This window comes from Diadema antillarum, unplaced genomic scaffold (genome assembly GCF_040938485.1).
Source record: "Diadema antillarum isolate AM-2024a unplaced genomic scaffold, OU_Dant_1.0 seq00000376_RagTag, whole genome shotgun sequence".
NCBI classification, from domain to species: domain Eukaryota; kingdom Metazoa; phylum Echinodermata; class Echinoidea; order Diadematoida; family Diadematidae; genus Diadema; species Diadema antillarum.
The window spans coordinates 1,210,926-1,263,413 of NW_027271375.1; the positions used below are offsets into that span (position 1 = coordinate 1,210,926).

The 52,488-nt window shown below is 36.5% G+C and overlaps 1 protein-coding gene across 1 annotated transcript; it reads right to left on the reverse strand.

Moving 5' to 3' along the window:
* Window positions 1–3,746: 3,746 nt before the first annotated feature.
* LOC139731508 (uncharacterized) lies at window positions 3,747–49,831 on the reverse strand. Its single transcript, XM_071642391.1, has 29 exons — window positions 49,039–49,831; window positions 42,120–42,440; window positions 39,694–39,981; window positions 39,249–39,386; window positions 36,842–36,994; window positions 35,333–35,470; window positions 33,763–33,798; window positions 31,110–31,328; window positions 30,267–30,581; window positions 29,679–29,752; window positions 28,933–29,194; window positions 27,719–27,821; window positions 24,648–24,748; window positions 23,422–23,771; window positions 21,970–22,057; window positions 21,397–21,473; window positions 20,026–20,062; window positions 19,412–19,509; window positions 18,477–18,602; window positions 16,745–16,917; window positions 15,293–15,428; window positions 14,298–14,449; window positions 13,097–13,194; window positions 11,990–12,066; window positions 8,722–8,856; window positions 8,312–8,443; window positions 6,531–6,679; window positions 5,955–6,090; window positions 3,747–4,170 (listed from the first exon to the last, which is right to left on the reverse strand). Exons 1-29 carry the CDS (start codon window positions 49,829–49,831, stop codon window positions 4,093–4,095), a joined length of 4,983 nt encoding a protein of 1,660 aa, XP_071498492.1. The 3' UTR covers window positions 3,747–4,092.
* Between the last annotated feature and the right edge of the window lie 2,657 nt (window positions 49,832–52,488).

Consider the following 52,488-nt stretch of genomic DNA (forward strand, 5'->3'; position numbering starts at 1 on the left):
ATTCTATGAGGAATTCAACATTTATTTGATGAAAATTGGTTTTGAAATTGCTGAGATATCAAAAAAGAGCGATTCTAACAAAGTGTGAGACCCACACTTTATTACGGTTGCTTTGTTTTACTTTGTTTTTTATGTTTCAGTCATTCCAAACCCGATTTGCATCAAATAAACTTTGTATTTCTCTTAAAATGGTATGCTTTGTACTATATCATAAGTGTTTTCTTGGTATCTCGCAAAAGTTAAAAGCCCAATTCTCATCTCCACCAATACTGTACCATCCCTTCAAGCTGTAGCCCTTATGTATTATGCATTGAATCGTTGACGGCCCGACACTGTACAGTCATGCTAACCTGGAAACATTGAACTGCACATTACTTGAATATGAGACCAATCTGAAGCAAATAATTTCCACACAACAATAGATATATAAAGTACTCTTAAATGAATTCCACACGGATAGCAACAATCATCCACCAGTATTCCCACTGATTCCCACTGATCAGTTACTAGCCATCGCCTGTAAATGTCTAACACGTCATGCGTTCACTCAGTTTAGGCGCATTTTGGGATAAAGAATTTTAAATGTATACAGGTGAAAAACCTGCAGAACGAATATGGCAACAAACATATTAAAGTATATCGCAAATAGACAATGTCGAGCTATCAATACACAATTGACAACTGAAGCAACAAAATATGTACATTAATTCTGAGTCGACTATAAAGTAACTTCCCATTAGGGGGACAAGCTTCTCTCCTTCATCACATATTTTCCACATAAACATAAAAAGCATAATGAATATAAATTAACGTATCGATATAACAATTTCATACAAGAAGTCACACGTTAACACGAACACTGCAGCAAAAATGAGTTACCGATAGGAAAATATTATTTTCATTATTTAATCATTGTTTCATTTATGCAATTGTAAATAAATCACCTGAAGGCAACAATAAGTAATAATCACAATTATTTCCACACCTGTCGAATTATCGGCTTAAAAGTTGAAAACAAAGTCTAAATATGCATAACAGTAACAGCGGCAGTGTGTGAGGTGTTGTTATAAAAGTTGTATTTGATCTACTTAATAGCTGCCGTATAACCCCGTATTTATATGTTCTCAACCATGTGCTGCCATATGTGTGTGTGCATGTGGGTGTTAATTCATCCGAGTGTTTATCTGGGAATGTTTGTTTGGCTTGTTTACACCTTCCCAGAATTACTTTACTCTGCAATTTAATTCATTTCAATTTAGTTCAGTTCATTCTTCTTTTCTTTCTTTTTTCAATTCAATTTGAGGTCAATATAATTAGTAATCTTCACAACGATACACTCAAATTTTGTAGAACTTAAAACGAATCTTTTGAAATTCGCTGTTTCATTCAGTGAGAAACCTGTTGTGGCTATAAGGTTAAGACGTTTATACTCACCTCTTTTATCTCTATACCTACAGGTATTTAGAAAGGTTTTTTTTTCACAGGTTCCACATGTCAATTAAATACAAATTTATATGCTCCTCAAATTTTGAAGAACAGAAAAGTTTAGCAGGTTTAACACCATAATTGGCTGCAAAATCTTTGCCTTCTGGGAACAGAAATTGGCCCCACGTTGCAATAGAATATGTGATAACATAAGAAATACTTTCATTTTTTCAAACTTAATTCAATTTCATTTAAAAAAGGAATACAAGTTAACAAAATATATCATGAAAAAAAATGCATATTCCACATACATCGCAATAAAATAAAGATATATACCGTTGTCATCTAAAATGAAAATACAACATTAAATGCCTAAATTGACATCTACTAGTGTGCAAAAAGGTACACAAATGCATATGTCAAAACAGTCATATAAAGATCAGACTTCTCTCCAGTTGTAACATCTCGCTAAACTGTTTAGACTTCACATCTATGAAAAAATAATTGCTTCCATGCAAATCCTCATAAAGTACTCATGAACAATGAAATCAATGTGATTAAATCACATGAAGCATTTTTATGGGAACAATTACATTTGTACCTAGCTAGAGTAATGTACATAATATTTACACCATGTGATTATTATCTGAACACACAAAAGTTCCTGTTCATTTTGGTAAATATATTACTGTACTTAAACCATAATGCACCGGTAACTGCTTAAGCAATACAGTACATATTTTTCTAAAAACAAAACAAAAGAAAAGAAATCAATATATGGTCAGGTATTGAACAAAAAAGAAAAGAATATAATAATTGTATGATATCTTATCCAAATATTGCCTTCGCTTTGGCTTACATTATGGTCATTTTTCATGACTGGACAATATTCAGCACAAATCTGTTCTGAGTGAAAGTATGATGGACATATGCCGCAACAAACGTAAATCCAAGCGAGGTATACGTAATTTCCAGTTAGATTCTGATTTGAATTTAAACCGTGCTTAAAGTTTTTAATAGCTACAGGTCCATGAAATGATGGGTTAACTATACATGTCGCATTTAAACAAACTTGTACGTGAGAGTCACTTTGAACAACAGCCTCATAAACATCAACGGTAGATATGAAATGTGGCGCGTCATCACGTTAGCCGTATAAAGTCAGGGATCATCAAAGGAAGAAAACTGCTCATGAAATAGACTGTGGCAATACAACCTTCACAGTTTTCTACCATTGGAATTTCTTCTAGATATTTTCCGTATAATAAAGCAGGGCAAATTATGTTTAATTAAAATTAAAGTTTAGCATATGACGAATTCATATCTGCCAAAAAAAAATATTTTCCCGACATTCGTGACATTATATGGCTTTCGTAATGGCACATCACAAACAGCTGTCCTTTCTCAAACCTTTAAACCTAGGAGTTGATTAGCTTTCAAACAATTTCAGCCATCTTTGTAATTTTGAATTACTTCCAAGGTTCACAATTCATAGATTTACATCCATATATAAGGCCATTCAGTACTTCATACTGTGAAAGATGTGATCATAAGTTTTCATACAGTCTACTATTTCATCGGTCATAATACCATGATCTTTATTGCTTAGAGGCAGCCCGTAACATTTCATACAATTTCCTCTTTCTGCGGATGTAAGCACTTCGCTTACTTTCCTGTCCTGAACATAATATACAAATAACGCACAAGTGAGAGGGTGGTAGCGGAGATCAGCGCACTCGAGGGTATTTACAACGGCTTGATATGCACGAGGTGCTCGTTGCACAACATTGTGAATACTCGAGAGTGAGCTGCATTTCTACTAATCTCCCGAACATTGACCTTTGCATTATTTGTTTTATAAGATAGTTCTATGAACTTTTTCTTCTTTACATTTTATGGATAAATAGCCTACTTGTAAGCTTCATGTAAAAGACGCTTTTAAAAAAGCTCAGATGTTCAAAGAATGTTCGAAACACACTGTTTACAGTAGACAGGTGGCTGTGTGTGTACTTATACCATAACTGAGTGTGCAATGTTAAAGTACGCAATTGTAATGTCAGTCAGCGTGATTACAGCAAGCCACAATCATGTGCGTATCCCGGAGCGGACATTACATTAGCCTGCAGTCGATGGTAAAAACTTACGCCCGATGGGCATGTTAGGCAAAATGAAAGATTGGTCACGTGATTGCTCTCAGCCAATCTTATGACTAGGATCCATATTACCATTTTATGATATTGTGCATATTACTTTCTGGCGTTGCTATTTCCTGTTGTTGAACACATATTCAATAAATAATCATTTTCTGAAGTGTCCTCTTGCCACAACTTCGCCACAAATCTACAAACTGCCCTTACAATAGATTTTCATTCATCTCGAAATTTTAAAATACTGAGTGGACTACGGGAAGACAAAGTACCATTCATACTCTGAATAAATATCCAATTGGCTTTATAGGTTGACTTTCATTAATGATCTATATACTGTTGATGATCACACATTTCTAGTCTCATAGTTACTTCCAAACTTGAATCGCCGTCATTCTTTCTCTGTAACCATCAATCCTAAGTTGGTTTGCGGAACACCTACCATGATCAGGATTCAAGAACTCAAGCAACTCAAATCTTGTCCATGTTCCATAGGATGACATTAGATCCTTGCATCCAATTAGAGGTCCAGATTGGAATATTCCTCAAACTTCTTCATGTGTTCAGCCAAGGCATCATAGCAAAGCATATATTGCTCCTATAAATGAGAAATAAAACGTATCATTTATTTTGCTTTTTTTTTCATTTTATGTAATATATAACACTTGCAAACATTTGGATCTATAACTGTATTCTAATTTTTCAAGTTATTCTGATATGACAAAGCACCATGTACAATGTACACACAAAATGCTTTAATCGCAACATATTTTAAGATATATACTGGTATTCACTCCCTTTTTTATATTGTCGTTATTTCAGATGTCTGCACAAACAGCAAACTGTGAATGAGTCTCAAAAGACTAGTCTGTACAAACTTTTGTGATTAAAATGGTACAGATACAGAATACAAAATGCACACAAAACTTAAAAAACATACTTTGAAACACTTTTAACTTTTTATGCCATTTGTGTATATATGTGTGCTCTATGTATGATAAAAAAGTGTAATAAGAAGCAAGAGAGCTTGTGTCTGATTTTCAAAGTAATGTATGAGCATACAATAGTACACATGAACGTTAAAAATGGTTCAGGATGTTTGTAAAACCTTCATAATCATACAAGACAGAATGAGAACGAGAACGAGAATGGGATTCTACAAGAAATTTAAGTCACTTTATGCATGAAGGGCAGGACACGGGGAGGCTTTTGCATTTTGGTGCTTAAAGGCATTATTTACCATTTGCAAAAAAAAAAAAAGACCCCAGCTTTAGTGCTTCAAAATTGTTCTCAAATGTGAGTTAGGGATAGAAACAACCACAGTAAAAATGTTGAGTAGTGTAATCAATGTGAAGTATTGTTACTATACAAAACATGAACAATAGTTATAATAAAATTGTTTCTAGACTTAACAATCTACAGTTATGGTTTAGTGATGAAAATAGTGATATCTTCTTATATTTTAGGCTATATTGCAAAATGTTAGTATGGTATATAGGATGTTTCGTGATAGAACTCACCCACACACATGGTATCAAATGTAATAACTCGAAATGTTTTTAAATCGCTGCTGCAAATGGCACATAGTACCTTTAAGAATGTGTAATCAATTTTCCCATCCATCTGGTAAGTATCTGACTGCCTGGTAAAGTAGGAGCTTAAGTGGGTATCAACCCGGTGATTCAACTATAAGTAGTCCATAGACATTGACTAAACAACCAATGAAGATCAATCGAATCTGAATAATCAGTAGGGATTGGCCATGTAACAAGAGGAGTTGATATTGAAGTCAACCAGATAATCATCGGGGAACATAAGATAACCATGTCAGTCAAGATTAACCGCTAATTGGACAATTAAAGGGATGGTACAGTATTGGTGGAGATGAGAATTGGGCTTCTGACTTTTTGCGAGATACCAAGAAAACACGTATGATACAATACAGAGCATTATACCATTTTAAGAGGAATTCAAAGTTTATTTAATGAAAATCAGGTTTGGAATGACTGAAACATCCAAAAACAAGGTAAAATTAAAGCGATCATAATAAAGTGTGGGACGTGGAATTTATTAGAATCGTTCTTTTTTTGGATATCTCAGCCATTTCAAAACCAATTATAATCAAATAAACGTTGAATTCCTCACAAAATTACATGCTCTTTCATATTTCATAAGAGTTTTCTCATTATCTCACCCAAAAAAAAATTAGAAACCTGAAATTAGGTCTCAACCAACACTACACAATCCCTTTAAGTTCGACCAGGTAGCTACAGTAAGGAGGGGTTGACCAATGTGGTCAAAAACATGAGACTCGATTGTAAAAGACTGTCGGGAGGTATGACATGACAACAGACGGGACATCAGGAGACATCAGGTACTTACAAGGGTTTCCACCATGTTGGCTCTGTTTGCACGCAGCCTCATCACTGCCTGGAAGATGTCAATTTTACTGTCAGAAATCATTTTCTCTGATGCAGAGCAGACAGCTGCAAACACACCGCTTCGCCCGACGCCATTCCTGTCCCATGAAAGAAGGAGGAGTGGATTATTCTGTAAACCTAGGATCTGGACTGTCATCTCACAATGTCATTAACAAAGTAATTAAACTGGTCTTCAATGATTACAACAAAGTGAGTATAATCCTTTTCTCACTTAAGTTTATGGGGCTTTACGGAATCCCTGATGCTATCTTTAAAACAAGGCAGCTTCACTGAAGGGCTAAACAAAAATTATTTGCTTGTTGTTGGATAACTTACGAAAATTACCTAAACAAAACAAAGTGGGCCTGCTGATTATAAAAGACCACTTTAAGTGAACTGTAGTTATTCTCTTTTTAATCTCGTTCTTCAGTCTGTGTGTGACATCTTTCTGAAATAAATTGATTTAAGTTACTCAATACTGTCAGAAAAGTCTGACGCCTTGAAATAATTGCAATTCATTATGACGTTTTTCACTTACATGCAGTGCAAGATGATTGGCCCAGAGGACATTGACCTCTTCACTGATTCACATGCAGCATCCATCACAGCTACGATTGGCTTGACAGATGGGGGTCTGGCCTGTCCAGCCTCCCATCCCAAGAGCTCGTACTGCTTCACCACTACCGCCTGGAGTTGAGGGAACCAAACATCGAAACATTTAAATCGTCAGCCATATAAGCTTCACAACTGCAGGTTGGTTTATCTATGAACAGTTTGATGAGCATTTGAAACTTACTTCAGTTATACATGCAATTTGACTGGAAAAACCTTATAAACAGAGTGAAATACTCTTCCAGTGAGGATATCCTCATTTCTGTTGCTACTTATTACCATCTCTCTGCAGATTTGCCTGTAAATATTCGCCTGATTGTATTCACCGATTTTATTCATCAACATCAACATACTACTATTTTGCTTCTTGCTTCAAGTACACATCAAATTTCAATCATTATTTTCAGATTTCATTGTGGGCTTATATCCCCCTTCCGTGAGGATTTTTGCTCACTGGTCACGCTGGTCATACGGTTTCTTCTTCTTCTTCTTCTTCTTCTTCTTCTTCTTCTTCTTCTTCTTCTTCTGGTCAATCAATGAAGTGTATCACATCGCAGTCTGAGGAATCCAGTTTGTGTTGGTCGACTATGAGGTCAGTGTCAAGGTCAGTTATCTGATGAGGGGAGATTGTCCAAAAAAGAAACTAAGCTCAGAGCTTAGTTCACCATCGGATGCCATTTCCATTCTCAAGTCTTGTCTAGATGCGACAGATAAGTGTTGAGTCAGTCCGATGTGTGTCGGATTTATATTGTGCAACTATCAAGTGTGTGCATCTGAAAACCTATGACCGATCTGCTGATTGTCTGATAATCAACAGTCATCGGATGGGCTAAATTGAGTCCAGGTTCAGGGGCTCTTCTGGCACTGGTATCAACCTGGGTGAACCTTGGTGCAAGTTTCTGTGTCCACTCATATTTCATCAGAATCAATCGGAGTCCCCAGATTTGGGGGATCAGACGACCCTCTAATGGTTAGTGGCAGAAGGGGGCATTATAGGCATGAATGATTTCGCTTTTTGAGTACTCACGCATGTCAATTATATACTTGTTTACTTGTTATTTTTTTTTGTGTGTGTGTGTATGTGTGTGCTTTGTTCAGTGCCTGGCGTCCCACGCTGACTGGTGTGCTTTCTTCCCCAATTGGAACTTATGTCTGTAAACTTATTGTCAATGAATAGAGATTAACTAATCCCCCTTATCCCTATTGTGTCACCATGGGCTGCCCGTTTATCTGAGTGGGCTTGGTAACTTTGAATCTATGTCAAGTTCGGATGTATATTTGAATGCTGATGAAAAAAAAAACTTAAGAATTAAGATATAAGTAAAGAGCTCAACATATGAAGAGTTCATAATTAATATGTTTGCTGAAGTTAACAACTTCTATCATTTTTCAGTCTCCCAAGTATACCTAGCACTGTGAGATCAGAACTTTGGCAGTGGCTGAAAATTGATGTGTACATTAAGTATAACTTGTATGACTTGCTTGCTCTCTCTCTACCTATTTACCTATGATAGCACTCATTAAATCACAGATCCAATCCTGAGCTTGAAAATCTCAATGTGATGTATCCATGGGGTGGTAAATTTCTGCAATTTGGATTACAAATATAGCTACCGGAATGAATCTAATGAAAATTGAGAGATCATGCTAATGAATCACATGATCCACATTATAATGTTACCAAATGTAAAGAGGCCCTAAACTCACCTCCTCCTCATCTCCTTTCACATGAAACTCTCTGACCACGTAGTCTTGTCGGCTGACCTCGGCCGAGGTGATGGTGACACAGAGAGGCCCAAAGTTTGCAGAATCCTGATTGGGCCAGTACTGGGCACAAGACTAGCAGAGGGGCACAAAAACATAAATTTTAAGAAGTAATGCTACCCATCTCATTAGGAGAGTGACTTCTTCTCGTCTGTAAGTGTCTTGCTTTGCATCCAAATATATAAAATGGGTTGGTCATTACCAGGAAGCGATAAACATGGTCATGTTATTGTTGGTTACTTGTTGTTACACTACATGTATAAGCACAAAAATCCTGGCAATATTTTCTCATTGAAGAACATTTCCATGTACTACCGATGGGAGTTTACTATGCTTGAAGTGGGATGACACACCTCATCATTCTCTTCCATCCGATTGAGCATGATAATGACAGGACACTTCCAGTCATAGACGAGCCTCCAGATGTCTCCTCTTGTGTGCGGGAGAGGCATTTGTGTTGCCACGAAGACATCTTTCCTCATGAATGTCTGATGGAAAGAGTAACAGATGGGATGTTACAAACTTGGAAAAGAAACAGACATGAAGGGATCGAGAGAGGGAAACGGCAGAACAAACTAATGGTGAGGCACATTACAAATTTAGAACAAGAGATAGTGAGAAAGGATATTACAAACTAGACACTACAATGAAAAATAAATTTTCAGACAAGGGAAACATGAAATTACAATCTATAGGAGAGAGAGAGAGAGAGAGAGGCAGGAAAATGGTTCAGGTTCAGTCAAACGTACATATATGAAAGCAGAGAAAGAGGACATTGTACATTTAGTCAAAAGTCAAACATGTGGAGAAGAAAAAAAGACAATACGAACTAGAGAAGAGTAAGGGAAAGAACAATGTGAGAAAGAATTGTTGTTTTCAGGCAAGAAAGAAAACGAGAGACGAAGACAAAATAATACAATTAACGTAAGATGGAGCCAAGGCATAACAAACTTTAGACGAGATAGACAGGGAGAGAGACAGACAGACAGAGGATAGTCCATCACAAACTTCAGAAAAGAGAGAGGAAGAACCCACTATTAACTTTTATACGGGAGAGAGACAACCATTACATACTGCAGAGTAGAGAGACAACCCATTAAAAACTTTACATGAGAGTATGACCCATTACAAACTTTAGGTGAAAGAGAGACAGTCATCTATAAACTTTAGACAAGAGTGAGATAACCCATTATAAATTCTATACAAGCTGGAGAGGGAGGCGACACTTTGCAAACTTTAGACAAGAGAGAGACAACCCATTACAAACTTTACATAAGGGATACGACCCATTACAAACTTCAGGTGAAAGAGAGACAGCCATCTAAAAACTTTAGACAAGAGTGAGATAACCCATTATAAATTCTATACAAGCTATAGGAAGGCGACACTTTGCAAACTTCAGACAAGAGAGAGACAACCCATTATACAAACTATACAGAATATACAGACAACCCATTACAAATTTTAGACAAAAGAGAAACAACCCATTACAAACTTTATGCAACAGCGAGACCACCCATTAATTTTTTTAGACAAGGAAGCAACAGCTATTACAAACGTTGGACAGAAGAGAGGTCAACCATTACAAACTTTTCACAAAGCAAAAGAGACGACAAATTACAAACTTACAACAAGAGAGGTTCAACCGATTCAAGAGAGACAACCATTACAAATTTGAACAAGAAAGGCAGCTCATTACAAACTTTAGACAAGAGGGAATCAACCCATTACAGTTTCTGAAAGGAGAGAGACAATTATTTGAAACTTTACACAAAAAAGAGACAGCCAATACAACCCATTACAAAATTTATACAAGAGAAGACAACCCATTTCAAACTTTAAACAGAAAGAGAGAAACAGGAGAGAAACTAGCCATTACAAGTTTTAGGCAAAAGAGAGACTATCTAGTGAAAACTTTACACAAGAGAGATGGAGAGAGAACCATTTCAAACTGTAACCAAGAGAGAGAATACCCATTACAAATTTTACACGAGAGAGGCAATCCATTTCAAACTCCGGACAAGAGAGAGATAGCCCTTACACACTTCAGACAAGAGAGACAACCCATTACAAATCTAGGTAAAAGAAAGACAACCATTTCAAGAGGGAGACAACCCATTACAAACTATACACAAGTCGCAGACAACCAATTACAGAGTTAAAACAAGTTAGAAACAATTATTTTAACCCATTACAATCTTATGGAAGAGGGAAACAACCCATGACAATCTTTTAGACAAGACAGCGACAGCCCATTGCACACCTTGGACAAGAGATTGTCAACCATTGCAAACTTTGCTCAAGAGGGAGACGACCAGTTACAGACATAGATGATCAACTCATTGAAATTTTAGACAATTACATTACAAACTTTAGCCAAAAGGCAGACAACTATTATAAATTTTACAGAAGAGACAACCAATTACAAACTAAAGAGAGAGAGACGACCAATTACAAACTTTAGAGAAGAGAGGGTCAACCATTAGGACCCTACAAACTTACACAAGAGAGAGAGAGAGAGAACCAGCTAAAAACTTTTAACAAGAGATGATCAACCGATTCAAATCTCAGGCAAAAAAAAAAAAAAAGAGACAAACATTACAAATTTTAGCCAAATAATCGAGAACCATTAAAACTTTTACAAACCAACAAGAAGAGAGAGATGACCCTTTCCAAACTTAGACAAGGGAGAGACAACCAAATACATAATATATGCACAAGACACAGATAACCAATTACAAACTTTACACAAAAGAGGGTCAACCCATTCAAATCTCCGACAAGAACAAGAAAGAGACAATTACAACAAATTTTAGACAAAAGACAAGAGAGACAACCCAGAGAAAACTTTACACAAGAGAGAGACAGAGAGACAACCATCACAAACTTCACAGTAGAGAGACAACCTATTACAAACTTTACACAAGAGTCAGACCAGAGAGAAATCCCATTAAAAACAACATGAGACTAAGAGGGCATTGCAAATATCATACTATATAGACCAGACACGGTAAACTAAACAATGAAGAGTGGGATAGGACACTATCCACAAATACTAAACAAGAGTAACGGAGAATTCAAATTGCATGCAGCTATAAAAAAGGAACAGGATATACACTTAGTATGGAATATACACATGCAGAAGAGAAAGGGACAAGATAGGACATAACAAATTTCATCCAAGAAGGATTGGACATTTGAAACCATATACAAGAAATATAGGAGAGACCATCTAACACAGATATATGAGTGAAATCAGACAATACAAAGTAACATGTGAAATATACCTCAAACAGAATGCAAGACAGGTATCCTATATGCTAGGAATCTGGAAGAGTAGGTCAACACAAATATCAGTCCAACGAAAGACAACACTTTCTAATCTACAGACATTGAGGCTTTCATTTTTGTTCTGAGTTGTCCATTTCATTGCTTTTGCAGCTTTTACACTGTGTATGAATATTATCTTCTATTGTATGATCCATGGAACATATTCAGATATCAAAGCTTATGATGTATCGAATTATATCAAGCAGTAAAGCCCCTGAGTATATCAGAATTGAAAAGGAGATCTTTTTCGTCACAGAAATAATTCACTAGCCTACTGATGTGAATACTTACATTGAGGAATGATGCATTGATGTAGTCTGTGCTTCCAGGCTCCCCCTTTGTCACGAGATATGGTCTGTTCCTCTCCACTGTGATTATAAGTTCAGATATATGTTTGCATGCCATTCAATATCAATACGAAATGCCAGATCAATGAGCTGGATTCTACTTATAACATCTAATGAGGGTTTGAACTTTGAAAATCAGGTGTGTGGTAAATGTGATTACCCCATGATATCAGCTTTTTATCCATAATGTTTCTATATTAACCATTCCAGTGACTTAATCTATGGACACGCATTGTAAGGTGCTTCTTCCAATTATTGGCACAAATATCTGAACATAATAGTCAAGGGATAGAGATTACCTAAACCCTGTAATCCCTTTTTGTTAAGATATCCTTTCCTGTTGGATAGAGCGACATGCACACAGTAATCACGGTGGCTAACATAGGTCAAGTTTACAGGCATCACTCAAATGCATGTATCATAATAAACAAATGTCAAAATAACAGCATAAATATGTCATGTTGAGCCACCAAAGGAAACTGAAATTACCATGAAATGTTAGTATAGAAATATTGGTGGATTCAAGCTCCATCAAACATGATTTATCATGCTTGTTGGTTTGAAATTATTAGGAAGAATTCTCAGTCAATTACTTGATAACACATCGTGATTTTTTAATTATTTAGATATAACGTGCAAGCATGGATCCACAACTGGAGAAAATAATTTGAATCAAATTGTTCTTCCTTGGGACACATAGATCGGGACTGAAATGTAAAATATAAACAATAGAGACACCTCTGCTTCACGAGTGCATTAAAGGATAATTCGTTACGATTGATTCAATTCAGCATGTAATAAAGGGATAAAATGTGTTATTTCCAAGGAGGTTGAAGAGATGGAGTAACAACAGAGTTATTCCCTTTGATCTATGTTCGAAGCCGCCGCTCAAAAATATTTGAAGCATGTGCCAAACTTTGCATTTCAGTTATTCATGTAAAAGGGCAAAATCATTGGAATTTGTTTTTCTTTTGCTGGGGGGTTAATGTTATAAATCATAACATATATTTGTGTAATCATGTCGTTTAGTTGATCAATTTGATTGACGTACTTGGCAGGACATTCTGGTACCGGTTCTTATCAATGTTGCAATCTTCCAAAGCAGCCTTGAAAGTTGGTTGACCATTACTGCTGGTTTGTTGGGTCAGTGTAGTCAGCCTCTGGACAACAGAGATTACAAAATGTTGCAATGTACAACACATTCAAATCAAACTAGACTGTTCAAAACATTTTAATGAGTTCAGAAATGTTAAGACAGTGTTTGAATGATGTTATGTCCGTTGCACAAGAAGCAGCAGCGCAAGACGTTTGAGGTAAAAAAAAAAAATGTTGGCCTACAAGTACTTGAGCATTCAATCTGGCCAACACAATTTTCATTGTACAGTGTACTCCCATTGTAACCAGGTCTTCGGGATTGGCGGTTTTCTTTCTTCTTTTTTTTAATTATTACAACTGAACAGTGCACTGTATAAAGATATATAGTCGAATCCCGTTACAATGAAGTCCTTGGAATCGGCAATTTTCCAATTCGTTGTATCAAAATTTCGCTATAACCAGACAAACAATAAAAGATAAAAAGTTAGGATAAATACTGAAGCTTGAATTTTTACTTGGTTGTGATAACTGGAAATAAACTATAATCATGTCCGTTATAATGGGAGTGGACTTGGCCTTCGTAATGGTATCTACTAACAACATCTACTCGTTGAATCTGTCATTTTACTACAACCAATGACAACTCACTATCATTCATAATAGTTCAACCATACTGCTACAAATGAGACGTCACATATTATTTATGAGGTGACATGGTCATTGGCAACCTTTTTTGTTGTTCCAATGGTAGCTTGAACAATTTTACGTAATGTCATCATACTATTCTGGATTATAGTCAGTTTATCAGATTTGACCTAAGCCATATCTCTTTAATCTTTTACATATCACACAATTTTGTCCTCTGCTTTTATATAGACCATGTAGACAAAAACTCATTTAAATATGTACTTTTGGATTGGCAATTTAGAAATTCCGTAGTTATAACTTTTGAATTAACATTTCTAATAGAGATACTTATAATAATTCTTGATAAGTAAGATTATGAATAAAAGAAAAAAACCACTTGATCCATGCAGTGTATATGAGAGAATTTTGCAAATGGGTAAACATATTTAAATTTTGCTGCAGGTCAATAACATTTTTATGTCGAGGTATACTAGTTTTTGATGGGAAACCCATTATGCAATACCTGCAATACCTCAAATTCCAGTTCAATGTTGAGTTTGTTTGTCTGTGCATCCCTTTGATGGAGCCACATCAAATGGTCCCGATACTGTCTGACGGGGATCTCAGTGTTCCCACTCAGGTAGGCTTCGACAAGGGCGGTGTGGAGGAATATGTACTGGTCCTGCAGCAGGTGGCACAAATGTGGAGACAATATTGAGCAACGCCCGTTGCCTGATTTTAGTCCAAGACAATTCCTGCTATTTATCTTTAATTCTTTTTTTTACTTTGCTGTTCTCATTTATCTTCTGGATGATTAAAAAAAAATTACAATTCTGCAAGGCAGATGGATTAAATGACATGAATATTGTGGTGAGTTTTTCATACCCATTGCCATGATAAAGAAGAGTGTTTTGATTACATTTATATTCCAAAATAGATGCTTTTGGAATTACAGGTAGGTACAAATCCGCAGTTGAAGGTACTTTAAAGACATCTAACAAACTACATCACTACAAACATATAACGACATCAGACATCCAGCAGTACAAAAATGCATATTATTGTGCATTAGTGACAAAAATGTTTTTCTGTTGCAAATAAAGACTATACATTCTCCTATCACAACAGAGAAAAGTATACATCAACTTTTCATACAATCAAACCTACACACTCACACAAATGAGCAAACACACACACACACACACACACACCGAATGTTCACGTAATATCACAACATAGCACGAAAAACAATATTTCTTCATTAAACATAATAAGCATCATACACTTATAATTATGTTGTCTAGATAATGATGTATTATAGTATTTCCTACTGGCTTGCACCCTAAACACTGTGTAAATCAATAAATGACGTGCCCAGTCACTACATGAGATTGGGTTGCATCAGCTTCCTTTTAATTTCAAAGTTACAAAGACATGGTACAAGAGCTGTGAAGTTCAATTGGTAAAGGGTTAGATTAAACTTCACGAATATTGAAGGTATCTGGAGAGCGCCTAGAATACTCACAGCAGTTTGAACCATCTTTGGTCGATCCTCCCTCATCTGTTTGATGAAGCCAAAGATGTTGACTCTTCCTTCCTCTTGGAGCTGGTCCAGCATACAGTAAAGGGTGATGAATGTCCCTGTCCTACCAACTCCAGCACTACACAATGACCAAGGCAAGCAATTTTAGGCAAATGATTATCTGCCTCAGAGGTCAGAATTAAACGTTTCATGGGTGTTCAACATTGACGAAGGTGAGGTACATTACGTACCCTTTACTTCTAGAAGTTTTAGGGATCCTATCTTTGGTCTGCGTGTACTTGTTAGCGAAGGATGTACTATGTACAGGATGAAATTGTCACGAGACCATCACAGTTTTTTTTGTTACTACTTTTTTTATTACTTTTTTATTAGATTCCAACACATTGCTATGCAGCCATATATATTTATCCCATTTTCATTATATATTATTCATTGTTTCACTCACATCTTCACAGATTTAAGGGTGAAATTGTGTTTCCGTTGCAAAACCTTAGTACTGTAGGTAGCAGTGTAACCTATAATGTTATATTAACACTCTCAGGAGTAGGAGTATGTACTTACAATTTATTTTTCAACATATGTGTATACTGCTTTTATCATTGTACATCTTTCTCTTCCAATGATATATCGTATCATTGCTATAATACACTTACATGACTGAGTTTAGATAAAAAGCATTTCACACAAGCACACACACAAACACTCACACAAGCTTCTTTGGGTGGTGACAAATTAGAGCAAACATATTATATATAGACAGTTTGAAGACTGCAACATTAAGTCGTCGTGATCGGCACTACCATGGATCATACTCATGTTCCCCTTTTCAGTCCGATTTCCCCGACTCCCAAAATACAACGCCACATTCATTCTTAGCCTTATTTCATTTTCTTTACTTCATAATACCGAAGATGATCTAAACTTCGATGAAGTGATTACAAATTCAAGTATAGCCACATACCACTAATGAAAAGAATAGGTGTTAGACAGCTGAAAGGGATTTTAATCATATTTCCCCTATCAGTCTTATTCCCTCTGACTCCCAATATACAACCCCACATTCATTTTAAGCCTTATTTCATTTTCTTTACTTCATAATACTGAAGATTATTTTAACTGCAATGAAATAGATACAAATAAATTCAGTTATAGCTATATAACATCAAAGAACAAAACTTGTTTCAGACAACTGAAAAGGATCTGTTTTTTCAATTATCTACTTACATGAATTTCTTCTCCCTTTCAAGGTAATAAAGACTTGTATAGCAGCTCACCCTGTACAAATATGCTATGTCATTACAAAATCCTTTTGTTGATTTTATCATCACCGATATTTCCAAGGATGAAGAATGTGCTAGATGATTTCGCACTTGTCACCATTATCATCACAATGCTGAGTTTGGTTGGGGGGCATGGATGATCCTCTTTACTAACCTGCAGTGCACAAGAATAGGTGAAGATCCCCCTGGGCCCCCCTTGAATTTTTGATGAGCCTGTTTGACGGCGCGGGTGAAGCTAAGGAGAGTGGTGGGTTGCTGAGGTGACCCCATGTCTGGCCACAACAGAAAGTGAAACTGGTGAACCGTGAGTGTTTCACTCCCACCCACCTGCCATGGGGACAAAAACGATTAAAATTGAGAGTTCATTCACTACTGCGCGTCTTCCTTTTTTTTTCACAGATGATAGTAATTGATACCGAATTACAAGTACGTGTTTTATTGATTTCATTTCATCTTTCGACATTGTATTTCATGATTGAAATGACTTGTACATGTGGTTCAGCACATTTTAACAATGTAGTATGCCTTACTGTTGACTGTGTACATTAACTTTTTCTATCAATATTCTGATGAAAAATAATCAGATAATCTTAAACTTGATCTTACAGCCTTTTCAAATGAGCCTGCAAGGTAGAAATGCATAATCTTTTTCTTAGTAACAATGTTTAAGAAATAATAATATTTCAATATACAGTTATGAAAGCAGTGGAGTGAGAGAAAGGATGGAATGTATATTGAAATGGATTATGACAATATATTGTTCGTTTTAATTTTAATTCTCAGTACAAATATACTTTTTAAGTTTTTATTCCTTTATTACGATTATATGTAAGTAGAAAATGCAATCTTAATATAGGTTTTTGTATTGTAGTAGAGATCCATTTTCCTGCACAATATTCAAGATGAATATTCTTTATATTCTTCGTTTTATTCTATTGCGATGTATTCAAACTGGTTTCGTGTAAAAATGTATGTAATTCAGTCTGCGGGTTTTAAACGAGATACTTTGCGATCAACCAATCAATCAAGTGATAAACAGTTGCATGAACACGAAACTGGCACAATGTCAAAGGTCATGTTTTTGTAAAATGCTGAAACAGATTTAACAGAATCAGCATCCGTGCTTATTTTGTTTTAAGGTACAAGTATTTGTTTGGTTGATTGTTAAAGGACATGTTCACCTTCAAATACATGTCAATTGAGTGAATGCAGCAATATTAGTAGAACACATCAGTGAAAGTTTGGGGAAAATCGGACAATCCGTTCAAAAGTTATGAATTTTTAAAGTATCTGCGTAGTCACTGCTGGATGAGAAGACTACTATAGTGTATGATGTCATATGCGTACAACCATATTAACAAAATAAAAAGAGAATTTCACAAAACTTTACTTTTTGAATTAAGTGCACATTTCTTCGACTTGTTACTGACACATGTTAAGGGTAATATTATTCCCCCTGCCTTCTGAAAGAGAGAAGTCAAGTGTTCTTTTATTATGCGAGAAAAGTGAGAATATGTTGAATTTTCTTTATTCTTTCTTTATATCGTTGTACTCATGTGACATCACAAGCTATAGTAGTCTTCTCATCCAGCCTTGAGTGAGCAGAAACTTCAGAAATTCAGAACTTTTTAACGGGTTGTCCGATTTTCCTCAAACTCTCAGTGATGTGCTCTACTAATATTGCTGCATTAACTCAAGCCGCATGTCTATGAAGGTGAACTTGTCCTTTAATACCTTCTCAAACATACATCTCTCTACCAGTGAATACACAGATTTTTATTTATTTTTTTTTTTTGTAAACAAGCACAAAATAAAAAACCTCAAATCTGTTTCTGTTTTTACAGGAATAATCGGTCTTGACAGTGTAATGCTGATTTGAGACACACCTGTCGTACATCCAAGACTCTGTGAACGGAGTCAGATCTGTCCATAATAGTCCTGAGAGTCACATCAATCTGTCCAAACCGGACACTGGTACTCATCTTTTCTGGCCAGTACACTGTGCAGCGATCCTACAGGTATGAATTCCAAGATATTGTGAGTTCCCAAAAAATTGCCACTCAAAAGGGTGTTAAATTGTAATTCCAACATACTAAGATTTATGATATCAACTCTTAAATTTTGGTAAGGGGGTACACATTTATATTCATTTTGCTGTTACAGATACCCGTGGTGTTTGCTACAGGGGTGTAAAACAAAAACTGAACTCTGTTGCTCAAAAACAAAGTGTGATCAAACATAAGTCAGTTATCAGCCAATCAGAATTTAGTATTCAGAAACTAATGTTTGATCTAAACTTTAATGCAACATGGCCCAGAAGACAAATTAATGGCCCATTGTGAAGGATATAGTAAACGCAAGAGTATTTTTGACTGAAAGTACAAAAAAATACACACAATTTCTCATTGGATAAATCTACCCATTCATTTGAACGCGAGTATACATTCTTCTACTTTCAACCATTATCACACCAAAATGCAAAAGTGTTTGCCTTAAAAGTGATATATATATATATATATATATATATATATGCACACTCTCCAGTTGCTATCAAGCAATTACATGTCATGGTTTTTGTTTAAAGAAATGTAATGAACATTGAGATCTCCAAGAAATTTTGAATTATTTCTAAGTGTGTGTGTGTGTAATCTACACATTTTGAGATAAATAGTAACTAGTCAATCTATCCAATCCTTTAATAAATACTTAAGTTTCCTGTTCAATATGTATGATGGTCTCGAATGGATTTTCACATATATTTAGGCCACATGGGATTATTCTTCGTCTGTACACAGTTCCTGCAACATATTTACTGAATTACCTTTCCAGCCTCAATTGTGTTAGTAACCATGACAACAACGTTCACTCTTTGTTCCCAGATCATGCGCCAGAAATCTTGAATGCTAGCAGTATTGGGGGCTAGATCATAGGGGACAAAAATAGAATAGAACAGAGTAATAGTCAGCCAGTTCCATTGTGCATTTTAGCATAGAGTTGTACTTGAAAGAAAAAAAAATTACCTGTAAAGACAAAGAAATATACTATCAAACCAGAGCACTAGGCAGCAAAAGAAATTTTCCCCTGTTTAATCCAAATGAATTTCTCCTTTAGTGTGCATTATCACATAGGCCTAAACTATCACCTACATCAATTTCTCTATACATGAAACAAAACCAGAAGTTCATATATTAGAAAATTATTATAGTTTCCTCCAAAATGTGCTCACTCTCAAAAAACAAAACTCATAGCTAAGCATTAAAATGACTACATCACATTTCAGTGAATGTAAACACTTTTTGAATGGTTTGAAGAAACGTTTGCATTGCCCATCATAGAGTACAGTCAAAAGTAACAAAAGAAAAGCAAAACATACAGACACACAAACGAAAAACTGAAGTAACTATAATCTGTCAGAAGTTTGAATCAGCGTTATACCTTGGGAAGCGATAAATATGTTCTCTCCTTTATGATTCTGAAAACAAGAGATAAAGAGACAGAGTTTTACATGTTAGATCAGCTTTGCTTGTTTGAAGCATATACGTTTTTTTTTTACTAAAATATATTATTTTCTTTCATATTCAAAGTTTGTTTGTTTTATCGTTCCGTATTCCACGTTTCAAGAAATATACCATAAACATTATAAAGAACAAATACATGGGTAAATCGTCAAATACAAGTTGTGATTAAAGGGAAAGAACTGATGTTATAAAAGGTTATATATATATATATATATATATATATATATATATCTGTGTGTGTGTGTGTGTGTGTGTGTGTGTGTCCAGGGATAGACAATAGCAGCGGCCTGCTGGCCGAAATTTCAAAAAAAAAATTAAGAAAGTCTCCAAATTTCTAAAAGTTTTATCTTTTGGTATTGTATGTATCCCTTTATATCAGGGCACTCTCATTTTTTTTTTTTTTGGGGGGGGGGAAAAAATCTCAAATTTAAACACTCTAGTGGATGAAAATTCCACCAGAGGAGAGCCTTATTGGCGAGCCCTGATGAATCATTAATCATTGAAAGACACAGGAATACCTTAAGTCTATTATGAGATCAAAACTTGCATAACACTGCTTCTAGATTATGAATCAAGCAATTAAACACATTTCACTGTACTCTAGTTTTGGAGCAATTTTCAGCTGAGGGAATTTAGTTTCCTGAATTTGTACATTAGAATAAAGACGTGTGGCTTCATGGGGGTTACTCAGTGTATGCATTGCTTGGTTCAACATCAGTTTCTCCGTACTGTCATTAACTGTATTAAATGGATGCATATGATCCGTCACAGAAAAAGGCCTTATAAAGTAGGTAATATGGTGATGGATCACATTTGTACTAATACAGATGTTTTCCTCAAATTAATGATTTACCCTTTCAGTATTTCGACTAATAGTCATGATAAATTTGGAAAAAAAAATCATGGAACACATACTCAGTTGGCATTGACATCAGTTTCTCGCATACTGACATATCAAGTTCAATAGATAGATATTGTGTGTGTGTGTGTGTGTGTGTGTGTGTGTGTATTTTAGGGGTGTTCGTTGGTGTGTGTGTCTGTACGTGTGTGTGTGTGTCTGTGTGTATTAAAAGGAACAGTGGTGCTCTTTGCTGGAAATTCGCATAAAAGAAAGTAAGCTACCAATTACCTAAAAACTTCAAACCCAGTTAAACTTCAATAGATGGTTTGTTGAAAACTTCCGTAATTGATATATTATAACATCACTTTCCATACATAATTGTGTGTTCCATTCAACTATAACTTCCTCATAATTTGATGTCATGTCAGAAATTCAATTTGTTCTTACTCGGACGATGCTGGCATTATAGTAATCTGAGTGAGGATCACCCTGTATGGTTTCCAGGACGACCCGAGAGTGATCATCTGATGCAGTCACAGAAAGAAAAATGGAAGAAACAATTGATTACTCCTTAAATCTTCACACACAAAAAATATTGATCTTTCAGCATCTCACTATCACTGGCAATTATATTGCATTAGATGTCAGTGGCATCTATTCATTACTTCATGTATTACAATTAGTGTAAGGAAGGTTAAATTGACTTGTCAGGCGAGGTTTCTGTTTTTCTCATATGACAGATACACTACCTATACACATAAATCACGACTAATTCATCTCAAAAACCCATACCGCCCTAAAAAAAGGACAACATGTGCGCAATCTTTTGTTTTGATATGCTATATACTCTATAGTAAGAAATCACTAGATTCAATTAAGTAACACTCACGAAAGCTTGTTATGTCTTTTTTAATACCCATGACTACTCTTGACTATTCTTCACAACAACAGCTAGAAAACTACATAATTGTTTTTTTCTGTTTTGAATTCCTGTTTAAAAAGCATTCCTGGCTCACTCACATGTCACAATGTTCTTGAAGCGGTTCTTAGCTTTGTTCTCAGGCTTTGATGCAACTGTCTGTGGTATCGGCTCATCAACAGGAAGCAGCTGAAATTATGTATTTATCACAAATTTAACGACATATGAGATCATACTTCAGTTACAATTGTAGTGACAACAGTGAAAAGAAAGGTTATAATATGTTGAGATTGAGTAACTGTGACATTGTCCTATGGTACAAGAAGACAACGATCACCTCAATATTGATGACTATATAAGTAGAGAATGGAATCAGAGCCAACACAATAGGCATATCATCAGGTTTCAGTCCAATCATATCATGATAAATCTGACTATATACGTGCGTATCAATGACATAAATGTATAGGAGTTTTGCAAGGCGATATTAATAGGCCAATGTAAATGACCACACAAAAGTCAATCACAAAAGATCAAGTCCTTCCTCTGGCCTGGATAATATGAATCAATCTTATCAGACACACAGTACTTTGTTTAGATTGAAAAGAAATTGATGCTGAGTGATCCAATTCCAAAAATCACTTCCTTTTACACTTGTGTCTCAGCTAGTGTGACATGAATTATTTCTTTGCCCGTGTATGGAGTACAGTATAACACCTCCTGTATAGGAAAAGCTCTTGGCACTGTTGATGGCTATGTGGTAGTTATTTACTCCTCTTCATAATCTTAACGTTACCTCTGTAGCACCAATAAGATGACAATTTGTGCACATCAATATTGGTGACTTCCAGAGAATACTCTGAATTGTAACTGTTGAATGCATGAGTAGATGTGAGCCCAAGATTTGGCAAATATGTCTTATCTCAAATGATGTCTTTCAATGAGATTTTGAAGAAATTAAGAGAATCTTATTAATTGTAAAACAGATAGGTTAACACATGAGCTAGCCTACACTTCCCTAATCACCAAGAAACGACTTGCTTTAAAACAGACTGGTTAGCTTCATTTGAATACAGCTGAAAAAATACTGGTCTAGATTCTTGATTTTAATATATATCTTAAATTATCAATAGCTATATACTACTTTTTTTTAGAAATGTCAAATCTTTGAAATAGGGCCACATAGCTAAATACATTGGAGGAACATTTCGTCCACATGTATTTACCTCTCATCGACGTAGCTGTGTTAATCAAACTACTACAGTAACATATATTAGCAATGGTGTTTTGAATAAAGCATTTTGTATTTCAGCTGAGGCACTCTTGTGCTAAAACAATTTTTGCCTTTGATTAACCGATATTGTATCAATGTTTCTCCCCTCCATGTAACACATATTCCTAATTTGGTGTCATATTTGCAAAAACTCTGTTCCATTTATAGAATAAGTAACAATGTAGAATAATGCCCAACTATATTTATGCTTGGTATGAGATATTCTTCTATTACAGGGGGAAAAAAAACAAAACTTGAAGAGGGAAAAAAGAGAACTTACCCCAAAATCATGCAAAAGGCCATCTTCCTTCCTGGCTTTTTTAGACTGCACATACTCGACCAGGGTTTCCGCGGTAACAGACCCTGGAAGACTGACGTTCTCGTAAATGTCTCCATCAGTGAGATTGGAAGTCTCCACCTCTTCCACCAGGGGTGACGTACAATGGTGAGACTGCTCCTCTGACCTGTGATTCGGGAGGACGGCAAAGGGCGCCACATTTGGCCCCGCCCTCAATACCGGGAGGGTCATGCTCTTTTCTGTGGGAGACATTCCTGGAGGCGGGGCCCTTTGGAGGGTAACAGCTCTCTCCCTCTGAACAGGTGGTCTTTGGCGTTGACCCACCCCTGGTTCTGTCCCATGGAGAAGAGGCTGTGTACTAAGGGTGACTAGAATGAAAATGGATTGCATACATTTTATTTGCACATTACATAGCATACAACTGTAACAAGAAACTTAAGCTAACTGTTCATGTGTGATGATTTTATGTTATATAAATGAAGTATACATAGAAACACACATACGCACACATATAGATGTAATGTACTTGAGAATTGATTTTGTTCCATGTAAATGCTATTTGTACATACTGCAATTATAACTTATAATGTATGTGTTAGTTTACATTGTCATTGATGGATGTTGTAGAAACAACACTGTATGATTTGTGTGGAAGCTTGATAAAAGGAAATTACATATATACGTGTATACATACATATATATATATATATATACATATGAATACACATACGTGAATATGTATGTACGGGCAAACACTGGCAAAATCAAAACCAATGACAGATTTCATGATTGTTAGAAGATTTTCCTGGAATGTATTTTTTTTTCTACATGCCTGTCTATGGCACAAGTCATTTGATATAGCGAGCTACTTATCCTTGCTTATAGAATCAGAGAGAATTTTGTTAGAGCGAGAGGAATTTCAATGGCATAATGGTCATTATTTCCTGAAATCACTTTGTTCATTGCAAAAGTGAAAAAAGGAAAAAGAACGATGACTTCTAAAGACATGCAACAAGGATTACCAAGCATGATATTTTTCATTGCATAACTAATGACTAAGGCATGCTACAAGAACTATTCAACAATCAGGTGCACATCCTATAAACATTTACACATACACACACATGTGCCACAGTTTTGAATAAACATATTTGATCACAATTTAATATTCATGACACTCAGAGTCATTAGTTAAGTTTGCCACTAACCTTGACCATTTCCATTTTGTGGAAGGTTGGTCGGAGTTGACTCGTACACGACATTATCCACAAACTCTTCATGAAACTTCTCTCCTTCCCTCTTCCTTTTTCTGAGGAAAGATAACATTTTATTGGATCAAAAGCCATATATAGTTCTCAAATTATAAGGGAGCATTAGATTTGTGACATATCAATGTTAAGATGACTGTTGCTTGCGGTGACATTTCTCCTCTCTCCCCGTGCCATATTGCAAAGTAGCTTTAGATTTCGTGAAGACGCAGCCTAAAAGGCACCCCCAATGTATTGTCCGCCATCACTGCATCAGGTACAGCACTCTGCGTTGTGAATTTGAGTGGATACGGAAATTGCTCACAACTCGTCATGAAAAAATATTGTTTTTTATGTGAATACATGGTCTTGTGCATGTGCTGTTCAGTTAATTAACACAAGCTCATATTGTCCATTTCCTTCTTGATGTGAATGATATTCATTTCTGTAATTACTTTATTTGTTGAAGTGGAGAAATAAGTTAAACTGAAACTAAAATGAAGCCTACATGCGTAACGCTTGCCTTCAATAACTCTCAGATCAAGCTTAAAGGGAAGGTAAACCCAAAGAGCAATGTGGATTGAGTGAAAGCAACAACATTAGCAGAACACAGTGTCCTGAGGCTATCCTTCGGGAAACGAAGCCTCCCAGATTTCGATTTTACACTTTGCAACGAAGTGATGAACGAAGTCACGTCAGTGAGGCTCCTAGGCGTCATGATACAAAGTGACCTCAAGTGGGAATGCCATGTCCGTACTATAGTGTCGCGGGCAAACCGTCGCATGTATATGCTCCGAATGTTGAAATCATTCAACATGCCGACTGATGATCTTGTGTCTGTGTATGTTGGATTCATTCGACCGCTTCTGAAATACGCATGCCCAGTGTGGCACTCAGGTCTCACGGTTGCGCAGGCAGGTGTACTTGAACGGGTCCAGAAGAGGGCACTGAGGACCATTCTACCGCACTGCATCTACGATGTAGCACTGGAAACAGCCCAAATCTCCAGCCTAGAAGTGAGACGCGAGGAGTTGTCTATGAAATTTGCGCAGAAATCGGCAAACTCTGTGTACTTCCAGAAATGGTTTGTGCTGATCAATGCGTCCTCTCGAAAACTCAGACACACAAAGCGCTACATGGAAAAAAAGATGTCGCACTACGCGTTTCGAGAATAGTGCAGTTCCTTACCTCACAAGGCTGTTGTATGTATGTGTTTACCTGTATGATGTATTATGTACACATTCAAAATTTGCTAGACCCTCTTTTTTTTATCCTTCCCATTTGTCCAATATCCAATATATTTGATTTGTCCTTCCCATCTCCCCCGGGAGGCGAAAGCTTTGACTGATAATGTTATTATTTTGATGGAGCAACTTTTCTGACTATGTTGCTGTTCATCACCGGGTATCTTTCTATTTTCCCAATATCTATTAACAAATATGTGTGGTTTATGATATGTATTTTACTGAGAAAGCTACGCAGAATATAAATATGTTATTTTTGTAACCCTGCCCCCTTATACAAAGGTTCGTACATGGTATGTGAGTACATGCAAATGGTTGTGTATTTGTGTGTATTGTGTATACTTGTATATGTATTGTATACACATATCTATACTTACATGCCTCTATCTCTCCTTCTCCCTCTATCCCTCTCGTATCTCTATATTCTACATCTCTTCCGTAGTGATACTTGCTTTGAAAATCACCCCATAAAGCTATTTTTCTTCATAAATCTGCAATTCTGAATGGAGAAATATGACATTTTTATGTATATTTTTATGTATATTTTGGGACAGTTAGAGGAACTATTCTGTGAGTTTGATGTTGTTATTTGGATTATGTTTAAAGAAGAATGTGGGTCACGGGTATTTCTAGGGGTCGGGTGAGAGTGCTAGGGTATATGTTTCATCTGATAATCTAGTCATTAGAATGAAATTTGGTTATGAAATATAAAAAAAAAACAGTTGATATGATTATATTGGGGTTGTGCAATCACATCTTTAAATTGTTAAATATTTTGTTTTTGGTTATCATCAATCATGCAAACCTGATGTTTTGTGTATGATGTTATGTAGTTTTATTGGAGTAGAGGCAAACCAGCCGTCATAGTAATTTTTATATAGTTCTGATTGTTTTGACAAATGTGGAATATGTTCTTGCATGATATATTATATCGGATAATGCTCAACTTATTGATTTGCGTATTTATGATATTTTCCCACTCAATTCTATCACACGTGCAAATGCTTTACTCTGTAACCGTCTGAATGTTTGAATTTGTATGTATATATTTTATGTAATATTATACGCAATTTAGCCCTCGGGCTACGAGATGTGATATGAATAAATAAACCTTTCAATAAATCTGAAAGTTTGAGGAAAATCGGACAATCGATGCAAAAGTTATGCATTTTTAAAGTTTTGGTGTTTGAACCGCTGGATGAGGAGACTACTAGAGGTTATGACGTATGAGAGGACAACAATATAAAAGCTATATAAAGAAATTTTCACAAAATTTTTACATAATTTTTCACAAAATTTTCACATAACTTTTGCATCGATTGTCCGATTTTCTTCAAACTTTCACTGATGTGTTCTACTAATGTTGCTGCTTTCATTCAATCCACATTGCTCTTTGGGTTTACCTTCCCTTTAATTCGCTATCACTTCACTGTATATTTGATGTTTGCTCATCAGGACTGCCACAATTTCTCAAATATAAATAAAGTCAAAATTTTGCGTATTATGCACAGAAGCAAGAAAATAAGTGGAAATGGCCTAAACTTCCTTCTTGTAAACGTATGTGAACTTCAACGTTGTAAACTTCAGGGTTAGCATAGTTTAGAAATTAGCATGTCTCTCCAACATTCTGTTTTGGATTAATCTGGGGCCCATTCAACAAAACTACAACTGTAACTTATACAATAATAGCAGTAACATTTGTTTTGCAGCAGCTTTGCAAAATCACTCAGTCAAAGGCAAGTAGGTCCTGGAAAGTATGGCAAAAGATTGTTTAAGACTTATCCTTACCGTACAATAAAGAATATGAGAAGAACGATTAGGACGAGAAGAATGATGGTGGCAATAATTGCCCCAGCAATCACAGCTGTGCTTGCTCCACCAGAAGCAGGATCTGAGGAAGAAAATAAAAGTAAATGAATACAGGAAACTTTATCACAGTTGTTTGCCTTCCTTTACACATGAAAAAAAAAGTTTGCGAAATGTTTCCATTTCAAAGCATGATAGAAATTTTGCGGGGGGCATTTCATGAAGCATTTTCTCCGACGAAGTTGTCAGACAAATTTGCTCTCAGCCAGTCAGATGCAAGGATTTCAGTAGCTTGTAACAGTTTGCCAGAAAAATATCCAACCAAACTGCTTCGTGAAATGCCCCCCCCCCCCCCCAGAACTTAATCTTCGGAGACAAATGCATCTTAAAAATGGCACAATTTTCAGTCAAATTACTTACACTTACTATGTTAAAAAGCTAGTAACACATCACACATCACACTAGTCACTCCTCTAAAGATAGATTACTAATGCTTCAAACATAATATTTCATTTAATTTCATTTCATCTTATTCAATTTAATTCCGTATCTGAATAATACATAATGTTTGCAATGTAAATTACTGATGGAGGTGGAATGTCATAAAACAAATAGAAACAAGATATAACAAATAACAGTATAAAGGACTATATCCATTTTCTATATTTCTGTTAGGCAAAATGTAGAAAAAAAAAGTATTATATTCCTGCTCCGCAAATGTTGAAAAATTCATAACTTTTGAATCGATATTCCAAATTTACTCAAACTTTCATTGCTGTGCTCGACTAATGGATATTACTGACTATCCTCCTTACACTCAATCCACATTGATATGCAGGTTTTGGTTTCCCATTAACTTCACAGTGCTTTCTTCCATCAAGTGGCATCAGCAAACTTCTCTTCGTCAGTCAACAAAGAGATAATGAAAGTAGCCATCACAAAACAAAGCAATGTCCTCTATTCACTATGGTATCTCTGCAGCGCTAATCAGAACCTTTTGCATCATTATGCAGAAGTGGGTTTCCTCACTTTGAATTAGTCAATTGGCCTGTTCGGCTCAGAGTGTTTCATGCTTTTGCTGGACTCTTTATGACAACACCAATGTATAATTGCCCTTAATGCTAGTAATAAAATCACCCCATTACTGAAAAGATATAAGAAAGTCATTTCAAATATTATTATTATGACACACTCACCCTGTTCTGAGGTGAAAGCAAACACACTTTGACCCTTGGGACTCTCTGAATCCTGGTTCCGTGCCACCACATTGATGGTGTACTGTGAGGATGGCTTGAGGCCGGTGAGGGTGTGGTTGGGTGAAGACTCAAATGGGACATCCTCGTACATCTCAGGCATATCAGCTGCCCGCTTCCGTACCGACGAAGACCCTCCAGTGATGGCATAGTAGATTCTTATTCCAGTGAATCCACTTCGACAGTTGGATCCATTTGTCGGATTCTAGACCATGACCAAGTTTTCATTGGAAAGTTCACCTTCGCAGGAATTTGCTACTTTAGTCATATAAGGATTTACATTCTACATCTATAAATCGCTTTTCCTATGTTTAGCCTCAACGTGCTATTGACTTTACCCATTAGAAATTTTTCCTTTATTTACATCTCCCTTTTTTGCAACATTTGTATTTTCTGTTCTTTGAAAATACTATGTATTCCATTTAATAATGTCAAGGAATGGAATACAGTATTAAAAGGCAAAACGTTTCTAAAGGAGAAATATCTGTTCAAATTGGAGGTTGGAGGTAGAGAAAATCTTGAGACTTTTCCATTACTAGATTGAGTAAAATTATACAAAGTGTTACATTTACGACAAATCAGTTACTTGGTAGTTTTCCAAGCTTTAATTCTGTTAAAATTTATAAGCATTAATAAAGTGTAGGGTAAAGAGGCAAGTGTTCATCTTTTCATAATTATTTTTTCCTTACCTGCCATGTGACTGTTATTTGTCCTGCTCTACTTCCATTCATAGCTTCCACTGAAGATGGCCCTTCTGATGGAGCTGAAGAAAATTATCGTGACAGACTGTTTTACATGACCGCAGTGAAATGTGAACATATTTTCAGATTCTGTTCCTATAATTCATTCTTTTTATTTTCACGAATCCTCCAGAACTGATTCTATCATTAGGCAGCAAAATCATATCCAAATGTCAGATCACCATCTGAAGGAGTTCATTCATACATGTTTTACTCTGATTGGCTATAGGTGAACCACATGGTTTTATTAGTATAGTTAAGTGACTGAGTTACGAAGAAATAGTGCATGGTTGGTAGGGTTTTTTTCTTAATCATGAGTAATAATCACAATTGCAGATTTCAAATGATCCGCTGCTTTGACTTTCTTTCTACTTACTAGTAGTTCTTCGTTACCAATGGGCCTAGCTGTCTGATTTCAAGGTTGAAGATGATGATTTTAAGAAAATAAAGTGACCTTTGAACTTTGACTGGGATTTCGCTCAAAATCTAATGACTGCATGCATCTTCAGAATTGTATATATCCTGCATTTGACTCACGGGAGCAGAGTGTCCTGCCTTCTACCTCCATTCTATTCCCGATTCCACCAACACCTGGTCTCTCAGCTGAGACGGCAAACAGGTAGTCTGTGTCCGGTGTCAAATTAGTGATAGTTTCTGAGGGCGCATGTCTGTCTGTTCTCATCTCAAACCGAATGAAGTCACCATGGTTGCTCTTCTCTTTGTAGTACACTTGGTATCCAGACAGTGGAGGATCACCAACATCCGTCTCTTCATTCCAGGCATCCCAGGCGAGGGTTACCGAGCTGCTGGTGGCTGTATCCACAACGGGGGAACTTGGCAGGAGTGGTAACTCTAGCATTGTGTTATCAGAAATGTAAAAAAGAAAATGACATTAAGTTTCCAGCTTGTTGTTCAATTCCGTCAAATTTCAACAGAGATAAATGACAACAAAAACAGCGCACACGGTAGAACAAGTAAAACAAAATGTTGAAGAAGGAATACATAAATATATGATATAAGTATAACAAGTAAAACACGAATTAGAGAATCAATACATAAGTATATAAGATATAAGTATAAGAAAACACGGAATATCCCATTACTCCATTGTAGTTGTGAAATGTGTAGTGTAACACGCAAACTGAAATTGGAACTCTTTTTTCTACAGAAATGAACATCAGCTTCATGTGAGAATCATATCTAATTTACAGACATTCTGTCATCTTCAAACTCAGGAATATATTGCAGATCATGAATTCATCATTTATTTATCGTAAACGTCTAAACATTAAGAATACTGACCATAAAATCCCTCTTCTGTGATTTCTTGGCTCATGAAAGTGGTGACGTCTGACATTATACATCGAAATTTTTCCCCACCTTGGACATCTGATACGATAAAGCTAGCAGTGTATCCATTAGTGGTACTTGCAGAGTTAAATAGCGCGATGCCTGTCTCATGGAACGGCTCATTGCTTTGCTTTCTCTGAAACTTCACAATGGGGTCAGCAGTTGACAGAAAACTGCTTCCAGTGGAGGAGCAGCGCACCATTGCTGGCTGCCCTTTGTTTGGTTTCTCGTAGATGACTGTTACAGTCCCTGATGAAAATGGTGGTGGTAGGGAGAACCATAAATTCATTATTTTGTACATACCACATTTACAAGACAATATTATTGAGGGAAAATATATCCAATATTCACAAGCCAGTTGTCAGAATGGGTCGATTGCTTGTGGTTTTTAATTCTTTTTTTGACAACATAGTATAATGCTAATACAATATCTGAATGATTTAATACTTAATTTTGTTATGTAAAACAATTGAACACGGAGAAAATATGTCCTATCATGATTTAAGTGTCAATGTACACGTACATAAATTTGTAATTCAATAATTTTTTTCTAGGACTGGTGTCCTGACCTTCCAATGGTTAATCTTGCTTTTTGAAACAATTCTGGCAAATAGTCAGTTAAAGGAGTCTCTCTACAGAATTTAAAAGAAATAACACTGACAATTCAAATTATGGCATGATCTCATACATCTCCAATTTCAAGTCTGTCATCATCCAGGGCTCGATACTAACGCTGGCCCGATGGCGACCAAAACTAAAAGTCGGGCCAGCAAATTTCAAAAAAGGGAAAATTTGGTGGCCCGCCTCGGGCCACCAAAATTGTCAATAATATATGTTTAAAAAAAAAATCGTAACTTTTTTGCATGCAGTGAGTTAATGTGTTTGTTTTTTTCGGGCCACCAAAAAATTGAAATTGATGATTTTGGTGGACCCATCGAGCCACCAAAAAAAGAAAAAAAAAGTTTGAATGGAGCTTTCAATCATCCATGTTTATCTTCTAGTACTGTTCATTTTTTTTTTTTTTTTTTTTGCATTGAAATGTTAGCTTTAAAGGGGGTGGCTAGTAACTGATCAGTGGGAATCAGTGGGAATGCTGGGAGTTGATTGTTCCAATTCTTGTGGGATTCATTTAAGAGTACATTATATATCTATTCAAATTCATGATTTTCTTCCGTCGAGATGTTTTCATTGCAACTGATTGACAAATTGCCCTACATCGACGTCGATGTAGGGCAATTTGTCAATCAGTTGCAATGAAAACATCTCGACGGAAGAAAATCATGAATTTGAATAACAAAGCAGTTCCTTTCGGGCGAAAGCTCGGTGGTCTAGTGGAGATGACGCCTGTCCGGTGATCAGGAGGTCGTAGGTTCGAATCCTGCTCGAGTAATACGCCCATGATTTTTTATCATGGCTGCTACTAAAACACTGATCAATTCAGTGCTTGTTTACATCGATGTAGGGCAATTTGTCAATCAGTTGCAATGAAAACATCTCGACGGAAGAAAATCATAAACTTGAATAACAAAGCAGTACCCGCTGCATGCTATAAGGATTAAAACCAACACTTGCTTTCGGGCGAAAGCTCGGTGGTCTAGTGGAGATGACGCTGTCCGGTGATCAGGAGGTCGTAGGTTCGAATCCTGCTCGAATATGTACGCCCATGATTTTTTATCATGGCTACTACTAAAACACTATTCAATTCAGTGCTTATCTACGTCGATGTAGGGCAATTTGTCAATCAGTTGCAATGAAAACATCTCGACGGAAGAAAATCATGAACTTGAATAACAAAGCAGTACCCGCTGCATGCTATAAGGATTAAAACCAACACTTGCTTTCGGGCGAAAGCTCGGTGGTCTAGTGGAGATGACGCCTGTCCGGTGATCAGGAGGTCGTAGGTTCGAATCCTGCTCGAGTATGTACGCCCATGATTTTTTATCATGGCTGCTACTAAAACACTGATCAATTCAGTTCTTATTTACGTCGATGTAGGGCAATTTGTCAATCAGTTGCAATGAAAACATCTCGACGGAAGAAAATCATAAACTTGAATAACAAAGCAGTACCCGCTGCATGCTATAAGGATTAAAACCAACACTTGCTTTCGGGCGAAAGCTCGGTGGTCTAGTGGAGATGACGCTGTCCGGTGATCAGGAGGTCGTAGGTTCGAATCCTGCTCGAGTATGTACGCCCATGATTTTTTTATCATGGCTACTACTAAAACACTGATCAATTCAGTGCTTATTTACGTCGATGTAGGGCAATTTGTCTATATATCTATTGTTGTGTGTAACTTATTTGCTTCAGAACGGTCTCATATTCAAGTAATGTGCAGTTTAATGCCCCGTCACTGTACAGGCATGCAAACCTGGAAACATTAAAATGTACATTACTTGAATATGAGACTATTCTGAAGCAAATGATTTTCACACAACAATAGATATATAATGTACTCTCAAATGAATCCCACAAGGATTGGAACAATCATCCCCAAGTATTCCCACTGATCAGTTACTAGCCTTCCCTTTAAAAATGCAGATGGTTGAATATACAACACACAACTTCATTACTCAGTCATTATTTGATCAAAGAAAATAAAGGAAAATTCAAAAGTACATATAAGGCCTCGCTAACAAATCATTCAAATAAATGTGAAAGATACAGAAATACACCTGCATACCTGCACAGTCTTGCCCATATTTTCCAGTGATGCATTCTTTGCGATGGGGGCAGAAAATATACAGTTGAATGAAAACATAGAGGACTAAAACAGTATAAAGATATTTCAGAAAGGTTAAGAAACAATATAACCAGGAATTGGTAGTGTGTTTCTTTAAGACAGAAACAAAACGTACATATATCTTTTGGCTTTCTGAAGTTTTTCAACAAAAACACAATTTCCGTAACGTTACTCAAGTATCCTTTGTTTATGCTGGCTGATTGTACATTATAGTGATCATATCAATACATTCTTGAAAACTGACAACATGATTGGCTCACACTTATTATGTACTTCGCTAAAACAAAGTTTTGTTTTATCAAACCAAATAACAGACTACATTCCTTCCCAATCATTTCCAAATTTTACACCAATTGACGTAATACATTAACCCTATTAGCACCAGGCCGGGCTTTTTTTGGTGTTCTGTGGCCGGGGAGGGGTTGATTCAAACCTCCCCCCCCCCCCCCAGATCTCGGCCGTCAATCGCGCAATCGCTTTGAAATTTGGCATGTGCATTACCTGTGGCGTAATCTACCAAACTATACAAAAAGAAATGGGAATTTTCGTCATAATAATTATGATAACATATGCATAAAATCATACATTTTGCTCTAAATCAGAAATTAAAGCTCCTAGAATCCTAATTTTTGGTGAAAACATTCTTTGTAGCATTCCTAACAATGTACTTGAAAAAAGATTGGTATCAAAATCAATTTCTTATGTATTTTATTGTTTTATGAATTTCGTATGTATTTCTATCTTTTTTCGACCTTTTGTTTTATCATTTCTTTCCGCAAAATTTATGAAAGAAAATATTTCAAGCATAATTGTGCTAAAATTAATTAATTTCAGCCTATGAAAGTGAAAATAATATCTTTATGACTACGAAGAGAAAACTCCATTTGCATAGACTTTATAGACAAAATCACGTTTTTCAGCCATTTTCGGTCTGCCAGGCATGCATAAAACGTTATGCAACGTCGTAACGGTGTGCACGATTTTCGCGAAAATGGTGTCAAAAGATGCGTGAGACTTGAAAGTAAAAAGTCAGCAAATGGCGCGGTCAAAAAAAAAATTCGTGCAGCAGAGTAGTCGCGAAAAATGTTGAGGGGGTTGATTCAAACCCCCCCCCCCGGCCTTTTTAGGGTTAATAGTTCACCTGCATGATGAGTTATGGCTGTGTATCATACTGTCACAGATTAAGGAACATTGTAAATGTAAGTACTAAAAACAGGATGGGAGCATACTTACAATCATATGGTAACAACAAAAAAGTACACGTGTACCTTTGTCAAATAGGTCCGACTATTAATGAATGTTCCCTGGCATCTACGAGGTAAAAATATGCTGAGTGTAAGGTGTGTTATGCAAGCCTTGGAACTTTACGCTTGAAGTTCTGTGCTGCCATTTAGTTCCTGGTCTCGTTTATCAACCCGGAAGAGTTCCTACAAGAGGGGGAATATATATCAATTAAATACATCCCATTTCAGGAAAGAGACTTTAACATATTTAAAACAGCAATCCTCACCCTGACAGTTTGGGCCTGTCCATCCCGGCTGACACTCGATTGAACTCCCTGTGCAAACTCCGGTATATGAATTACATTCGCTCGACACACAGTGACAGGTCTGGGTACAGCTGGCTCCAAACTCATTGGCACCGCACTCTAATTTTACGACAAAGATACACGACTGAATTGAAAACATGTATGCACTTCCTCTGTATTACAACAACAATTGAATCACATCCTTTGTTGTACTTCTGAAACTTATTGGTACGTAAGTTTGGTAAGTTATTGGAAAGTAAGTTTCGAGTGCCTTTCCCACTCTTTTTCGCAAAGGTTTACTTTCATAGACTGACAAATCAGTGTCAAATGGTTTCAGAAAGCAAAGTTTGTCACTATGGTGACTGGAAGGCCTATGCCTTTGCCATATCGCATTACTCTCCAATGTGTCTGTTTTCACTTGAACTTTGATCCTTGCCCTTTGACCCCCTGGCTCATATCTTTCTTTTAGAATATATATATCTGGTATTACCCAATTTTCATGGCAATATTACGAGCTATTTTCAAAATATTGGACAACAGTGACATTACAACTTTGTCATTTAACTTTTGACCCCATGGGCCCATAATTTTAATGACAGAATGATTGTGCAGTAATATGTGTATGTATATCTAGTTCAATTAAATGTATGTACTACGAAATTTTCAAGGTATTGAGAAAAATTTAATTTCAGCATTAGATAGCAGATGTTCTGATTTTCATTCGAAAGAATTATTGTCAGGCAGTGCATGCATATGATATTAAATATATATCATACACGAAGTTTCATGAAATAACAAGAGATATTTCACAAGATATAAAGAAAAACGTGACATTTTGGTATTTTGACATTGACCTTTGACTCCAAAAATTTAGAGAATCTTTGCCTCGTAATACATGTATGCACTAAGTTTCATAAAAATAACTTTATTGACTTCAGTTAGAAATGTATAGCTCTCCAAACTTCCTGTACTGGTATATGTACATATAAATCCATCAAACAGCGTCATTTCGTACAAAGATAAAACATCATTCATAGTGTTAGACAATATACAACCCAGTGAATGTATAATATGGGCCACAGAACTGTAAGAGTTAATCTATCTTGTGATATTTCTTTGGATGAACCACAGATTACCAGTATATTGAAACTATGCTATCTTAACACAATTGTAACATTTTATACACTCCACCAAAACAGAATTTGTTGTTTGTTAAATCAAGTTAATCTCTGATAGAATGCACATATTCCTCTTCCTATCCTGTAAGCATAACTATATGAATCGACTGTATGAAGTTACACATTAATAGCCGTGATCATCAACAATTAAATCTTGAAGCATTTGGCTGACTACAGTACAGGTAGTTGTCTCTGCTCGTATGTAAGAAATTATTTGAAAACATTTGTTAACAACTTGAAATCTAAACAACTATCGGTCTACTGCTGTTAAAAAAAAAAAAAAAAAAAAAAAAAAAATCTGAATCAGCCTCACCTTGTGTACAGTTAATGCCTTTGTATCCAGGTGTACAAGAGCACCCATAGGGGTCTGGAACACATACCTGCAGACCTCTGCATGCTGTCTGGTCATCGCTGTTGTAATCGCAGCTATACTCACAACCTCGCCCATGGCGATTACCCCCACACACTGTATGTACACAACAAAGTCAAATTGGCAAGCCTGTATTCATTTACTACTTTAAGAGATGACCCAGAGTAATGGATGTTTCATATAGCCACACAATTATTAGCTGGAAGGTTATAGAAAGTTAGATGCCAAATCTGTTTCAAAGAAAGTGATTCTTATCAAAAAGAGAAGAAATTGTGTTCTGTAATATATAGCATTCAAGAATTGTGAAGCAATGAATACTTCCGACAGAAAAATGAAGCCCTATGCGAAGAAATCAATTTTCATGAAAAAAAAAATTGATTTATCTCATATAAGTTGCTCAAAATCATAGTTGCATGTCATGCCATTGTTTTGAGAAATTATTACACTCATACTCTCTCTTCTATTTCTGTGAGAATTCTACTTTTTAAAAGTGATGTTTACTTTAGTCATTTAGGTTGTCTTTAACTTGGCATGAAGGGTTTCTACACAGCTTTATCAAAGAGGAAATCCAGTCAAAATATAAGTTATTCTCATAAAGAAAGTAAAATCTTACGAGTTCAACCTTTAAAAAAAATGACTGAAATCGGATGAAAAGTAAGGATGTTATGTCATTTTGAAGTTTTTTGCTAATTTCTCCATAACTGTTCTTGTACAGTGGATATGAATATGTAAATGAGTGAGCTAACCATGTTGTACCCTCACAATTTTCCATTGATCGTGTACAAAAAGATGACGAAAAATCAATATTTCTGTCATTGATGTCTGAGACGTACTGCTATTCCAGGTTGAATAACTTCAGAATAGCGATCAGTTAGATAAACAGGGATTTGAGCCTCGGGTATAATTGCATTTGAATGAAAAACTGGCCATTTCACAAATTTATGTAGAAACAATATGGTAAGTTTTGGGGGATGACATGCTCACTTTTCCATTTGCATATTCATATTGACTGTTCAAGAACTGTTTCCCCCAAAAATAGCGAAACTTCAATATGTCATAACTTCCTTATTCTTTATCCAATTTCAATCAAAATTATACCGTTGAACTTGTCATATTTTACTCTTTCTCATCAGACAACGTATACAGTATTTGGACTGGATTTCCCCTTTAAATAAATAAGTTTGACCACAACACTGAATGAATTATCAACCTAAGGAAAGATAAGGATGGCTGAGCACAGGTCTGGAACTTCAGCCTTACTTTATTATTTCTCATTGAGGCCACCATTACCACCAATGCTCTACTTATGCCGGTGTTCTTCTGTGTTATTCTTTCATTTCTATGTGTATGCATGACATAGTGGGGAACTTGTTTTCCTGGTTGTTTTGTTTTCTGTTCTTTTGTTTTGTTTTGTTTTGTTTTTGTTTTGTTTTTGTTTTTGTTTTGTTTTTGTTTTTTTGCTAATGGATAGTAACTCATGGCCTCTTTAATGTAATGATCATGATAGTTTGAATATCCTGCGGTGGGCACCTCATGGTTTCCTTTGTCAAAATTATATGCTCGTGTACTTTGCCACTTTGCCACTACAATACTTCAAGCAGAATATAAAAAGAACATCAATCTATCGCATCAATCAATCAACCAGTAAATCAACCTTTCAGTAGATGAAAACCACATGTAATTTAAGATTACCACAGCATAAACAGTATAGAAATCATGCTACTGCAACGTCCCAAGGATTGAATTGGTTTAAAGATATATATATATATATATATATATATATATATATTATATATATATATATATATATATATATATATATATATATCTCTTAAAGGGAAAGTGACTACTTTATATCTTATCGTATAGTTTTGGATCGTATAGTTTGGTTATGGTATAACTTCACGTTTCTAACATGTTTGGTGAGATAACGAGAAATCTCTTATAAAATATGAAAGAGCATGTAATTCCAAGAGGAATTTACCGTTTATTTCATGAAAATTTGTTTTGAAATTGCTGAGATATCCAAAACAGAGCAATCCCAATGAAATGTGGAACCCGTCTTTTATTGCGATCCCTTTGTTTATTTTGTTTTTAGATGCCTAAGCCATGTCAAAATATTAAATAAACTTCGAATTCCTCTTAGAATGGTATGGTCTGTACCATTTCGTAAGTTTTTTTTCCTTGGTATATCTCGCAAAAAGTTAAAAGCCCAATCCTCATCTCCACCAATACTACACCATCCCTTTAACAAGACCAAGCCACAAGTGCTTGTCTATCTTCTACAGAATAAAATATAAAAAGGATCCAGTAATTCTGAGTCAGAAAGATTTTTTAGCGCTTTACTTACTTTGCTCACACTGATCTCCCATGAAACCAGGGGGACAAACACACTCTCCCGTCTTACTGTGACAGATGCCTCCATTGTAGCATGACTGACAGGCCTGAAGGCATCCACCAAGTACATCGTGGCGACCAGCTGGACAATCTATTAAGATTAGAGAACATCGTCAAGTTTTTCACATTATTCCCCAGTGGTGAAATTCCTTGTTTTCTTTATTATGAAATGGAAAATTTATCATAGTTGGATTATGACATCTTTCTTCAGCTTTCATATCAGTAATTCTATCATCATTTCAATTTACATCATTTTGCCCAAGCTTCTCCTTACATACTCTATTGTCCAATGATAAATGTGGTAACATGTTTCATAAATGTTGGTTTTAAACTTTATAATCAAATTTGATAATCAGCGAATGTTGATATATCAGGCATTACAGTCATGATCAGCTTACCTCTCACAATGAGTCGCAACAAGCCAGCTCTAGCCAATTTCCTCTCGCTTTTCAGGTGAAGTTCATACACCCCACCATCTGCAGGTGTGACTTCTCCCTCAATGGTGTAACTTGTTGCTGCTCCAGTATACTTAGTCAGGACGACATTTTCATAGATCGTCCCATTGTGTCTCCAATTTCTCTGTGAATTATCACTGATAGGCTGCACTGGTGAGAAGTCCACTGTCACATTTACATCTCCAGCATTTACAGTCTTTGAGAATCTTCCTTCTGCTGGAACAAACCTAGCTGCAACATTTCAAGGACATGCATTTATAATGGTTTTTGACAAAGACGTTGATGAATAACGGAACTAATCATTCCACCGATACGAGGATGCTTCCACTGATACAGGGATGCATCCACTTTCACATTTACTTTTCCAATGCTTTTAAAGGCCCTTCATTAAAAGTTTGATTGAGTTCATTAACCTTGACCATTGGCCTCATGGATTGACCTCTAAACCTAACCACATACATGAAATTATTCTAACTCTAATTTTATCCATCTTAATGAATAACACTCTTGAATATTTCTAGTACATGTTATGTGTGAAAAATGACAATTAGGGGTCCTATACTGCTTCATTTTGGTGGCCTGTGATCTTGAATAACCTTGTAGTCTAAATATAATTCAATCACTTCTCTCATTACTCAATAGTCATTGGACATATCCAGCTTATGTTTGGGAATGAAATTTAAATTTTTAACCAATGGAAAGCGACCTTTGACGTTGACGTTTGCACATCACCATAGCATGTTCATAATAGTTTCCTGTCTCCCCATTCTACCAACTTACGCTTAGGATGCTTTTATGAAAACTTTCATTTCACAAAAATACCCGTTTATTTATTTCCACCCTTCCTTTCTCACTATAGTCACTTCATATTCCTAGCTGATGTTACAGCTGAAAGTTTGGGTAACTTTCACCATGACCTCCAAAATTTAATCTGATTGATATCTACACTTCATGTATCATACCTTGGCATGATACTTAGAAATAAAATCCACTGGATTGCAATAATGAGGATCAGAGTGTGATCGACAGAATAGTGCCATTCTAACTGCGAAAATGTTGAAATTTCGGTCGCGACCCATTGGCGGATCCAGGAATTCCGTAAAAATTAAAGAGGGGCGCACGCCCCCTTCCCCATTTGGCCCTTTTTCTTCTTGTTTTCACAAACAATAAAGAGGGGGGGGGGTGCGCCATGTGCGCCCCGCCTGAATCCGGCACTGCGACCAGGGCTTAGTCTTTTTCGATTCAGCGTTCTCACTGAAAAAAAAAATAAATCTTGAAACTTTTTAGAACATGATTGTATGCGGAGAGCTGACCTGCGCATGCGCATGAATGGAATACTTATTACGTCACAATGCCACCGTGGCAGGCCACAGCTGGTAAAAATAGCAAGGAACGACAAATGCGCAGCGCATTATGGGATATTACACTTATTACATTTTTTTTTTCTACTGTTCACACTGTACAATTTTGTGTCTATTTAAAAAAAAAAAAGCACACACTAAAAAATCAGGAAGTATAACAATGCATTATTTCTGTTCTTATAGAAAACAAAAAAAAAATCTCAACCAAAACCAAAACATCCCTTTTACATCTCTAAGGTTAGTGTATCAAGTAGTCTTTGCATATACCTACATACATTTTACGGATCCTAGATTATGCAACCACAAAACAAAGCAAAAATGTGTTGGCAAATTAATTGAAACTCACCCAATCCCGCAATGCAATTTGTTTGTTTGGCTGTGTGTGGGTGTGTGTTTTGTTTGTTTGTTTTTTTCTTTTTTTTCTTTTTTTTTTTGCTTTTCCTTATGATCATGCTGCCTAAATTTGCAATAGAATTTGCTGTGCAGAAAACCTGAAGTGTTTCAGACAGTGTCCCGCCATAAAATTTGTGCTCCGAGCGGTTTCAGCAGGAGTTTGAACACTTTTTATTAGTGAGCGCGTCCAATATGCCGCTTGCTTGGTTGATACATGTGTGTCGCTTAATGAAACGAATGCATACATGCTCCAGAAAAAAAAAAATCCTATGTATCCCTAATTCAGTGGCCCATTACTCCAATACAGTTATTTCACTTCAGCTGTACACATGTCATTCTGCATTTCTGTGTGTAATTTTTTTTTTTCCGATGCAAGGCAATCAAAAGATATTTTTGAATGCAGTCTCTCTCCTTGTATTGCTCTTGGCTTTTTTTTTTCTTATAGTCACTATTAAGACAGAAGATCTTGCCCTTCTACAGGCCTAAAGAGTGTTAACAGCCAGACATGTCTGTAAAATAACAAAATACACTTGAACAAAGTGTGATTCATTAGTGTATTATAAATATGACATCATTTGTCAATATTACAGAACATGACGACTTCTTCACGCTTACCATCAGACCGCAGAAATATTGTCGGCACCACCGTGGACTGTCCATCTTTGGTGGCTGAACAATAAAATGCACCAAATGCCTCGTTATTAGTGGTAGCTGAGAGAACTGTTATATAAAATTGTATTGAAGGGTTACTAGTAAGAGAACGGAACTGTGCAGCAGGAGGATCGGGGTTGTTTTGATAATTCATTGTGTAGACATAGCGACCAGCAGAAATAGTTGCATCAAGATCCGGTGCACTTCGAAAACAGGCAAAGAATGAGTCTCCATTCTCTGCACTTGTGAACCTTCGGCTGGTTGTTGATACGAAAGGTGACTGACCTGCAAGGGGAGAGATATATTCAAATCAATTTGAGGTGTCTTTTTTGTGACATTTATTTTGACCAACATGAATTGTGACTTATAAACAATATTTATAAGAAGATGGGGGAAATGATTGTAAATGTGATAATGTGATATATGTGATATTGATTAAAATAAAATGACAGAACTGTGAATATATCTTTAGAAGCAAGAGTTTATTTCACAACTGCCCAAATGAAAATGACTGAAAAATAGAAAAATCTTAAATCATGTTATATATCAAATATATTTCCTTACTCTATTTCCACATGATTTCATCATCATTTTGAAAGAAGTGATTCACAGAAAAAAAAATGATAATACGAAGAAAACCTATATGGCGGTAGATTTTTCAAGATTGCATACATAATGTGATCATGCAATACAGAAATTAAACTGTTCATACACACCAAAGGTATATTGTGATGTACCAATCGAATCAGAAAAATTGAGAAAAAAACTGACAATTTAATCAATTCAACCGTAAATTCTCTCCCTGAAAATGACCACTTTGGTCCGTATAAATTACCATGCCATGATCATTGTTTCTGGTGTTGATAGAGATCAAGATAAAGAAATCAATTCCTCCCATACTCCACTTTTGGAACAGCTGATCACCACAGTGCACGTTGAGGAGCATCACACACACACACACACACATACGAACAATTTGACACACACATACATGCCATTGATGCCATTGACACAAACACAAATGTACTTTAAGTGTATGAGGCAGGATAAAAAAAAAGAGCGAGTAACTTTTCAGGTTCAATTTGATATCTTTTCATGCATTTATACCTTGTCATTTCTTGTTTTTAAATTGCTCCTGAAATATGAAATTTGTGATTTCTTTCCCATACACCTGTACAATGCAGCGTGGGTTTCAAAATACACTGAAGCAATGTTAGGACATTGCAGTCAAGGTTTTGTAGTTTAGAGCTTTAATATTTCCTGTCAGGAAATATGCACTCTCGTCCGCTGATGTGTGAAACAAATAGCATTCACCTTGAACAGTGAAAACGATCCACAAACCAAAAGACACATGTGTCTACTCTAACTGTACAGGTGCATTTGAAATATAGCAATTATATCTTCTTACAAGTATTTGTCGGTTGACTAGCATGTACTGTCAGCCCACATTCCATATTCTTTGAGCAATCACCTATCAAGAATCTTTTTTTTTTTCAAATTTCTATCCTAAAATCATTTTGCTTGTTTTTCTGACTGCTCAACAGGTAAATTTCAGAATTTGCTTCAGACTGATGTATTTGTTCTCTACAATTTTTTTCTCATTTAATTCACGTTCCCATACTTTTCTTACATGATCTTTATTCTTTACATAGACCTTCCTATTAACCTCCAACAACTTTGATTAATGATCTCCTTCTCTCGCAGGTCTCCTTCAATCATAGCTGCATCTCCCGCTCTTCATCAATCATAAAACAAACAAAAATAAGGCATTTCTGGGAGTCTCAAATAGTCTAAAACAGCAATATAAGCTCTAAAATTATTCGTGCAGGATTTGAGCTACTAGAATTTTAATTCGCAGAAAGATTCGAAGAGCGGTCTAGGCTATGGTAGAAAGTTGTGACTCCAATAATCATACTGTATACAGTGAAGCCATCGAATGGGATGATTTCAAATTCACAATCCTGCCATTATTTTGTATGCTTATGTTTGACTTAATTTCAGTCATACCTAAGGGAGAGCATTGTTTGAGATCTATAAGCTCTTAAATGCAAATTGTAGATCTGACACACAGCTAGCTATAGATGGTGGTATCAGATCCTGTTTTAGAATTTAATAGTCTGACTGAACAATTCTATAGTTATGACTAAAGAATTGCCTTTTTCAGAATTAATATTTCAATTTTTTTTCAATTTCAATTTATTTTCATATTTCTCGATGAAAAATTACATCAAATATAACAAAATTAAATGAAATACATGACATACATAGAATATTGCAAATATGTAAACATAATAGTGGTCGATCTGTTCAGTTTGGAATCTGTGAATGAATGCTAAAGAAATATGAAGGAACCTACTTAAAAAGCGAGCTTGTTGAGCGTAGGTCCCGGTTAAAAACGAGTTTAAGATTGAGAAGGGGAGCACGGGTACAACAATGACCGGAACATAAGAGAAAAACAAAAAAATAAAAAAGTACAAATATACAGTTATATAACAAATTCTTCTCTAGTGCAGGTTAGGGATCGGAAAAGCCACATGCTGTATATAGGCGGATGATCCATTATCGTTCTGGCAATACAATATGACTTAATATAGTTATAATAACAATGATATCGTTCAGACAGTATTAGAAATGTGTACATTGCGTGTATTAAGAAGGGAACACATGCACCTGCAAATCCATTAAAAAAGACATCGAACAACCAGTTGCAGTGCAGTGAGAATGTGAAATACCAGCTGTTTCCTCGTCCCAGCTATCTTTAAAGAAGGAAAAATATACATAAACACAGTGATAGAATTTAAGGGCGCAAACAGCTGGGCTCTTAAAGTCTGGTTTTACATGACAACAACCCTGGAGTACAGTATAACGGGATAGTCCTGGACAGCACAAAACAGAATTTCAATGAGCTGATGTAGCGTAATTATTCAATAAATACTGTCTTAATTTGCATTTGAAGGATGATAGTGATAAACAACCTTTGAGTTCAGGGGGGAGGTCATTCCAGTATTTCGGTCCCGCATACATAATTGTTTTCATCGCGAAAATTGTGCGAGTACGTGGAAGGTGATAAGCGTCCCGTTGGCGGGTGGGATAATTGTGAACTGAGTAGTTTCTTTTGAACATGTGAAGAAAAACATCAGGAAGATCATTCGTTGAGTACTTATACATGAAAATACCTAGATTGTAATCAAACAAATCAATCAATTTCAGAATTTTATTCTTGTGAAAAAATTCATTTGTATGAGATAAATATCCGGCGTTATTGATAATTCTGATGGCGCGTTTTTGAAGAAGGAATAGCGAATCAAGTAAAAATTTGGACGAATTACCCCATGCTAGAATTCCATAGTTGAGGTAAGGGGAAATCATTGTTGAATATATAATTTGTAATATATGTATGGGGAAATTATATTTCAGCTTGTTTAAAATTCCAATGTTTCTGGACAAAATTTTACTTAAATAGTTAATATGGGTTTTCCAGGATAGATCACTATCAATGTAAAGTCCCAGAAACTTAATACTATCTGCCTGGTTTAAATTGATACCATTGATCTTAACATAATCAGAAACAGAGTTCAGAGAATTGCTGAAAAGCATATAATGCGTCTTATCAATATTTAGTGCAACTTATTTGCGTGGATCCAGGACTGAACAAGTTTCAGTTCATTGTTTAACATATGTATAAGCGTGTTTGAGTTACGATGTGAAAGAAATAAATTTGTGTCGTCAGCAGAGCATATGAAAGAAAGAATCTGGGACGAATTTTGGAGGTCGTTTATGTACAGGATAAATAATAACGGGCCAAGTAGGGAACCCTGAGGGACACCACAAGAAGTTGTTTTCAAAAGAGACTCATATCCATTTACATAAACATATTGCTTTCTATTAGTAAGGTAGTCTTTAAACCAATCTTGAGCTGTCCCACGAATGCCGTAATGGCTTAACTTATAAAGCAAAATATCATGGTCTATCGTATCAAACGCTTTCGAGAAGTCGAGAAAAACACCTATAGTATGGGAAGCGTCGTCTAAAGCATGTGCTACTTTATCAATGAAAGCTAACAAAGCGTGGGTTGTGCTATGCTGTTTTCTGAAACCAAACTGAAAATTCGAAAGAATATTGCAGTTGATAAGGAATCTAAGAGTTCGTTTGTGAACAAGCTTTTCTAAGATTTTTGAAATTGAAGTTAAAAGAGATATTGGACGATAATTGCTAACCGATTCTTCAGCACCCTTTTTGAATATGGGAACGACTCTAGCAATTTTCATCTTTTCAGGGACCTTTCCAGTCGACAAAGATTGATTAAAAATATAAGTAAGGGGAGTAATTATTTCAGTTATTATGTTTTTTAACAGAAAAACTGAAATTCCGTCATCACCTGTACTTTTCTTGTTATTTAGTTTGCGAACAATTTCTTTAATTTCTTCCTCAACAATGGGAACAAAAAACAAAGTGTGTGCATTCCTATCCCTTAGAAACGAATGAAAAGGTGTCCCGGAGCGAGGTATTTTCTTGGCAAGATCTGGCCCAAGGTTAACGAAGAAGTCATTGAATGCATCTGCCATCTCCTCTGGATTGTCTATCAGGCGACCCTCTTTCAGAATACGATTTGGAGAATTCGCCTTAGTGCTGGATTTTAAAGCTGTGTTAATCACTTTCCACGTACTCTGTATATCAGATTTGCATCTATCGAACTGTCGGTAAAAATACTGTTGCTTAGCTAAGCGTAACGTAGAGGTCAGGGTATTTCGATAACAAACATAACGAGATTTAGTTGAAACATTTGGGGATTTACGGTATCTACAAAATAATCTGTTTTTCTTATTAATAGACCTAAGAAGAGATTTCGTGATCCAAGGCTGTCTTGGTATTCTTTTATAATTAGATTTAGAGCGTTTTAACAAAGGTATATGATTATCACAAGTTTCTATCAAAATTTTCATAAAAACCTCAAAGGATGAGTTTACATTTCCTGCGTTGTAGACAGGAGACCAGTCAACGGACCCAAATCCCTCCCTGAGCCTATTTAGATTGCGTTCAGACATGTCACGAATACCATGGTTAGATGTTGGAGTTTTTCTTGCTGTAAACTGAGGTACAAGGGTATAAATCGGGAAGTGATCAGAAATGTCAGAGACTACAATGCCAGATGTGACATCAAGAGATAAATTATTAACAAATATATTATCGATAAGAGTTGAAGTGACATCGGAAATTCGAGTAGGTTTTCTTATAAAAGGAATGAAGGATTTGGACAACATAAGGTTGAGGAAATCTTGACAGACTGTAGTATCATTATAACTAAGGAGATTTATATTAAAGTCTCCCATGATAATGCATGTCTTGTTATCAAAATATTTATCAGAGAGGAGATCATGAAGCAACCCAATAAACTCAGTAGGGTTAGAATGCGGGGGTCTATAAATTTCCCCCAGTATGATGTTACCTTTGTTCGGAGTTATAACCTCCACAAAAATACACTCTATACATTCTGAGGTAATGCTGTATTCATGTAACAATTGACAATTCAGAGTTTGTGAAACATAAAAACCTACTCCGCCACCTCTTTTCCCGGTTCTGTTATTGGTAAGCAATTTAAAACGATTGATGGAGTATTGAGAAGAAGGCGACGTTTCCTTTAGCCAAGTTTCACTGAGGCCAATGATCATGTGACTAAATTGTAACTCGTTAACAAATGAAAGAAATTGATCAAAATTTTTATTCAAACTTCTGATGTTGATATGCGAAACAAAGAGATCTTTCGGGTTAGAATGAGACAATGTAACTATATCATTTTCCAAAAGATAATTAGAAGATACATTTTTCAGTGAAATATCATTTAAATCAAAATCCAGATTTAATTCCTGGGTTTCTGCATTTAAAGATGTGATAAAATCGGTGCTGTCGCCTTCTTCACAATCAGAACACGTTAAGGGAGAGTTTGGTACAGGTGACTGATAATCACATACTTCGTTGTTCATAACAGGAAGTACATTTGCATTAATTTCTTCAGCCATGTTTGGTGGCAAACAAACACAAGTTACATGATGGGTTGTTTACCAGGAATGCATGTTCGTAGATTCGATTTCCATCTGTCACTTTGAGACAATTTTCAAAAACAACATTCCAATGATAAGCAATGACAGAAGTGCAGGCGTTTACGTGGGATAACATCCGAAGAGGTGATAGTGACAGGTGTGCATTGCAAATTGTATAAGTACGCACTAAGGACAGGTATATAATTTCAAGGGCTGAGTTGGTTGGTATACAGGTAGTGGAAAATTTCAAGAAAGAACCAAATAATGAGGAACCTCTATAGACAGTTTGTTTCACTATGACAAAGTGAGGTCCTTGACAGTCGTATCTAGGCGTGAGTTGATCGAGTATCAACGTTACGTAACAAGTAACTGGAACAGCAGGTTCATGGAATTTTCTACACGTTGCATGAATGAGTAAGGATATGAAGCTTGTCCTAAAAACAGTATTAAATTGGAGAATTTCAAATGCCAGACTATACCAGAAGGCGTTATCAAATAGCTTATAAATCAAGACTACTTGCATTTTGTTGCATACATGTACAGACATGCGGCTTTTTTGTAATAGCGAGCAGAAACAAATGAGACACAGAGTAAAACGGTAGTTGTTGGTTGGTATACGGGAAATGCATTGAGAAGTGAAAATTGATCGAAACATATTCATGAAGGAAAATATATCCAAAATAACGTTGAAAAATAGGATTTGCTCTGACTTCGAGCATGTTGAAGCACATAAAAAGGCAATCCAAAACAGACTCCCAACAGGCATATTATGAACGGACTCCCGTAGTATCTACGGTCACACACCCTAGCGCCTTTCTCTTTCCAGTGAAGTAACACATTTGGACCTACAACCGATATTTTTGTGGACACATGCTTCTCTTTCCGGAGTTTGTACGCAGCTTTTGCGAGGACACTCCTTCTAGCTTTCAAGGCTGGGGGAAGGTCTGTGCGGACGGTGATCCTTCGGGGGTCCTGGTCCGGGAGGGCACCGTTGGATGCCGGCGGTTGGCGTTGGCGTTGACGGTCTTCGAAGGCGGCCAGGATTCTGTTACGATCACGCATGTACACAAACTTGGCAATGATAGCACGTGGGACTGTGTTACGGGATGGGCCAGTGGAGTCTTGGTGTGGAGTCACGATATCCCGACGAGGAAGACGATGAGCGTTGACCATGGCGATGTTGTCGATGTCGTTGACCCCCAGGTAAGTGAAGGTATCACGAAGAACGTCCTCAATGTGCTCGTTTTGGGCTTCTGCGACGCCGTAGAAGAGGAGATTTGTGCGTCGACCATAGATCTCCATGAGTGTGAGCTTTTCCTGCAGCTTGTTGATTTCATCCGCCATCTTTTTTTCCACTTGTGGTAGTTTTCTCTGTTCAATCTCTATGATTTTATCTGAATTCATTGTCACCGAATCCTCGAGGTCTGAAATCTTCTTGTTAATGGAGGCAACTTCACTAGACAGGGAGTCGAGCTTCGCACAGACATTCGCCGAAGAGAGTTGAATACTGCGCTGGATGTCGACCAGCGTGAGGTCGGCAGGCTCACTGTCGCTTGAAGATTCGGGCCGTGCAGAGTGGGCTAGCTGGGCGGTGGCGCTCAGTTCCTTAGTGGTTTGTCGGGTTTTGCGGGAAGCCATAGTGTCGTAGATTCTAGTTGACAACGAAGAAAGTTGCAGTACCAGACAATATGGATTCACTTAGTGGTAGGAAGATTTCACTGGAACAATATTGGCAATTTGATGGGAGCAGAAAACAAGCGCAGTTGCTGTCATAATGCGGAAAAGGAGGCGAGAGGCAGGGCGGAGACCGACCAGAACCCGAGAGAGAGTCTACAGTTGCACGTCCGTCTCCATCGAATGTCAAATGTCGAATATCTCGGGTCTGAAAATGTTGTAGATGGTACATCCTCGGCAGATGAAACTCGAATCAGCATTTTTGACAAACAAGTTACAGTGAATAAATTGGCATAGAAAAGCAACACTGTAAAAAGAAAAGAATCATTTCCATATGACTGTACAGGTGTAATATTTTGAGACAATATATATCCAAAAAGCAGTCAAAGGGAAGCGCTAAAATCAGAGCACAGGTCTTGTACCATCCCAAGATATTAAACATTGTATGACATAAAAACTAAAAACAGAAGCGTATAGTTTGACACACCTTTTTAAGTGTCTTTCTGGTCTGGCTAGAAATGGCTGTTATCTTAACTTTTTCTGTTTCTTGTTTTAGTTCGAAGGAAATTCTTCCTTGAACATGAGCTGATTACATTAGGAGTGTTCTTTACCTCGTCATTGGGGCTATACCATTAATCTCATGACTGGAACTATCTATGTAGTAATAGGAGACAAAGCTAACAAAAAAAAATAATGATAATAATAAAACCGAACACCAAGCTTGTCTAGCAGCCAACATTGCATTTTGTTAAATCTGCAAGAAGTAGATCATTTCCTCTTTTGAAGGCTCCTCGTGAAAGGAATATTTTCGTTTTTATAAGGAAATGCACAATGCCATTTAGGACAAAGCAAATTTTATGGATACTGCATCGTTTCAATGAACACGTCGCTATTGTCTGTACAGGTAACTGTACTTTTGATACAATCGGGGGAAAACTAAACAAACGTGGTGGCAGATAACTACACATATTTGTTACAAACACAACTGAAATCGGTTCGCCGAGTTCGAAAATGCGGAGTTTCAGTTTCATGCTTCTGCTCCATTTTGAGCTTATATAGGCATATACTTCATCTCTCACAATATATACCACCTGTATGTTAGTTGTTTTAGACATTGTTCAAAATGCGGGTATCTAAAAAAAAAGAAAAACAAAGAAAAAAACGATCAAACTTGGTTCACTGAGTGGCATGACAATCACATATATCTATTAAAAAAATGCACATGTTTTCACTATGAATATGAGTAGGTTGATTCCCTTACCGTGCACTACAGATACACACAAAACTGCAGTCGTAGCAATCATCGCGTGCAGTGTTAAAGCCTTGACAGAGAAGTCGGGAAAGTTTCGATGCAACATTTTGTTTTGCTCAATTGCTTGCTCGAGAGAGATCTCACCCAACACACTGCTTGGTAGACTGAGGAAGTGGAAAGAATCAGGTATAGCTCTTCGAAGTTAAAACACAGTATCATGAATCGATACAGCTGAAATCATAAACTCATGCTGTTCTCGTCCTGTCGTTCATCACGGTGGACATTGCAGATTTACCAAGAGGCTGAGCAAGTTAATGATCATCTCATGAAACTTCAAGAAGGCACATGCTCCGTCAAATACACTCCGACACCCTTGCACATGCGTGACACCGTCAATCGCATCCGAGCATTATTTTGTTCCGAGCAAGTATGCAGGCGCTCGCTGAACAGGACCGGTTATCGGCTCAAATCTGTGGTGGGCAGTAAAACCGCTGCGGCGTCACAGCTCGGTTTCCTCTTTCGCGTGAGACACTCGACACCGATCGAAACACAGCGATGCGATGCGCTCAAGAACTGAGGAATTAGAAAGGACACACAATTCTCATCAAAATTAGGGATTTCATTAGGGTTTTTTTTCCCGAACTACGGCCGGTAGAGCAAAATAGAAGTACACTTAATTCCTTAAAGAATGTTTCCTTCAAATGCAGAGTTGATTACGCGCTAATGATGTTGCGTATTGGACACTTACGTCATGTTCGTGAATCAAATATGAAGTAACACGACACGATCACGAGCAGCCTAAATGAACTTCTAATGAACTTCGCGACAGGATGAAAACAGTACGCGTAATAAGTAAACAAATATATAATTGTGGTGTGGGTGGGTGGGTGGGGGTGCCTCAGAGCAGTTGCATCGAATGTCGATTGACCTCGAAGAGCTCTAGTAGTGATATGATGAGCCACGTTGGCCATATCAGTGTGCGAACAGAGGTATTGTCCTTGGCTTCAGAGCACAGCTTCGGAGGCAAAACGCATTGAAGGGAAATCCCCTTCACATATTGGTAGGGCTAACGCGCACAGCCAAATCTTTCATTGGAGGAAAGTACTTTTGACCGCGCGAAGTGCGTCATTGCAGCTAGACTTTCTTTCAGACCTTATCAATGCGCCAAAATCCCTATCCGGCATGAGTGTGATATCATTCCCCGTATAAAATGTTTAATTCCAAGTGCTCGTCAATACAATAGATAAAGAAAGCGTCTTAGACATTCTACGAGTTTCATCATGTCGCTATCCTATAATGCAAAAGCACGAATTGTTGCAGTCTTCTTATTATTAGACAATGGCGTTACCGAAAGTTAGAGATTTTTTTT

Bases quoted from the DNA above. Each gene is read 5' to 3' on its own strand.
- LOC139731508 (XM_071642391.1), bottom strand. From the start codon at position 49,831: ATGGCTTCCCGCAAAACCCGACAAACCACTAAGGAACTGAGCGCCACC. The intron at 39,387-39,693 runs GTAAGCTGATCA...TAATCTTAATAG, and splicing joins GTTGCGACTCATTGTGAGAG to ATTGTCCAGCTGGTCGCCAC. The intron at 8,444-8,721 runs GTGTGTCATCCC...CCCCTCTGCTAG, and splicing joins GGATGGAAGAGAATGATGAG to TCTTGTGCCCAGTACTGGCC.